At 34.8% G+C, this 72089-nt stretch overlaps 1 protein-coding gene and 1 pseudogene across 1 annotated transcript; both read right to left on the reverse strand.

Annotated features, from left to right (window-relative positions):
• Window positions 1–25319: 25319 nt before the first annotated feature.
• On the reverse strand, window positions 25320–35439 carry LOC139901887 (trigger factor-like protein TIG, Chloroplastic; annotated as a pseudogene).
• A 20560-nt stretch (window positions 35440–55999) lies between these two features.
• On the reverse strand, window positions 56000–56921 carry LOC139901888 (uncharacterized). The gene is made up of 2 exons (XM_071884557.1): window positions 56558–56921; window positions 56000–56388 (listed from the first exon to the last, which is right to left on the reverse strand). The coding sequence occupies exons 1-2, from the start codon at window positions 56919–56921 to the stop codon at window positions 56000–56002; spliced, it is 753 nt and encodes a 250-aa protein (XP_071740658.1).
• Between the last annotated feature and the right edge of the window lie 15168 nt (window positions 56922–72089).

A 72089-nucleotide genomic window follows, 5' to 3' on the forward strand; every position in this document is an offset into this window, starting at 1 on the left:
TTAAATATTAACTAAATAAAAGACTTAATTTAAAGCGTAAAGTAAATAATGATAATGAAATTACGATAAATAAAAGTGCGATAATTAAAAATTGCGGTAATTAAAAAGTACGATAATTAATGACAATAAATAAAAGTGCGATAATTAAAAGTGTAATTAAATATGAAAATAAAGGAATTATGCTTATTTAAACTTCCGTAATCATGATGTTTGACGTGTTGATTTTTAGTTTATTCTCATGGGTTAATTGTTCTTTGTCCTGGATTATTTAATATGTCCGTCTGGTTTTTGTCCATAACAGTCCATCAGTCATAAATATAAAGTGCGAGTATCCTCGTCAAATTATCCTTATATCCGAAGTCAAATATTCCAACTAATTGGGGACTTAAACTGTAACAAGGTCTTAATACTTTGTTTAATAATTACACCAGGATATCGACTGCGTGTAAAACAAGGTTTTAATACTTTGTTATCAATTATGCCAAGTGTCCTTGTACATAATTTCACCCTTGTTTTAATAAGTCTATTAACTATTAATCCATTCCCGTGTCCGGTTAAATGAACGATTATTCGTACATATAAATATCCCGCCCATCGTGTCCGATAGAGTGTATGTGGTTATTTATAGGTACGTCCAATTGTAAATCTTTATATTAAATTAACAAACTATCATTTAGTTAAACAAATATAAAGCCCATTAATAGCCCATAGTCTAATTTCCACAAGTGTCGTTCTTTTGTCCAAACCCCAATTATGGTACAAAATCCAATTACCCAATTTTAATATTTTTAGCCCAACATCATGATTACTCCGTTTTAAATAAGCATAATAATAACTTAGCTACGAGACATTAAATTAAAAAGGTTGAACATAACTTACAATGATTAAAAATAGCGTAGCGTTACACGGACAGAATTTCGACTTACACCCTTACAACATTCGCTAACATACCCTTATTATTAGAAATTAAAATTAAAATTAAAATAAAAATAAATATATATATATATATATATATATATATATATATATATATATATATATATATATATATATATATCTTACGTATGAGAGAAAGAAGAAAAAAGATGTATTTTACTTTGATCAAAATCGCGAATTTTATAGGCAATGTGGGCTGGAAAAGTCAGCCATGCGATCACATGGCTTTTGTGCCTCCAGGCCATGCGATCGCATGGGGGTAGGTAGCAGCTCACATGATTTTTGTTTCTTTGTTTGTCGACGTTTAATATATAATATAATATATATATTAATTTTAAGAATTAATTATATATTATATTATATTATATTCATGTGCATAGTTGACTTGTAATTTTTAGTCCGTTGCGTCGAGCGTTGAGAGTTGACTTTGGTCCCGGTTCCGGTTTTTTGAACGTCCTTGCGTACAATTTAATATCTTGTATTTTGCGTTTCGCGTCTTGTACTCTTGTAATTTTGAGACGTTTCTCATCAATAATTGGAACCTCTTTGATTGTATATTGTACTTTTGAGCTTTTTGGTCGTTTGCGTCTTCAATTCGTCGAATCTGTCTTTTGTCTTCACCTTTTATTATTTAAACGAATATCACTTATAAATAGAACAATTGCAACTAAAAGCTTGTCTTTTTTGAGGGATAATTCTATGAAATATATGTTCATTTTTAGCATTATCAGTCTCCTCAATGTGATATACCCCACCTATCAAAGAAAAGCCTTTTATTGTAGTGACCCGAACTTTTCCATGTTTATATATATATTAAATGAAATTGATATTTATATGATTAAGTGTTTCCAACATGTTAAGCAATCAAACTTGTTAAAACTTGATTAATTGAAATAGGTTTCATATAGACAATTGACCACCCAAGTTGAGCGGTGATTCACGAACGTTAAAACTTATAAAAACTATATGATGACATATATATGGATATATATATAGTTAACATGATATTATGATAAGTAAACATATCATTAAGTATATTAACAATGAACTACATATGTAAAAATAAGACTACTAACTTAATGATTTTGAAACGAGACATATATGTAACGATTATCGTTGTAACGACATTTAATGTATATATATCATATTAAGATATATTAATACATCATGATATCATGATAATGTAATAATTTAACATCTCATTTGATTTAATAAACAATGGGTTAACAACATTTAACAAGATCGTTAACCTAAAGGTTTCAAAACAACACTTACATGTAACGACTAACGATGACTTAACGACTCAGTTAAAATGTATATACATGTAGTGTTCTAATATGTATTCATACACTTTTGAAAGACTTCAAGACACTTATCAAAATAATTCTACTTAACAAAAATGCTTACAATTACATCCTCGTTCAGTTTCATCAACAATTCTACTCGTATGCACCCGTATTCGTACTCGTACAATACACAGCTTTTAGATGTATGTACTATTGGTATATACACTCCAATTATCAGCTCTTAGCAGCCCATGTGAGTCACCTAACACATGTGGGAACCATCATTTGGCAACTAGCATGAAATATCTCATAAAATTACAAAAATATGAGTAATCATTCATTACTTATTTACATGAAAACAAAATTACATATCCTTTATATCTAATCCATACACCAACGACTAAAAACACCTACAAACACTTTCATTCTTCAATTTTATTCATCTAATTGATCTCTCTCAAGTTCTATCTTCAAGTTCTAAGTGTTCTTCATAAATTCTACAAGTTCTAGTTTCATAAAATCAAGAATACTTCCACGTTTGCTAGCTTACTTCCAATCTTGTAAGGTGATCATCCAACCTCAAGAAATCTTTGTTTCTTACAGTAGGTTATCATTCTAATACAAGGTAATAATCATATTCAAACTTTGGTTCAATTTCTATAACTATAACAATCTTATTTCAAGTGATGATCTTACTTGAACTTGTTTTCGTGTCATGATTCTGCTTCAAGAACTTCGAGCCATCCAAGGATCCGTTGAATCTAGATCCATTTTTCTCTTTTCCAGTAGGTTTATCCAAGGAACTTAAGGTAGTAATGATGTTCATAACATCATTCGATTCATACATAAAAAGCTATCATATTCGAAGTGGTAAACTTGTAATCACTAGAACATAGTTTAGTTAATTCTAAACTTGTTCGCAAATAAAGTTAATCCTTCTAACTACAATTTTAAAATCAACTATACACATGATCTATATCTATATGATATGCTAACTTAATGATTTAAAACCCGTAAACACGATAAACACCATAAAACCGGATTTACGCCGTCATAGTTACAACCGGGGGCTGTTTTGGTTTGGATAATTAAAAACTATGAAAAACTTTGATTTAACTTTGATTTAAAAGCTATACTTCTGGGAAAATGATTTTTCTTATGAACATGAAACTATATCCAAAAATCATGGTTAAACTCAAAGTGAAAGTATGTTTTTCAAGACAGTCATCAAGATGTCGTTCTTTCGATGGAAATGACTACCTCTTTCAAAAACGACTTGTAACTTGTATTTCCAACTATAAACCTATACCTTTTCTGTTTAGTTTCATAAAGTCAAGTTCAATACGAAACCGTGGCCACTTAAATCACTCAAAACAGATTAGAAACGAAGAAATGGCGAGCAAAATAAAATTGGTAAAAACTACTCATTTTAGCTACGTGAAAATTGGTAACAAATCTATTCCAACCATAACTTAATCAACTTGTATTGTATATTATGTAATCTTGAGATACCATATACACGTATACAATGTTTCGACCTATCATGTCGACACATCTATATATATTTCGGAACAACCATAGACACTCTATATGTGAATGTTGTAGTTAGCTATACAGGGTTGAGGTTGATTCCAAAATATATATAGTTTGAGTTGTGATCAATACTGAGATATGTATACACTGGTTCGTGGATTGATTCAAGATAATATATATCGATTTCTTTTCTGTACATCTAACTGTGGACAACTAGTTGTAGGTTACTAACGAGGACAGCTGACTTAATAAACTTAAAACATCAAAATGTATTAAAAGTGTTGTAAATATATTTTGAACATACTTTGATATATATGTACATATTTGTTATAGGTTCGTGAATCGACCAGTGGCCAAGTCTTACTTCCTGACGAAGTTAAAAAATCTGTGAAAGTGAGTTATAGTCCCACTTTTAAAATCTAATATTTTTGGGATGAGAATACATGCAGGTTTTATAAATGATTTACAAAATAGACACAAGTACGTGAAACTACATTCTATGGTTGAATTATCGAAATCGAATATGCCCCTTTTTATTAAGTCTGGTAATCTAAGAATTAGGGAACAGACACCCTAATTGACGCGAATCCTAAAGATAGATCTATTGGGCCTAACATATTTGTATTGTAAACCATTATGTAATGGTCGTGTGTAAACAGGATATTTTAGATTATCATTATTTGATAATCTACGTAAAGCTTTTTAAACCTTTATTGATGAAATAAAGGTTATGGTTTGTTTTAAAATGAATGCAGTCGTTGAAAAACGTCTCATATAGAGGTCAAAACCTCGCAACGAAATCAATTAATATGGAACATTTTTAATCAATAAGAACGGGACATTTCAGATGGTATCCGAGCGTTGGTCTTAGAGAACTAGAAAATTTGCATTAGTGTGTCTTATCGAGTTTGTTAGGATGCATTAGTGAGTCTGGACTTCGACCGTGTTTTCTTTAAAAATGATTGCTTAACATTTTTGTTGGAAACTATATATTTTTAACATGTGAATATTATGTGATATATTAATCTCTTAATGTGTTTGATATTATGTGATAGATGTCTACCTCTAGAACAAGTCCCATTGACTCACCTAATAATAATGAAGAGTCAAATGTAAATTGGAATGATTCGTGGACTGATTCACAAGTTCCCGAAGAGGAACCGGAAGAAGAGTCGGAACGAGAAGAAGAATCGGAACCGGAAGAAGAATTGGAACCGGAAGAAGAAATAGAACCAGTGGGGGAAATAATAAAATGGTTAAGTAGAAGAAAATCCTCAACCAACCGACCAAAGTTAATTATGGTCAATGGTGTTTCCGCCAAGTAAGCAAAGTATTGGGAGGATTACCAATTCTCCGATGAATCGGATCCCGACAAGGATTCCGATGATGTTATAGAAATTACCCCAACACAATTTAATAAGGCAAAAGAGAACAATAAGGGAAAGGGCATAAAAATAGAGAAATTTGATTCCAAACCCGATGAACTTTATATGTATCGTCAACACCCGTATTTCTTAAGTTGTGACAATAACCCGGGAACCTCTAAACCACCAGGTTTTTCTAAACCAATGTGGAAAACGACGGCTCGTATTAGGGGAACATCATATATCCCTAGAAACTTGGCAAAACGAACCAAAATCGAAGAAGAAGAAACGAGCGAGTCAGAATAAGATAGTTGTATTCGTGTGGTGTAATATATGTAATATAGTGTGCTTATGCTTTATGATATATGTAAAAATTGCTTGCATTAATAAGTATTTTTTTTTTATGAATCTAACTCTTGTCTATTTTACAGTATAAAAACACAAAATGGATAGACAACCCAATATTTTAAGAGACCTACCCGGAGACATGATTGATGAAATCTTGTCTAGAGTCGGTCAGAATTCCTCGGCACAACTATTTAAGGGGAGATCAGTTTGTAAGACATTCGAAGAACGTTCCAAGAATGCCTTGGTTTATAAAAGGCTTTCGTTCGAAAGATGGGGGATATCACATTGGGAAATCCATAAGTTACGATGTGTTTACTTTGACGCATATATTACGGGGAACCCAAATGCTATTTTACTCAACGGGTTAAGAAATTATTTTGACTCAATATATCCGAATATAGGACTTCGTGATTTAGAAAAAGCGGCTAACATGCAACATAAGGAAGCATGTTATGCTTACGGGTTAGTAATATTCGCTTCTCACCAAAGTGTGAACAAGAACATCGGGCTACAACTATTAAACAAAACGTTCCCACAAGTGACGGAGTCGATAATCGGGGTAAGAAATGAGGTTTTTAGATTGTTACGGGACTGTTGGACATTACGTAACCCTCGTCCCTTTGACGACATTACAACACGCTGTATTATCAACGGCCATAACGGTTATGTTCCACAAGACCAAGGATGGGAAGTAGTCCTAGTAAAACCAGAATGCATGACTTGTTTCTGGACGTATGAATTACGTGTCTTTATTGCCTTTGTTGAACGACTTGTGTACTAGCTAGAATTATCTTCACAACTATCTTGTATCAAATTTATTGTGTGCTATATTTCATGCTATATGTAAAATAAGCGGTATTGTAAGTTTGAAAAATATTGTGTAAAAGTTTGAACGCGAAATATTATTATAATCAGTTTTTCATATAGAATTGTAGTAGTTGAATTGTATATTAGCTATTAAGTATGAACTTAACGGGTAGGTACTACCCGACTTTAAACTTATAAAACGCTAATATGAAGAAAAAACTTTTATAAATGAGTTCATATTATGCTACGAGATACTATTGACTACTCTTAATATTCTATATGATTAACTTGTTTCATTTGACTATTTTGAAGGAAATGGCACCAACTACTCGACACACCTTGAATATGAGCGAAGAGGAATTTTGTGCCTTTCTTGCTTCAAACATAGCCGCAGTACAGGCTGCGCTACATACCAACAATAACCTTGGATCTAGCAGTACAGGAAATCGTGTAGGATGCACCTACAAAGAATTCACTGCCTGCAAACCTTTGGAATTTGATGGAACCGAAGGACCGATCGGATTGAAACGGTGGACCGAGAAGGTCGAATCGGTGTTTGCCATAAGTAAGTGTACTGAAGAGGACAAAGTGAAGTACGCTACGCATACCTTCACAGGTTCTGTGTTAACATGGTGGAATACCTATCTAGAGCAAGTGGGACAAGATGATGCTTACGCATTACCGTGGTCAGCATTCAAGCACTTGATGAACGAGAAGTACCGTCCCAGAACCGAGGTCAATAAGCTCAAGACAGAACTTAGAGGGTTACGAACCCAAGGATTTGATATTACCACGTACGAAAGACGATTCACAGAATTATGCCTATTGTGTCCGGGAGCGTTCGAAGATGAGGAAGAGAAGATCGACGCGTTTGTGAAAGGATTACCGGAAAGAATCCAAGAAGATATAAGTTCACACGAGCCCGCCTCCATACAACAGGCATGTAGAATGGCTCACAAACTAGTGAACCAGATTGAGGAAAGAATTAAAGAAGAGACGGCTGAAGAGACCAATGTGAAGCAAGTCAAAAGAAAGTGGGAGGAAAACGGTGATAAGAATCACCAATACAACAACAACAGCAATTACAACAATAATCGCAACAACTATCCCAACAATCGCAACATCAATCGCAACTACAACAAACGGCCCAACAACAACAACAACAACAACAACAACAACAACAACAACAACAACAACAACAACAACAACAACAACAACAACAACAACAGCAACTACAACAATCATCTCAACAATAATAACAACCGCAACAACAACAACAACAATCAGAAGCCGCTATGCTAAAGGTGTGAAAAGTATCACTCGGGGTTCTGCACCAAATTTTGTAACAAGTGTAAAAGAAATGGTCATAGCGTGGCGAAGTGTGAGGTCTACGGACCAGGGGTTAACAGAACGAAAGGAACAAATGGTGTCGAAACAAGTAATGGCGGAGCAAGTAGTGTCGGAGCAAGTTATGCCAATGTAGTTTGTTATAAATGTGGAAAACCGGGCCACATTATTAGAAATTGCCCGAACCAGGAGAACACGAATGGACAAGGCCACGGAAGAGTTTTCAATATTAATGCGGCAGAGGCACAGGAAGACCCGGAGCTTGTTACGGGTACGTTTCTTATTGACAATAAATCTGCTTACGTTTTATTTGATTCAGGTGCGGATAGAAGCTATATGAGTAGAGATTTTTATGCTAAATTAAGTTGTCCATTGACGCCGTTGGATAGTAAATTTTTACTCGAATTAGCAAATGGTAAATTAATTTCAGCAGATAATATATGTCGGAATCGAGAAATTAAACTGGTTAGCGAAACATTTAAGATTGACTTGATACCAGTAGAGTTAGGGAGTTTTGATGTGATAATCGGTATAGACTGGTTGAAAGAAGTGAAAGCAGAGATCGTTTGTTACAAAAATGCAATTCGCATTATACGAGAAAAAGGAAAACCCTTAATGGTGTACGGAGAAAAGGGCAACACGAAGCTACATCTTATTAGTAATTTGAAGGCACAAAAACTAATATGAAAAGGTTGCTATGCTGTTCTAGCACACGTCGAGAAAGTACAAACTGAAGAAAAGAGCATCAATGATGTTCCCGTCGCAAAAGAATTTCCCGATGTATTTCCGAAAGAATTACCAGGATTACCCCCACATCGATCCGTTGAATTTCAAATAGATCTTGTACCAGGAGCTGCACCAATAGCTCGTGCTCCTTACAGACTCGCACCCAGCGAGATGAAAGAACTGCAAAGCCAATTACAAGAACTTTTAGAGCGTGGTTTCATTCGACCAAGCACATCACCTTGGGGAGCTCCTGTTTTGTTTGTCAAGAAGAAAGATGGTACATTCAGGTTGTGTATCGACTACCGAGAGTTGAACAAACTTACCATCAAGAACCGCTACCCACTACCGAGAATCGATGACTTATTTGATCAACTACAAGGCTCGTCTGTTTATTCAAAGATTGACTTACGTTCCGGGTATCATCAAATACGGGTGAAAGAAGATGATATTCCAAAGACTGCTTTCAGAACACGTTATGGTCATTACGAGTTTATGGTCATGCCGTTTGATTTAACTAATGCACCAGCTGTGTTCATGGACCTTATGAACCGAGTGTGTGGACCATACTTTGACAAGTTTGTCATTATTTTCATTGATGACATACTTATTTACTCAAAGAATGACCAAGAACACGGTGAACATTTGAGAAAGGTGTTAGAAGTATTGAGGAAGGAAGAATTGTACGCTAAGTTTTCAAAGTGTGCATTTTGGTTGGAAGAAGTTCAATTTCTCGGTCACATAGTGAACAAAGAAGGTACAAAGGTGAACAAAGAAGGTATTAAGGTGGATCCGGCAAAGATAGAAACTATTGAAAAGTGAGAAACCCCGAAAACTCCGAAACACATACGCCAGTTTTTAGGACTAGCTGGTTACTACAGAAGGTTCATCCAAGACTTTTCCAGAATAGCAAAACCCTTGACTGCATTAACGCATAAAGGGAAGAAATTTGAATGGAAGGATGAACAAGAGAAGGCGTTTCAGTTATTGAAGAAAAAGCAAACTACGGCACCTATATTGTCATTTCCTGAAAGGAATGATGATTTTGTAATTTATTGTGACGCATCAAAGCAAGGTCTCAGTTGTGTATTAATGCAACGAACGAAGGTGATTGCTTATGCGTCTAGACAATTGAAGATTCACGAGCAAAATTATACGACTCACGATTTGGAATTGGGTGTTGTTGTTTTTGCATTAAAGACTTGGAGGCATTATTTATATGGGGTCAAAAGTATTATATATACCGACCACAAAAGTCTCCAACATATATTTAATCAGAAGCAACTGAATATGAGGCAGCGTAGGTGGATTGAATTGTTGAATGATTACGACTTTGAGATTCGTTACCACCCGGGGAAGGCAAATGTGGTAGCCGACGCCTTGAGCAGGAAGGACAGAGAACCCATTCGAGTAAAATCTATGAATATAATGATTCACAATAACCTTACTACTCAAATAAAGGAGGCGCAACAAGGAGTTTTAAAAGAGGGAAATTTAAAGGAGGAAATACCCAAAGGATCGGAGAAGCATCTTAATATTCGGGAAGACGAAACCCGGTATAGGGCTGAAAGAATTTGGGTACCAAAATGTGGAGATATGAGAGAAATGGTACTTAGAGAAGCTTATAAAACTAGATACTCAATACATCCTGGAACGAGGAAGATGTACAAGGATCTCAAGAAACATTTTTGGTGGCCGGGTATGAAAGCCGATGTTGCTAAATACGTAGGAGAATGTTTGACGTGTTCTAAGGTCAAAGCGGAGCATCAGAAACCATCAGGTCTACTTCAACAACCCGAAATCCAGGAATGGAAATGGGAAAACATTACCATAGATTTCATCACTAAATTGCCAAGGACTGCAAGTGGTTTTGATACTATTTGGGTAATAGTTGATTGTCTCACCAAATCAGCACACTTCCTGCCAATAAGAAAAGATGACAAGATGGAGAAGTTAGTACGGCTGTATTTGAAGGAAGTCATCTCCAGACATGGAATACCAATCTCTATTATCTCTGATAGGGATGGCAGATTTATTTCAAGATTCTAGCAGACATTACAGCAAGCATTAGGAACTCGTCTAGACATGAGTACTGCCTATCATCCACAAAATGATGGGCAGAGCGAAAGGACGATACAAATGCTTGAAGACATGCTACGAGCATGTGTTATTGATTTCGGAAACAGTTGGGATCGACATCTACCGTTAGCAGAATTTTCCTACAACAATAGCTACCATTCCAGCATTGAGATGGCTCCGTTTGAAGCACTTTATGGTAGAAAGTGCAGGTCTCCGATTTGTTGGAGTGAAGTGGGGGATAGACAGATTACGGGTCCGGAGATAATACAAGAAACTACCGAGAAGATCATCCAAATTCAACAACGGTTGAAAATCGCCCAAAGTCGACAAAAGAGCTACGCTGACATTAAAAGAAAAGATATAGAATTTGAAATTGGAGAGATGGTCATGCTTAAAGTTGCACCTTGGAAAGGCGTTGTTCGATTTGGTAAACGAGGGAAATTAAATCCAAGGTATATCGGACCATTCAAGATTATTGATCGTGTCGGACCAGTAGCTTACCGACTTGAGTTACCTCAACAACTCGCGGCTGTACATAACACTTTCCACGTCTCGAATTTGAAGAAATGTTTTGCTAAAGAAGATCTCACTATTCCGTTAGACGAAATCCAAATCAATGAAAAACTTCAATTCATCGAAGAACCCGTCGAAATAATGGATCGTGAGGTTAAAAGACTTAAACAAAACAAGATACCAATTGTTAAGGTTTGATTGAATGCTCGTAGAGGACCCGAGTTCACCTGGGAACGAGAATATTAGATGAAGAAGAAATACCCGCACTTATTTCCAGAAGATACGTCAACACCTCCAACTGCTTAAAATTTCGGGACAAAATTTATTTAACGGGTAGGTACTGTAGTGACCCGAACTTTTCCATGTTTATATATATATTAAATGAAATTGATATTTATATGATTAAGTGTTTCCAACATGTTAAGCAATCAAACTTGTTAAGACTTGATTAATTGAAATAGGTTTCATATAGACAATTGACCACCCAAGTTGACCGGTGATTCACGAACGTTAAAACTTGTAAAAACTATATGATGACATATATATGGATATATATATAGTTAACATGATATTATGATAAGTAAACATATCATTAAGTATATTAACAATGAACTACATATGTAAAAACAAGACTACTAACTTAATGATTTTGAAACGAGACATATATGTAACGATTATCGTTGTAACAACATTTAATGTATATATATCATATTAAGATATATTAATACATCATGATATCATGATAATGTAATAATTTAACATCTCATTTGATTTAATAAACAATGGGTTAACAACATTTAACAAGATCGTTAACCTAAAGGTTTCAAAACAACACTTACATGTAACGACTAACGATGACTTAACGACTCAGTTAAAATGTATATACATGTAGTGTTTTAATATGTATTCATACACTTTTGAAAGACTTCAAGACACTTATCAAAATACTTCTACTTAACAAAAATGCTTACAATTACATCCTCGTTCAGTTTCATCAACAATTCTACTCGTATGCACCAGTATTCGTACTCGTACAATACACAGCTTTCAGATGTATGTACTATTGGTATATACAGTCCAATGATCAGATATTAGCAGCCCATGTGAGTCACCTAACACATGTGGGAACCATCATTTGGCAACTAGCATGAAATATCTCATAAAATTACAAAAATATGAGCAATCATTCATGACTTATTTACATGAAAACAAAATTACATATCCTTTATATCTAATCCATATACCAACGACCAAAAACACCTACAAACACTTTCATTCTTCAATTTTCTTCATCTAATTGATCTCTCTCAAGTTCTATCTTCAAGTTCTAAGTGTTCTTCATAAATTCTACAATTTCTAGTTTCATAAAATCAAGAATACTTCCAAGTTTGCTAGCTTACTTCCAATCTTGTAAGGTGATCATCCAACCTCAAGAAATCTTTGTTTCTTACAGTAGGTTATCATTCTAATACAATTTAATAATCATATTCAAACTTTGGTTTAATTTCTATAACTATAACAATCTTATTTCAAGTGATGATCTTACTTGAACTTGTTTTCGTGTCATGATTCTGCTTCAAGAACTTCGAGCCATCCAAGGATCCGTTGAAGCTAGATCCATTTTTCTTCTTTCTAGTAGGTTTATCCAAGGAACTTAAGGTAGTAATGATGTTCATAACATCATTCGATTCATACATAAAAAGCTATCATATTCGAAGTGGTAAACTTGTAATCACTAGAACATAATTTAGTTAATTCTAAACTTGTTCGCAAATAAAGTAAATCCTTCTAACTACACTTTTAAAATCAACTATACACATGATCTATATCTATATGATATGCTAACTTAATGATTTAAAACTCGGAAACACGATAAACACCATAAAACTGGATTTACGCCGTCATAGTTACAACCACGGGCTGTTTTGGTTTGGATAATTAAAAACTATGAAAAACTTTGATTTAAAAGCTATACTTCTAGGAAAATTATTTTTCTTATGAACATGAAACCATATCCAAAAATCATGGCTAAACTCAAAGTGAAAGTATGTTTTTCAAAACAGTCATCAAGATGTCGTTCTTTCGATGGAAATGACTACCTCTTTCAAAAATGACTTGTAACTTGTATTTCCGACTATAAACCTATACCTTTTCTGTTTAGTTTCATAAATTCAAGTTCAATACGAAATCGTAGCCGCTTAAATCACTCAAAACGGATTAGAAACGAAGAAATGGAGAGCAAAACAAAATTGGTAAAAACTACTCATTTTAGCTACGTGAAAATTGGTAACAAATCTATTCCAACCATAACTTAATCAACTTGTATTGTATATTATGTAATCTTGAGATACCATAGACACGTATACAATGTTTTGACCTATCATGTCGACACATCTATATATATTTCGGAACAACCATAGACACTCTATATGTGAATGTTGGAGTTAGCTATACAGGGTTGAGGTTGATTCCAAAATATATATAGTTTGAGTTGTGATCAATACTGAGATATGTATACACTGGTTCGTGGATTGATTCAAGATAATATATATCGATTTCTTTTCTGTACATCTAACTGTGGACAACTAGTTGTAGGTTACTAGCGAGGACAGCTGACTTAATAAACTTAAAACATCAAAATGTATTAAAAGTGTTGTAAATATATTTTGAACATACTTTGATATATATGTACATATTTGTTATAGGTTCGTGAATCGACCAGTGGCCAAGTCTTACTTCCCGACGAAGTAAAAAAATCTGTGAAAGTGAGTTATAGTCCCACTTTTAAAATCTAATATTTTTGGGATGAGAATACATGCAGGTTTTATAAATGATTTACAAAATAGACAAAAGTACGTGAAACTACATTCTATGGTTGAATTATCAAAATCGAATATGCCCCTTTTTATTAAGTCTGGTAATCTAAGAATTAGGGAACAGACACCCTAATTGACGCGAATCCTAAAGATAGATCTATTGGGCCTAACAAACCCCATCCAAAGTACCGGATGCTTTAGTACTTCGAAATTTATATCATATCCGAAGGGTGTCCCGGAATGATGGGGATATTCTTATATATGCATCTTGTTAATGTCGGTTACCAGGTGTTCACCATATGAATGATTTTTATCTCTATGTATGGGATGTGTATTGAAATATGAAATCTTGTGGTCTATTATTATGATTTGATAATATATAGGTTAAACCTATAACTCACCAACATTTTTGTTGACGTTTTAAGCATGTTTATTCTCAGGTGATTATTAAGAGCTTCCGCTGTCGCATACTTAAATAAGGACGAGATTTGGAGTCCATGCTTGTATGATATTGTGTAAAAACTGCATTCAAGAAACTTATTTCGTTGTAACATATTTGTATTGTAAACCATTATGTAATGGTCATGTGTAAACAGGATATTTTAGATTATCATTATTTGATAATCTACGTAAAGCTTTTTAAACCTTTATTGATGAAATAAAGGTTATGGTTTGTTTTAAAATGAATGCAGTCTTTGAAAAATGTCTCATATAGAGGTCAAAACCTCGCAACAAAATCAACTAATATGGAACGTTTTTAATCAATAAGAGCGGGACATTTCATTTATAAACTAAGGCATTTCTGGAAAGTCTTTCAAATGTTTAACAAGTTAATTTCGCCATAACTAAATGTGCTGATGAATTCTGACTGACTCTAGACAAGATTTCCTCAATCATATCCTCTGGTAGGTCTTCTAAAATATTCGGTTGTCTACCCTTAACGTCCATTTTGTTTTTATACTGTAAAATAGACAAGGATTAGATTCGTAATAACAAACAATACAAGCAATTTTTACATAGAACATAAAAGTACAAGCACACTACAATACATTTATTACACAACATGCTCACACCCCTCTAATCTGAATCACCGGTTTCTTCTTCTTCGGACTTGGTTCTTTTTCCTAATCTTCTAGGGATATATGATGTTCCTCTAATACGATTCGTCGTTTTCCACATTGGTTTAGAAAAACCTGGTGGTTTAGAGGTTCTCGGGTTATTGTCACTATATTGAAAATACGGGTGTTGACAGTACATATAAAGTTCATCGGGGTCAGAATCAGATTTCTCTATTTTGATGCCTTTTCCCTTATTATTTTCTTTTGTCTCATTAAATTGGGTCGGGGTAATTTCTATAACATCATCGGAATCCTCATCAGGATCCGATTCATCGGAAAATTGGTAATTTTCCCAATATTTTGCTTCCTTAGCGGAAACACCATTGACCATTATTAACTTTGGTCCATTGGTTGCGGATTTTCTTTTATTTGACCGGTTTTCTGTGGTTCCTACTATTCCCCCCTCCGGAACCTCTTCTTCTTCCAGTTCCTCTTCTTCCGGTTCCTCTTCTTCCAGTTCCGTTTCCTCTTCTTCCAGTTCTTCGGGAACTTGTGAATCTTGCCAATATATATTCGACTCTTCGTTATTATTAGGTGAGTCAATGGGATTTGTGCTAGAGGTAGACATCTATCACACAATATCAAACATGTTAAGAGATTAATATATCACATAATATTTACATGTTAATAATATATAGTTTCCAACAAAAAAGTTAAGCAATCATTTTTAAAGAAAACACGGTCGAAGTCCAGACTCACTAATGCATCCTAACAAACTCGATAAGACACACTAATGCAAATTTTATGGTTCTCTAAGACCAATGCTCGGATACCAACTGAAATGTCCCGTTCATATTGATTATAAACGTTCCATATTAATTGATTTCGTTGCGAGGTTTTGACCTCTATATGAGATGTTTTTCAAAGACTGCATTCATTTTTAAAACAACCATAACCTTTATTTTAACAATAAAGGTTTTAAAAACATTACGTAGATTATCAAATAATGATAATCTAAAATATACTGTTTACACACGACCATTACATAATGGTTTACAATAGAAACATATTACATCGACATATGTTTCTTGAATGCAGTATTTACACAATATCATACAAACATGGACTCCAAATCTTGTCCTTATTTTAGTATGCAACAGCGGAAGCTCTCAGTATTCACCTGAGAATAAACATGCTTTAAACGTCAACAAAAATGTTGGTGAGTTATAGGTTTAACCTATATATATATATATCAAATCATAACAATAGACCACAAGATTTCATATTTCAATACACATCCCATACATAGAGATAAAAATCATTCATATGGTGAACACCTGGTAACCAACATTAACAAGATGCATATATAAGAATATCCCCATCATTCCGGGACACCCTTCGGATATGATATAAATTTCGAAGTACTAAAGCATCCGGTACTTTGGATGGGGTTTGTTAGGCCCAATAGATCTATCTTTAGGATTCGCGTCAATTAGGGTGTCTGTTCCCTAATTCTTAGATTACCAGACTTAATAAAAAGGGGCATATTCGATTTCGATAATTCAACCATAGAATGTAGTTTCACGTACTTGTGTCTATTTTGTAAATCATTTATAAAACCTGCATGTATTCTCATCCCAAAAATATTAGATTTTAAAAGTGGGACTATAACTCACTTTCACAGATATTTCCTTCCTCGGAAATAAGACTTGGCCACGGATCGATTCACGAACCTATACAAATATGTACATATATATATCAAAGTATGATCAAAATATAATTACAACCATTTTTATTATGTTTTAAAGATTTGAGTGTATTAAGTCAGCTGTCCTCGTTAATAACCTACAACTAGTTGTCCACAGTTAGATGTACAGAAATAAATCAATATATATTATCTTGAATCAATCCACGACCCATTGTATACACGTCTCAGGCTAGATCACAACTCAAAGTATATATAATTTTGGAATCAACCTCAACCCTGTATAGCTAACTCCAACATTACTGCATATAGAGTGTCTATGGTTGTTCCAAATAATATATATACATGGGTCGATATGATATGTCAAAACATTTGCATACGTGTCTATGGTATCCCAAGATTACATAATATATTAGAATACATGTATAATACAATATAAGTTAGCTAGGATAAGATTTGTATAGATTTGTTAAACATTTCCCGTAGCTAAAAAGATCAAAAATATCCAATCTTGTTTTACCCATAACTTCTTCATTTTAAATCCGTTTTGAGTGAATCAAATTGCTATGGTTTCATATTGAACTATATTTTATGAATCTAAACAGAAAAAGTATAGGTTTATAGTCGGAAATATAAGTTACAAGTCATTTTTGTAAAGGTAGTCATTTCAGTCTAGATCACCATTTTAGAAAACATACTTCCACTTTGAGTTTAACCTTGATTTTTGGATATAGTTTCATTTTCATATGAAAAATCATTTTCCCAGAATAACAATGTTTAAATCAAAGTTTATCATAGTTTTTAATTATCCAAACCAAAACAGCCCCCGGTTTCACTACGACGGCGTATATCCGATTTTATGGTGTTCGTCGTGTTTACAGGTTTTAAATCATTAAGTTAGCATATCATATAGATATAGAACATGTGTTTAGTTGATTTTAAAAGTCAAGTTAGAAGGATTAACTTTTGTTTGCGAACAAGTTTAGAATTAACTAAACTATGTTATAGTGATTACAAGTTTAAACCTTCGAATAAGATAGCTTTATATGTATGAATTGAATGATGTTATGAACATCATTATTACCTCAAGTTTTCTGGATAAAACTACTGGAAATGATAAAAATGGATCTAGCTTCAATGGATCCTTAGATGGCTTGAAAGTTCTTGAAGCAGAATCATGACACGAAAACAGTTCAACTAAGATTTTCACTCGAAATAAGATTGTTATAGTTGTAGAAATTGAATCAAAGTTTGAATATGAATATTACCTTGAATTAGAAAGATAACCTACTATAAATAACAAAGGTTCCTTGATCTTAGATGATTACTTGGAATGGATTAGAAAGCTTGGAAGTAGATTTGCAAACTTGGAAGTATTCTTGATTTTTATGAAACTATACTTATGGAATTTATGAAGAACACTTAGAACTTGAAGATAGAACTTGAGAGAGATCACTTAGATGAAGAAAATTGAAGAATGAAAGTGTTTGTAGGTGTTTTTGGTCGTTGGTATATGGATTAGATATAAAGGATATGTAATTTTGTTTTCATGTAAATAAGTCATGAATGATTACTCATATTTTTGTAATTTTATGAGATATTTCATGCTAGTTGCCAAATGATGGTTCCCACATGTGTTAGGTGACTCACATGGGCTGCTAAGAGATGATTATTGGAGTGTATATACCAATAGTACATACATCTAAAAGCTGTGTATTGTACGAGTACGAATACGGGTGCATACGAGTAGAATTGTTGATGAAACTGAACGAGGATGTAATTGTAAGCATTTTTGTTAAGTAGAAGTACTTTGATATGTGTCTTGAAGTCTTTAAAAAGTGTAAGAATACATATCAAAACACAACATGTATATACATTTTAACTGAGTCGTTAAGTCATCGTTAGTCGTTACATGTAAATGTTGTTTTGAAACCTTTAGGTTAACGATCTTGTTAAATGTTGTTAACCCAATGTTTATTATATCTAATGAGATGTTAAATTATTATATTATCATGATATTACGATATATTAATATATCTTAATATGATATATATACATTTAAATGTCGTTACAACGATAATCGTTACATATATGTCTCGTTTCGAAATCCTTAAGTTAGTAGTCTTGTTTTTACATATGTAGTTCATTGTTAATATACATAATGACATGTTTACTTATCATTTATCATGATTAAACATAGTGTAACAATATCTTAATATGATTCATATGTAATTAGTAAGACGTTGTTATAACGATAATCGTTATATATATCGTTTCGAGTTTCTTAATTCAATAAACACAATTTTATGTATATAAATCATTGTTAAAATACCTAATGAGATACTTACTTATCATAATATAATGTTAACTATATATATAATCATATATATGTCATCATATAGTTTTTACAAGTTTTAACGTTCGTGAATCACCGGTCAACTTGGGTGGTCAATTGTCTATATGAAACCTATTTCAATTAATCAAGTCTTAACAAGTTTGATTGCTTAACATGTTGGAAACATTTAGTCATGTAAATATCAATCTCAATTAATATATATAAACATGGAAAAGTTCGGGTCACTACAATATCGTGAGCGCGATCTCGTTCGAACCAAAGTTGCTGTTGTTTTACTTGCATCTCGCGACCGTGAGTCGGCTAGTCGCGAGCGCGAGCTTACATGCTCAGCTTCATCTTCGTTTTTGATCAACTCAAGTTAAATACGGTTAAGGTTTATAAATTAAAGATCAAACTCGTACCTTGGAACTTTACATGACGTCTGAAACAATGCCTTATGATAAACGGAGTGTTACACTGTCAAGTGATGGTATTTATTATGCAAAAATCTTGTCGAGATTAATTGATGATCACGATCTACGCACCAGTAGCAAACTTATCAAGAAACATTGAGAAACAACTTTGTTTCATTAAAAGTGGAGGTGCTCGTGTGGAGGTTAATTAAAAGACGGTTACCGGTTCGGGTTGAGTTGGACAAAAGGGGTATCGATCTCCATTCTGTGCGTTGTCCCCTTTGTGATGACGACTTAGAATCCCTGGACCACACATTTATATTCTGTAACTTTGCTATGGACGTATGGGAAAGGGTCTACAAATGGTGGGGCCTTAGTAGTGTTACAAATTTAAGCATCAACTTAGGCTTGAAAGGAAATAGTGGTTCTCAGTTATGCGGTATTAGTGCTAAATTGTGAGTGGTTGAGTGGACTAGTGCTTATCTTATATGGTGGAATCGCAACCAAAAGGTGTTCGAGAATAAATCATGGGTTGGGGCAAACGCTCTTTTTGAGATTCAACTTAAATTCTTCGAATGGGCTTCCAAGCAGTTCAATAGAAAGAATATTGAATGGCTCGATTGGTTAGCTAATCCTAGGTCATGTGTGTAAATATCCGGAATAGCATTATTCCTAGTCTTCATGTATGCGTGTGTTGGTTTGTAATTGTTTGAGTATGTGGTTATGTTGCTACCTCTACAACATGATCACTTGTATTCGATCGTGTTGTCTGTGATGTTGTAAGTGGGTTTCCCACTGTTTGTTCTCGCGTGTTTCTAATAATATGCTTGCTTTTCGAAGAAGAAAAAAAATTCACAATCAAAACGATTGTGATAAGAATACAAATGTTCACACAGTAGCTAACACTCTCAAACAAGTTCAATGAATTATGAACATGTTTCTCACTCAAGATTACAAAGATTGAACGAATGAAAGAGATGAATACAAACTCTAATCGGGTTGATCAATCTAGGCGTGTCAATGAGTAGGATCGACTTATTGCTATGCTACTTGGTGAGATGGAGCAACTTCAGGTAATTTCATGAATTTATTTAATATAGTTATTCTAATATTTGATATATTTATCTTGTTTTAAGCATAAATACAATGTATCTTTAGGAGGATGATCGTGAGAATCGTGAGGGAGAGGGTTACGCGTCTGACATGTTAGTGGCCATTACCGGTTGTGGGTCAACTCCGTTACCGTTGCTCGTTTTTTGACACCGCACGAGTCGTTCGAACAAACGGAGTATTCATATCAGCTTGTCGTTCGCTAAACCTACCAATATGCACCTAAACGAAAATGGAAATTAGTGCCCAAGTTGCACCCAATCCCAGATAAACTTAATGGAAAGTGGAAACGGCCAAGAGCCCAAGAGTGTCCACAAAACTTTATCATAAAGCACAGTGTACATTTTATATGAACAATGTTCCTCCCCAACAGAACAAAAGAGTCCCTGATTACACATTTTCATAAATTTGGCAAAGTTATAAACTTATTTGGTCCTGTAGCAAGTACACAAACAAATCGAAAATACAAGTCGTTTACAATTTAGCAAGTTACACACTTATTTAACACAGTTGTAACCTTATCAAATCAAATAAAAAATCGAAAATACATTATTAAATGAATACTGACACAACTAATTAGCCATGAGTGACCAACTTGGTTCAATCCACACATGAGTGTTAACATGCTCAAGTCCCATGCCCAAATACTCTCGAATCAACTTGTCTTTGAATGTGTGATACTTGCGCGTTTCAAGCGAGTACAACACTATATCTCCATTCTTCGAATCAAATCGAGGAAAATATATCTTATTCTCCATCTCTGCTGTTTTGGCTTCAATGCATACACACGTGGAACTGCAAATGTAAATCATATACCTTCCTAAACAATCAACTTTCTCCCATTCTTTTCCGTATTTATTCAGCTTGAATACATCCACGGATTCTCCAAACTTATTAGACACAACAACTAGTAAAAGATGTTGATCAGACTTTACTAAATAATGTTGCCCGGAACGACCTCCGGCATCTACAACTTTCTTCCAAGAATAATTATAATCTTGTCCACGGACTATATTTTTTAAAACATAGAGATCTCCTTTGTTAAACAAGGCATAAATATCGCGACCAACAAAAGTTGGAAAACGCATAGAGTGAGGATCAACACCACCAAAATCCAAAGGAAACATTTGCCATTTTCGTTCTCCAGCTACAAGGTGAAGGTAAACACGAGGTTCATGTCCCAATGAAAATCCGACAACGGTACACTTAAGGGAACTAGGTGGCGCTGAGAAACATAAGTTACTTAAATGTGGTAAACTACGTGAATGGTTGTGGATCTGACATGGAAGGTTGTGGATCTCACTTGTGAAAGGGTTAAAAAACACTATAGATAAATTAGCCATCTTATAAACCAACCAACCAAACCTCGAACAGAATATTTTTTCATGAAGGATTGACATGATCTGTGATCTTTTCATAAGGTACTTGTCACCAAGTATCGGATCTGTAAAAGTAACAATTCCTCGATTCATGTCAACCACCATGAGCCAAGGTGAAATAACCGAATACGCTTGCAATCTCCTCATTGCGACTTTGTTGCTCCATTGTATCAAAGGTGCTGTTAAACGAAAATGTTTGCATGTAGCACGAAAGTGCATGTATTCAACACCAACACAATGTTCCGTGATCATCTACAAAATATGAAACGGTAAATAATTCGAACGTGATTCATCCACACCATCTGTAACAGATCTTATCATTATCTTATCGTCCTTGTTAGTTTCTTGTTTGAAATCGCATGGGCACCTGGCTTCTCCGCAATCAACTTCGAAGCTAAAGAAAAAACATGCTGATTTTAAGAAAACAGTTTCCACTATTTTTAAAATGCATCAACTAATTTATACATGATTAAAAAATAATAGTAGTACTAGTACTACTAGTACCCCTCATTCTTGTATTAGTACTAACTAGAAAAACACCCCGCGCGATGCGACTGGGACTTTCGGGTTGCATATTCATATTTAACGTAGCGTTATGCATTTACGGAATTTAAAACTTGTTGCTACGGTATGTTTGGAAGCACGTGGTTAGTACCTGGTATGCCTAATGTACTGCGTGTTTTTTAAGCCAGAAAAATCGTGTAGCAAAGGGAATGGAACCATCGATATAAGGTGGTTAGTTTGGGTTGTTTGTTATACGTGTATGTGTATGTATATGTATAAAAAGTAGCCTGAAATATTTAACGTTTTTAAAAAGTAGGCCGTTTTGCGCATAGCTAGTTGCGTTGTGTTCGTAAAATTATTTCGAGTTGAACGGTGAAGGCGAAAAAATGTAACTCGAAGCGAGTGGAAAGATACGGCCCGTTAAAAACTTGGGGGAAGTTTTTTTTTTTGTTTTTTTTGTTTTTTTAATTATTTTTTGGTTTACATTTTACCCCCTTTTTTGGGGGTTGGAATTGTACAAAGAGGATAAGTTTGGGGAGTGGGTTTGTAATTTGTGTTTGGAATGCCGTTTTGGCATTGAGGGAACGACCAAACTTTTGCCCGCATTTAGTATGTAGGTAAAATACCCCCTTTTTTGGGGGTTGGAATTGTACAAAGAGGATAAGTTTGGGGAGTGGGTTTGTAATTTGTGTTTGGAATGCCGTTTTGGCATTGAGGGAACGACCAAACTTTTGCCCGCATTTAGTATGTAGGTAAAATAAAATAAAATAGTACCAGTAGTAATACTAATAGTACCAGTACTAGTAATAGTATTAGTACCGGTACCAATAGTAATAATATAATAATAATAAGAAAAAAATAATAACAATACAAAATTTGAAAGAATACCTGCAATCCCATAATGTCAAATGACTTGCTTGAAAACTCATATAAGATGGGAAAATGGTTCTATCTTCAACATGGTACGAGTATATCATTTTTCCCGTATCATCACGGATGTGTATATAACCCCCCAACTCGGATGCAATTGCATGTCTATAAGATACAGAATTATCACAAGCAAGATCCACAAAAAATACCGCATCTTTTAGGTCTACCATTTCTTTCCACATAATGCGCTCCATATTACAACTTCCACGATCAATGTCTTTCAACTCTTTACACGCCGTACTAGTCATTACCCACTTAAATAAATACACATCACCGAGTGTTTTCTTTGCGCAATCACTAAAATCTACAAATATATAGAATAACTCTGTACCGGATCCGATTAGTAGAGTATTGGATCCAGGACGACTAAATTTAGGACAAGGGGCTGTCCCAAATAGCAGAAGTTCAATCTCTTCTCCATAAGGCTTAGCCACAATGTCGACCTGGATAATGTACCTATAATTCCCAGTGTTCAAAGCATATACTTTACCGTTGAAAACAGTCGGGCAGTGTAATAAACTGTCAGAAACGGTGATTTTTTGAAGTTTTTTACCATATGACATTTCTATCCATCTCAACTTGTTACCGTATGACACGTCTAGTCGGCAAAAAACAAAAGTAGGTTTTGTTGTTCTCGTTAATATAAGAATTGAACCACGATCATCAGGAGGAGATGACAGACAACATTGTCCGATAGATGCATTATCTCCATCTCTTAAAATCAATGGGGGAAGATGAATGATCTTACAAGTTACCGGGTTCCAAAGAGACCATGCGACATTGTTGGACAGAATCACCCATCCATAGAAATGCCCTCGTATACGCCTCCCAAGCAACTCAGGTACTTGACACCGATAATGAATCTGATCATCAATGGTGTAGAAAATTTGATCTTCGGTACCATCTTCAACCTCTAGGTTCTGAGCCACTAACCAAGTATACTTTGCAGATAAGGGAGGCAAATGATCATATAGCTCCATTGATCTAAACTAATAATGATTTGAAACTAATTAGTAAAACATACATACTGTCGTATATCTAAGTATCAACTAGTGAACTGTAGAGCTAAAAAATAGACTACACAAACTGAACTTGTATCAATTTATCATACTTAGAGAATGATTTTCAAAATTATATGCACTAACTTGAAATAATCAATTAAGGGTGCCCTTGGTTAAAGTAGGGGAATGATAATAGGAATGGTAATAGGAATATAATAGGAATGTAATGAGTATTCCCATTGCATTGTTTGTGATTGATTCGTCCCATCTCATTGATAATTAATATAAGAGATAAATTTATCACTACATAACTTAAATTAACCAAATAATTCAAAATTATAACGATTGGCCAACAGAACACACTCAGTTTCAAAGCACATATTCAAATATTTCATTTGTGATAATTTTAATTTGTCCATGCTAAATTACTCTTAAACATCAGAGTATATTTAATAAGAAGATTCAGTTTAAATGATGAATTTACATCTCTCTAAATTTTGCTTCTACAAGTGGCCATTAAGGAATTAATTACCAGTTACACTAAATGGGTATAACTTATTAAGAACTACTATATATATTAGCAAAAAAAAAAAAAGATGCTCCGTATAATTTTATACATTCAATAAGTTTGACTTCAATATTTATTTGTAATTAAGATGTAGGATAGAGATAGAGAAAAATATTGGAGAAGGATTTAATTCCTTGATAAAGTTGCACAGAAAAAATGATAAAAAGGAATAGAAAAAAAAAAGAAATGGCTAAAAAGTAGGGAAAATGGGAGAGGTGATAAGAAAAAGGAGAAATACGTGGGTAGAAAGTTGAGGAGGAATGCATTCCCCTACTTTTAGTGGGTAATGGTTGATTATAGATTTTTAGGTAACAAGGATTCCTATTACTTACATCCAAGCAACTTCAATTATAATGATACCCATTCCTTAGGGTCCATTACCCCCAACCAAGCATACCCTAAGTATGTATAAAATAAGCAATCAAATAATGATAATACTATTATGCCACACAATATGCGGATAGAAGTCAAATACAATAACACAAACCCTAAAAGTAAAATATCTAAGTCTAAAGTCAATCAGAACAGATAATTTCTATACAAATTAAAAGTTTATGAGGTGCATTAGGGCTTGTACTCGTGATGAACAGGAGAGCTGACAGTTATAGCAGCTGCATTGCTAAACATATGAAGTGTAAATAAACAGAAACATTCAACCATTCCAACTGTTACCAAGATATTAATTGATAAAATTGAAACAATCAATCGCACGGCAAAAGAATCAATCGCATTATTCTAATCTAATTATAATTATAAATTAAACAATAAACAAATTATAATAATAACTTGGCAAACGCCACAGCAGCTGAAGCTGAGAGAGGGTCAGTGTGAGGTAATAATCGACGATGTAAAAAGGGCAAAAAATAAATAAATAAATAAATAAATAAATAAAACTTTAGCGTACGTTCCCGAATAGGAAGAAAACTAGATTTATGAGCCCGTGCGTTGCACGGGGACTCATCCGCAAACATTATTGGTTTTTAAACTTATATATGAAATAACGATATTATAGGAAAGATGTCAAAAGTACTTTTGTGGTTGAATTAGTATAATATGTATTTGCAAACAACACACATTAGTATCAAACAAACTTGAAACTTACAATGGTATATCAATTAACGAAATGATAAAGACAGTATCACAAGTATTATGTTAGGTGAATTGTAGACATCAGACTCACGGCCAGGTCTGTTCCCTCTCCAAATCCATCCTTAAGTTGCCATTCACACATTAGTTAAAAGTCATAAGCAATAACAAAAGAATGCGAATACGATAATAACAGAACGTAGATAATTCATAGTAATAAAGTATCACTATATATGTCCATATTTTTGACAAAAAGTCTTCTTGAATGACTAATTTTCATTAATTGCATACTTGCATAAAGTGGATTGATAATACTTCAACTAAAACTAAGAGATTATTTAGGTGTTTAATTGTTACCCATCATATGCCACTTCAAGAATTACATACATCCTTTAGGTTCATACGTCACAAGAGAGTTATAATCCAATATACAAAGCAAATGGTGTCAAAATGTGCGAAGTTCATGTATAATGTATAACCTGCTCAGTAGTGGTGCATCCTCCGAGTAGCTTATCAGCAATGTTATCATAGTGGTGCATCCACCGAGTAGCTTATCAGCAATGTTATCATTCATTTCTAGTAATTTTGTATAGAATAGTTCTTTACGGTCAACCTAACAATAATTCACAAAGAAAATAAGTTTTCCATTACATCTTAAATCCAATTAAAAAAAAAAAAAAAAAAAAACTTATAGTAAACTGACAAGGAAGACCACGGAGATCTTCTTGCTTCCAAGTATTTGGAAATACAAGTGGAAAAGATTTTGTTTCACCTCCTTTCTTTCCGATTATTGCCTCGAGAAAACCGGGAATAACTCTATCTCCTGTCATCTGTATCAAAATGGAAATCTGCTAATCCAAAAACACAGACTTTCTTTTAAGAAAATGGTCGAAGAAATGAAGGTTGACTTAGGTTGGTAGAAAAATACCTTAACTCTCAGCAGCCGGAACATTTTTTTGATTTTGATCCGTCTTGTTCCACTGTTGTTGCTGATATATCCAGGACGGCAACATCACCAATCTATGGAATTTGTCTTCAGCTCAATTTATATTTGAAAATTAAAAATATATATTGTGTGCAGAGATGGCAAAGTGAGTGGATAGTGTGATGGGTCAACACTCTAAATTTGTGGGGTGACATAGATCAGGACCCGAAACACCAAAAAAGTTACAATAAATTTATTTAGTGTGCCAATATGTCAATCTTACGATGATGGAGATCTTATACATTCAAAAATACACTCGGGACAACTTTTAACCCACACATGATTTTGAAGCTTATTTTTACTATACCCATTACTCCATTAGAGATTAATGACCTAAATGACTCCTTTGCATGTAAGTGTCTTACAATTGCCATCTATAAATTTGAGGATTCTACTCTTAGGATTTTACAAGAAGATATATTAGTTGAAAAACAGTTTGAGGGGGCTTCTAAAACATTAAGTACCGGTAGTCCTCTATTTGTGACAATTCACATCGTACTTAAAGACTTATAACGACGTGTAAATTCTCGATCAGCCACTGTTTTAGCATCTATTTCACTGTCAAGCTTAATGTTTTATCTTCAAATTCTTGTAACTGTAACATCCCGCGTTTTTCCGTTAAATTTAATTTTAACACCGTCTTTTTTTTAAAAACATAATCTTTCGTATTTAAATTAATAGTTTCCGTGAGTAACGTTCATTATATTCCCGCTATTTAATTTTGACATCACCCGTTTACTCGAGCGTTTTAAAAATATTCGTTTGGTTAATTCCCGCACCCGCTTTGAAACTTGAGGGACTAATATTGACACGGGGCAAACTAGTTGACTAGGTCAACTAGTCCACCCCAATCACCACCATTCAACCATCTCCCTCTCTCTCTCTTTCTCTCTAGCAAGAACACACACACAAACCCCAACTTCATAGAATCATCATCTAAATTCGGGATTGGAAGCAAACTTCAAAACAAATTACATATTTGGAATCCTCTCTTCATCCTCTACAATTTGATACCAACTTCATCTCGTTTGGGTAACATTTCTAAAACTCTAGATTTCCCTAAATTCGTGTTTTTGATTTGAAATGGTGTTAGTTAGTGTCTATGGCTCGTGTCTAGCATGAATATATGATTTACTTGCTCGATTTGTTGTTTTGAGTAACTAGTTTGAACATTTGAAATGGGTTTGCTTAATCCTTGATTTTGGATGAGTTAATGTTGTTAGATTGTTAAAGTGCATGTTTTAATTGTGTTACTAGTATCATTAGCCACATTTTGATGTGTAGGTTGATTAAGAAAACTTCAAAAACCCGATTAATGATTTTGTGATGTTTGACTAGGGTTTGATAGTTCTTGACATGAACTTTTGATGCTTGAATGCCATGGAATGTTAATTGTTAGTGATTAGTTGTAATGTATGCTTAATTACCTTCGAAACGGCATATCGTATGTGTAAATTGGATTCCCGAATCATAAAATACGTTTTACGAACTTGAAACTTTGAAAATAAACCTTTCTTGATCAATTGACGAGTTTTCGGTTATTGTAAATGATGTTTTTGATTGATGATATGTGGTTAGTTGTATTCCTCGTCAAAATACCTTTCCAACGATGTATGATAGGCGTTATAAGTGTTTGCGGGTCAAGTGTTGTGTTAGAAAAGGTTTTGGTTCGTGCACACTTGGAAAAACTGACCAGAATTCTCTGCCCAGATGGTGGCGCGGCGCGCCCCATCCCCGCGCGGCGCGCGGATTGGCCTGGCCAGATTCTGCTTTGTTTGGCGCTTTTCACGCGAAATGTTTGACTAGCTACCGACCTCCGATTCACATGAAACTTGTTTTAATATACTTGTATATGAATATTTAGCATAGAAAAATAGTTCGGGACCCGACCCGAACGCGTTGACTTTTCGTTGACTTTGACCGAGTTTGACTTTTAGTCAAACTTAACCAAACTTTTATGCAAACGTTCTAACATGCTTTTATACGTGATTCTTGCATGAAACTTGACAACGTGATTCACATGCTATACTATTCGAGTCGTAACGAGCCATAGGACTAATTGAACACATTTCACCCGACCTTGTGTCGTAACCGGTTAATTGATACAACTTACTTGTTTAGGTCAAGGCTAAGCAACTTTCATGCATACGTTACTTTGTGAAGTACTTTTATACTCGTGCACTCGAGGTGAGATCATAGTCCCACCTTTTCAACAACTTTTTATACTTTTAAATTGTGGGCTGAGAAACATATACTTTGTTACATTTTGTACTACTTACTTTTATACTTTGAACACAAGTACAAGGAAAACAAACATTCCACAGCGAGTTAGAACAAAAATCCTCAATTCGATTATCATTAGTTACACTTGCAGGGTGTAAGCGAGAACTTATATTGTGTGGCCATACGGGTTTGACAAACCCTCATTTCGGACGGTTCGCTACCGTCTACGGATGAAATATATTTTCGAGAAACAGTGTATGTTCTAACACTATTGTGATGGGGTTCTATGGAAGGAAACGTTAAGTCTTGATAATTGGGTGCTCGCGAACAATACTTTTGGAATGCAAACGATTATGATAATCAACTATGGGAATACTAAATCTTGTGGTTCAAAAACAACGTTTACAAATACATCTATGATTTCACCAACGTTTTTCGTTGACAGTTTTCTATATGTTTCTCAGGGTCATACTCGGCTACTTGATACATGCTTCTGCACACTTTGATTTCTTGCTTGAGGTCAAGCATACATGCATACGCTAGTGATAGCACTTTTGGATTAAACCTTAAAGCATACATACTTACGCTATTTATAGCAACTGTGATTTTCAACTTATATTATGTCGCAAGTTATTTCATTTATACTTTACAATTTTTGTAATCTTAAACTTGTTGTCGATCCGTTTGTTAAACTAAACTTTGTACCTTTCAAATGAACGCGACATAATTTTGGTCAAACGAGTCTCATATAGGGACTACGACCACGCAACGGGACCTAAGTTAACGACGCCGTCAATAACGGTTTTGGTCGGGTCGTTACAAGTGGTATCAGAGCGTTGGTTGTAGGGAACTAGGACGTGCATTAGTGTGTCTAACAGAGTCGTTAGGACGCATTAGTGAGTCTAGACTACAACCGGATAGTTAGCCATTGCATTCTGACATACATTTGCTATAGATAGCACTTACTTGACTACTTGTGCATTATACTTGAATCATTCTTAGGCAAACTTTTTAATGGTACCCAACCTTCATCATACGAACTCGTATTCCGCCACTTTTTGGTAACACACGTAAATTCCTGATTCATACACGTATGGATGACGACGACTTCATTAGTCACACTTGTTCGGGAACTCTGTCTCCCGGATTGTTATTTGCCACCGTTTCAACTTACTATCGGTTTCCCACTGGTGTTTCTTACTATCTACTTTTTGGTGTTACTACCATCACTACTCTAGGTGAGTATCGTCATCAACATTTATCACTACGGTTGCGTGCTACTCGTTATCATGACTCGTTACTCTTTTCATACCTGAATACCTTATTGTCTGACTCGAACCACATTGACGTGAACAATCATTTATACACTTCCCTCGGGGAACGCTTCTTTATAGTTGCACTAATTCTTTCGATTCAATGCGAGTCACGTTAGAGACGTCGTTACACTTTGTTTATTTTAAACTTCACGATTACACGAACTTGAATCTATAGAGTGATGTGGGAATGGAGGTATGAGTTAGCGTAATATAACGACACTCGATCAACGTGGTTATATTACGGTAAGACATACCAAAGTTCTAGTGACGCGTGATGGTGGTTAGACTCGATCAACCTAAACACCACCATGTGCCATGTACATGACTTCATCTTTTCATGTTTGGACATCCGAAAACTCCGAGAATATTGATAACAACCATACCGGGGACACCCCTTCGACTATTGTCGAACTATACTTATGCTTCCGAATGAATTACCGATTCCTCTCGACTTCAACCGTATGTTACACGTGTATACTATCTCGTCCTCGCACAGTCTTATTGACTAATTACGATTTACTCGTTATGCTCGCACCGAGGCGGAAACTTCTCTCTCATCACACTCGTACTTCCGGTTCAGGAAATCTTTACTCTAAACTCTCAATGGGGGGAGAGACTCTCCACGTTATACTAGTATTCACCTCGAGGGTGAATAGTTCCGACGAACGTTTTTGGAAACTGATAAATCTTTCGCGACGCGAATTTTCTTGAGAAACTTGTCCTAACAAACTTGTCCAAATATACCTTACGGAATGTACTCCGTTTCGGACCGAGATCCTCGTTTCACTTCTAGATTTTGGAGTACCTTACAAAAAAAAAAAACCTCGGGACCGCGTTTAGACATGAGTACCGCGTACCATCCACAACCCGACGGACCGAACAAACATGCGATTTAAACCTTGGAAACCATAATACAAGTTTGTATTACCAACTTCAAATTTACTTGAGAAAAGTATTTTCCTTTAACCGAATCCTCGTACTACAATGATTTTCATTCGAGTTTTAACGTCACTCCTTTTGAAACCACATGTGACCGGAAACGTCATTCTCCTTTGTCGAACCAAGTAAACGATGATCAATTCACCGGGGCCGAGGTTATTCATGAGCAACCGAGAAAATTTATTCATATTCAGGTAAAACCCTACGCGACTCGTAATCACCAAGAGCTACGCCGATGTTAGACGTAAACATTTCAAATTCCACGTGGGAAACCGCGTCACGTTAAGAGTCGCACCTTGGAAAGGTGCAATCCGTTTCGGGAAACGTAGGAAGCTAAATCCGCTATATTTCGATCCTTTAAATTCTTGGGGCGTTTTGGACCCGTCGCTAGCCGTTTAGACTTTTCCGACTCATTTTGGGTCTCCGTTTATCCTACATTCGATGTATCAACTCAAAGACGTGTTTTGCGAAACGAGAACTTGTTATCTCCTTTGATGAACTCACTATCGACGATAACCCTCACTTCCTAGGAGGACCGGTTGAAACCATAAATCGTGAAGCCAAACCCTAAAACAACATATGATCCCGACCGTCAAAATTCGTTGAAATACCCTAGGACGTACTTCTCCCTCACTCGTAGAATTGGCAATGCAAGATCTCGAGGAAGATTCAACAACTACTACTTCCAACTAAATTTCGGGACGAAATTTCTTTTGAGGTGTGGATAATGTAACATCCCGCGTTTTTCCGTTAAATTTAATTTTAACACCGTCTTTTTTTTAAAAACATAATCTTTCGTATTTAAATTAATAGTTTCCGTGAGTAACGTTCATTATATTCCCGCTATTTAATTTTGACATCACCCGTTTACTCGAGCGTTTTAAAAATATTCGTTTGGTTAATTCCCGCACCCGCTTTGAAACTTGAGGGACTAATATTGACACGGGGCAAACTAGTTGACTAGGTCAACTAGTCCACCCCAATCACCACCATTCAACCATCTCCCTCTCTCTCTCTTTCTCTCTAGCAAGAACACACACACAAACCCCAACTTCATAGAATCATCATCTAAATTCGGGATTGGAAGCAAACTTCAAAACAAATTACATATTTGGAATCCTCTCTTCATCCTCTACAATTTGATACCAACTTCATCTCGTTTGGGTAACATTTCTAAAACTCTAGATTTCCCTAAATTCGTGTTTTTGATTTGAAATGGTGTTAGTTAGTGTCTATGGCTCGTGTCTAGCATGAATATATGATTTACTTGCTCGATTTGTTGTTTTGAGTAACTAGTTTGAACATTTGAAATGGGTTTGCTTAATCCTTGATTTTGGATGAGTTAATGTTGTTAGATTGTTAAAGTGCATGTTTTAATTGTGTTACTAGTATCATTAGCCACATTTTGATGTGTAGGTTGATTAAGAAAACTTCAAAAACCCGATTAATGATTTTGTGATGTTTGACTAGGGTTTGATAGTTCTTGACATGAACTTTTGATGCTTGAATGCCATGGAATGTTAATTGTTAGTGATTAGTTGTAATGTATGCTTAATTACCTTCGAAACGGCATATCGTATGTGTAAATTGGATTCCCGAATCATAAAATACGTTTTACGAACTTGAAACTTTGAAAATAAACCTTTCTTGATCAATTGACGAGTTTTCGGTTATTGTAAATGATGTTTTTGATTGATGATATGTGGTTAGTTGTATTCCTCGTCAAAATACCTTTCCAACGATGTATGATAGGCGTTATAAGTGTTTGCGGGTCAAGTGTTGTGTTAGAAAAGGTTTTGGTTCGTGCACACTTGGAAAAACTGACCAGAATTCTCTGCCCAGATGGTGGCGCGGCGCGCCCCATCCCCGCGCGGCGCGCGGATTGGCCTGGCCAGATTCTGCTTTGTTTGGCGCTTTTCACGCGAAATGTTTGACTAGCTACCGACCTCCGATTCACATGAAACTTGTTTTAATATACTTGTATATGAATATTTAGCATAGAAAAATAGTTCGGGACCCGACCCGAACGCGTTGACTTTTCGTTGACTTTGACCGAGTTTGACTTTTAGTCAAACTTAACCAAACTTTTATGCAAACGTTCTAACATGCTTTTATACGTGATTCTTGCATGAAACTTGACAACGTGATTCACATGCTATACTATTCGAGTCGTAACGAGCCATAGGACTAATTGAATACATTTCACCCGACCTTGTGTCGTAACCGGTTAATTGATACAACTTACTTGTTTAGGTCAAGGCTAAGCAACTTTCATGCATACGTTACTTTGTGAAGTACTTTTATACTCGTGCACTCGAGGTGAGATCATAGTCCCACCTTTTCAACAACTTTTTATACTTTTAAATTGTGGGCTGAGAAACATATACTTTGTTACATTTTGTACTACTTACTTTTATACTTTGAACACAAGTACAAGGAAAACAAACATTCCACAGCGAGTTAGAACAAAAATCCTCAATTCGATTATCATTAGTTACACTTGCAGGGTGTAAGCGAGAACTTATATTGTGTGGCCATACGGGTTTGACAAACCCTCATTTCGGACGGTTCGCTACCGTCTACGGATGAAATATATTTTCGAGAAACAGTGTATGTTCTAACACTATTGTGATGGGGTTCTATGGAAGGAAACGTTAAGTCTTGATAATTGGGTGCTCGCGAACAATACTTTTGGAATGCAAACGATTATGATAATCAACTATGGGAATACTAAATCTTGTGGTTCAAAAACAACGTTTACAAATACATCTATGATTTCACCAACGTTTTTCGTTGACAGTTTTCTATATGTTTCTCAGGTTCATACTCGGCTACTTGATACATGCTTCCGCACACTTTGATTTCTTGCTTGAGGTCAAGCATACATGCATACGCTAGTGATAGCACTTTTGGATTAAACCTTAAAGCATACATACTTACGCTATTTATAGCAACTGTGATTTTCAACTTATATTATGTCGCAAGTTATTTCATTTATACTTTACAATTTTTGTAATCTTAAACTTGTTGTCGATCCGTTTGTTAAACTAAACTTTGTACCTTTCAAATGAACGCGACATAATTTTGGTCAAACGAGTCTCATATAGGGACTACGACCACGCAACGGGACCTAAGTTAACGACGCCGTCAATAACGGTTTTGGTCGGGTCGTTACAGTAACCGTCATCTGGGACCCATTTCACTTCCAGTTCTACATCCACAATAATATCATATCTATCCCACAAGACAAGTTGAGTTAATATCAAAATTAACAAAACGCCTGTAATTATCCAATTGAAAAGATAAAACATTTGACATACTTTAGGATGTTCAAAGAAGAGTAAGTTGCTTCCATGTCAGGAAATTTTGTTGCAATGCGGATTGAGTCATATAGAGCTCGTCCATCTACCTGTAAATTTGATCACTTTTTTATTATTTCGGATTTTAATAAGTTAAGATTAAAAAAAACAAAACAATGCATACAAATGACATGGCGTGCGGAAGAGTTCTTTTTAGAATGGATTCAACAACTGATTTTCTGAAACAACTGATTTTCTGAAACCATCATTCCCTATATAACTTATTAAAATACTTTCTGGAACTTTCTTCCCATTACGAAATCCAGGAACCTGAAGAAACATTGTGTATTCCACCATTAGTATTTCACTGATGCAAAACTTAACAAAAGAACACAAACGTAAAGTCTACAAAATAAAATTAAGAAGCAGATGATGGGATCTAAGTGTACCTCTGCCTTCTTCATAAACTGATTAATGACCCTCTTGTAACTATCATCACATACTATAGACGGAACTTTTATGCTCAGCCGAATCTGCAGACTTCAAATATAAACTTGCAGAAATGTTGAATATTGATTCGAAAGACAAAATTTTGTTTCTTTAACATATATAGAAGAATCACAGGTAAGAACGGTCCTTCCACCACTTCAGATGGCCATAAAAGCTTGCAACATTCACTAAAAAAAAATCACATACAGTTGTATAATTATATGCAGTTTTTTTTAATTCTAAATATCTAAGCATGACTCAAAAAACATGTAGTGTTATATCACAAACCTAAACTCAAGCGTTGACATGAGAGGCAGAGGTGGAAGTACTTGAGTTCTGAAGTACATAGGTGAATGCCATCAGTTTGTAGTCTTCTCAATCCAAACACTCATCTTTCTTCTTGTTGCTCCTTATTCGTTGATGTTCTACCTATAATAACCACAAAATTACATTATTATATTGTATATGTGAACAAACAAAATTATATGACTTACTTTAGGTAGTGAACTGACTAAATTAAGGCTATAAAATTGACACAAAATTTTTAAGGTTTAATTAGAACATGAAGAAGGAATACCAAACACATCACACATCGTGTTCAAACCCTTTCTTCGTTCAGTTTAAAATAAAAAACAAATCTAAAACCTAAAATTAGTCAGGGACTGGTAAACCCCAAAATATCGTAGTTGTAAAAAGGGTTAACTGCTTCAAAGCTTATTTAATCGATTGAACCCCGAATTTGCTTACAAAACTTCAGTCGATTTAAACGAATCTATCATAAACCCTAATTTTGAACCCAAATCTTAAGTCGATCGCCTAAAATTGAAGAAAACAAACCTTAATGATGAAGATGAATCAATGATTATGATCATGCAGATGAACGATGATGATGGTTGAAAGCAAACCTAAATTTTGGGCCAGTTGATTGATTGAAAGAATGGATGAACTGATGAAAGAATCAATTGCATAAAAGTGAAGATAATAAAACCGATTCAAATATTGGATTTATTAAAGATGAAATAAGATGAATGTTGATGAATTTGATTGTGCACATTTGTCACTAACATTCACACTGTGAGGTCTAGAATTGGTAGGGATGTCAACCATTAATAGATCTCGTAGTAGCAGCAAAACATGCTTTATAGTAGCGACCCATGTTACAAACTATAATACAGGCCAAAATCAAATTGGGAATAAGGTTTAGACTTGTTTAGTTTTAAATTGAAATATGTGCAAGACGACAACAACTCTTATCTACAAAATATAGTCTTGCCACAAATGAAAAGACCATTCAACACTTGACATCAAGTTAGTACTAATGAAAAGAACAATACCGGTCATCAAATACTAAAGAGCAGCATAGCCATTTGTACCTGTCACTCGCGTAGAAGCATGCTCTAACGATACAGTGTTGGCAAAACCTTTGTATAACCCCTTTCCCAATGACTTCAGATCAATATTTCATCCTAGCAAAATTTCAGAAGCATCGAGTTCAAGACCTGTAAAAATACAACCTAAAGAGTACATTTATCAAAAAACATGAATCAAAACTATATTAATTGAAAATTATTAAATACCCATTTAAGATTGGGCAAGACTCTAAAAAAGTTGATAGTACTGAGTATTTGTTTCATTCCAACAGTCATGAACTAATTTGTTAATTCCTAACTATTTTAACAACAAAGTCAGTACATCATAAATACATCTATTATTTATTATTTATTAAACTAATGATATAAAATTACATGAAAGTAATATCAAAGTAATCAAACACACCAAATCTGAAACTGATTTATAACAACCCTATGTTGAAGCTCAACCTATAGCATAAAAAAATCCAGTTATGTAGAATTCTAAATTTAATAAAAAAATTTAGAAAATACTTCAAATCTCATTTATCTGGAAATGTGATATACCTAATCAGAGTAGCCATATACGTACATACTTCTATAATGATCATAAAGATCTTCAATATACTCAACCACAGTAAACTTCTTTCCGTCATCATTAGCATCAATATCAATTATTGATTTCTCGAAAATATCCTCCATCTCAACCTCCTCCTATCAATATTTCAAAATAAGTAAACAAATGATCTCAAATAATTCTCAATCAAAAACATTAATAGAAAATCAAAAACAGTTACCATTTGCATCACTTGGATACAACATTGCTACTGATGCTTCCAAAAACATTGGCATAACTTCATCATGATATTTCCATACTCCAAAATCCTCATACGATTGTGACATCTCAATCTCTTTAACAATCATTGAGTGTACAACAAACGTATTAAGTATATTCAACAAATCAGGTATTCCTTAATATGAATTGAAATGCCAAATTTGTAAAACACTGATTAAAATTGAAAAAGAGGAAATTCAGTACCAACCTTGCAATCAAATGAAGATTTACTTCCAGATTCAATGAAAATTGATCTCGGTCACAAATGACAAAGCATTTGAGAATTAGGTTGTAATATTTAAGCTTATAAGCACTCAAGTATATGTACGAATGCCATCTTCATTTAGTGAACTGTAGGTACCTGATGCAGTAACAGGTTCGTTATAATAACATAATAACAATATAATGGAGCAAAACATTGAAACTTGAACGAAACTCAATAAAGTAGGGATAAAGACCTTGACAAAACGTGCCTCTGTTGTTAATTTTCATTTCGGTTAATGGAACTAAACACCTGCAATCAAACACTTCTTAGACCAAAGTGCAGTTTTTAAAGTGTTATCAGTCTAACTAATACATAATTTACTGGATGACATCTTACTGAATTAACAGTCTGAATAGCAGAAAAGGCCAAATGAACCAAACCTCTTTCAATTGTTCAGGAGAAAAAATCACAGGAGTATAGTTTTTAACATTAGTCGGTACCCTGTAAAAAAGAATCATCATGTCACATACAAATTGTAGTGACCCGAACTTTTCCATGTTTATATATATTAATTGAGATTGATATTTACATGATTAAATGTTTCCAACATGTCAAGCAATCAAACTTGTTAAGACTTGATTAATTGAAATATGTTTCATATAGACAATTGACCACCCAAGTTGACCGGCGATTCACGAACGTTAAAACTTGTAAAAACGACATGACGATATATATATGGATATACATATGGTTAACATGAGATTATGATAAGTAAGTATCTCCATAAGTATATTAACAATGAGTTATATACATATAAACAAGACTACTAACTTAAGGATTTCGAAACGAGACATATATGTAACGATTATCGTTGTAACGACATTTAAATGTATATATATCATATTAAGATATATTAATATATCATAATATCATGATAATATAATAATTTAACATCTCATTAGATATAATAAACAATGGGTTAACAACATTAATTGAGATCGTTAACTTAAAGGTTTCAAAACAACACTTACATATAACGACTAACGATGACTTAACGACTCAGTTAAAATGTATATACATGTAGTGTATTTAGATGTATTAAAATACTTTTGGAAGACTTCAAGACATATATTAAAACACTCATACTTAACGAAAATGGTTACAGTTACTTTTCCATTCTTTTCTTTCATCAAGAATTCTAGTCGTATTCTTACCCGTATTATACACAGCTTCAAAACGTACTTACTATAAGTATATACCAATAGGAACTAGCATGGGATTCCACTCTTGATTATTTCATATATGACTAATCAATTTTAACTTCTACCATGAGCTAGTCAACTAACTAGAACTCCTTTTAACCCCACTCACCACTCACCAATTACCACTCATCATTCACTCCATTTCACTTCCAATTCTCTTTCTAATTCTCTCTCAACACACACACACTATTATGAACGTATTTTTCCAGTAGTTAATCATCATCTTAATCAAAAATCACTTCAAGAATCAAGCTATAATCATCATAGGAAGAACACTTCAAGAACACTTCAAAAATCCCTTCAAGTTTACTAATTTACTTCCAAGCTTTCTAATCCATTCCAAGTAATCATCTAAGATCAAGAAACCTTTGTTATATACAGTAGGTTATCTTTCTTATTCAAGGTAATATTCATATTCAAACTTTGATTCAATTTCTATAACTATAAACTATCTTAATTCGAGTAAAAATCTTACTTGAACTTGTTTTTGTGTCATGATCCTACTTCAAGAACTTTCAAGCCATCCAAGATCCTTTGAAGCTAGATCATTTCTTGTCACTTCTAGTAGGTTTACCTACTAAACTTGAGGTAGTAATTATGTTCATAACATCATTCGATTCATATATATAAAACTATCTTATTCGAAGGTTTAAACTCGTAATCACTAGAACATAGTTTAGTTAATTCTAAACTTGTTCACAAACAAAAGTTAATCCTTCTAACTTGACTTTTAAAATTAACTACACACATCTTCTATATCTATATGATATGCTAACTTAATGATTTAAAACCTGGAAACACGAAAAACACAGTAAAACCGGATTTACGCCGTCGTAGTAACACCGCGGGCTGTTTTGGGTTAGTTAATTAAAAACTATGATAAACTTTGATTTAAAAGTTGTTATTCTGAGAAAATGATTTTTATTATGAACATGAAACTATATCCAAAAATTATGGTTAAACTCAAAGTGGAAGTATGTTTTCTAAAATGGTCATCTAGACGTCGTTCTTTCGACTGAAATGACTACCTTTACAAAAACGACTTGTAACTTATTTTTCCGACTATAAACCTATACTTTTCTGTTTAGATTCATAAAATAGAGTTCAATATGAAACCATAGCAATTTGATTCACTCAAAACGGATTTAAAATGAAGAAGTTATGGGTAAAACAAGATTGGATAATTTTTCTCATTTTAGCTACGTGAAAATTGGTAACAAATCTATTCCAGCCATAACTTAATCAACTTGTATTGTATATTATGTAATCTTGAGATACCATAGACACGTATACAATGTTTCTACCTATCATGTCGACACATCTATATATATTTCGGAACAACCATAGACACTCTATATGTGAATGTTGGAGTTAGCTATACAGGGTTGAGGTTGATTCCAAAATATATATAGTTTGAGTTATGATCAATACTGAGATACGTATACATTGGGTCGTGGATTGATTCAAGATAATATTTATCGATTTATTTCTGTACATCTAACTGTGGACAACTAGTTGTAGGTTACTAACGAGGACAGCTGACTTAATAAACTTAAAACATCAAAATATATTAAAAGTGTTGTAAATATATTTTAAACATACTTTGATATATATGTATATATTGTTATAGGTTCGTGAATCAACCAGTGGCCAAGTCTTACTTCCCGACGAAGTAAAAATCTGTGAAAGTGAGTTATAGTCCCACTTTTAAAATCTAATATTTTTGGGATGAGAATACATGCAGGTTTTATAAATGATTTACAAAATAGACACAAGTACGTGAAACTACATTCTATGGTTGAATTGTCGAAATCGAATATGCCCCTTTTTATTAAGTCTGGTAATCTAAGAATTAGGGAACAGACACCCTAATGGACGCGAATCCTAAAGATAGATCTATTGGGCCTAACAAACCCCATCCAAAGTACCGGATGCTTTAGTACTTCGAAATTTATATCATATCCGAAGGGTGTCCCGGAATGATGGTGATATTCTTATATATATGCATCTTGTTAATGTCGGTTACCAGGTGTTCACCATATGAATGATTGTTATCTCTATGTATGGGATGTGTATTGAAATATGAAATCTTGTGGTCTATTGTTACGATTTGATATATATAGGTTAAACCTATAACTCACCAACATTTTTGTTGACGTTTAAAGCATGTTTATTCTCAGGTGAATACTAAGAGCTTCCGCTGTTGCATACTAAAATAAGGACAAGATTTGGAGTCCATGTTTGTATGATATTGTGTAAAAACTGCATTCAAGAAACTGATTTCGATGTAACATATTTGTATTGTAAACCATTATGTAATGGTCGTGTGTAAACAGGATATTTTAGATTATCATTATTTGATAATCTACGTAAAGCTTTTTAAACCTTTATTTATGAAATAAAGGTTATGGTTTGTTTTAAAAATGAATGCAGTCTTTGAAAAACGTCTCATATAGAGGTCAAAACCTCGCAACGAAATCAATTAATATGGAACGTTTTTAATCAATAAGAACGGGACATTTCAGTTGGTATCAGAGCGTTGGTCTTAGAGAACCAGAAAATTTGCATTAGTGTGTCTTATCGAGTTTGTTAGGATGCATTAATGAGTCTGGACTTCGACCGTGTTTTCTTTAAAAATGATTGCTTAACATTTTTGTTGGAAACTATATATTTTTAACATATGAATATTATGTGATATATTAATCTCTTAACGTGTTTGATATTATGTGATAGATGTCTACCTCTAGAACAAGTCCCATTGACTCACCTAATAATAATGAAGAGTCAAATGTAAATTGGAATGATTCGTGGACTGATTCACAAGTTCCCGAAGAGGAACCGGAAGAAGAGTCGGAACCGGAAGAAGAATCGGAACCGGAAGAAGAATCGGAACCGGAAGAAGAAATAGAACCGGTGGGGGAAATAATAAAATGGTTAGGTAAAAGAGAATCCTCAACCAACCGACCAAGGTTAATTATGGTCAATGGTGTTTCCGCCAAGGAAGCAAAATATTGGGAGGATTACTAATTCTCCGATGAATCGGATTCCGACGAGAATTCCGATGATGTTATAGAAATTACCCCAACTGAATTTAAAAAGGCAACAGAAAATAATAAGGGAAAGGGCATAAAAATAGAGAAATCTAATTCCAACCCCGATGAACTTTATATGTATCGTCAACCCCCGAAGTCCTTAAGTTGTAACAATGACCCGGGAACCTCTAAACCACCAGGTTTTTCTAAACCAATATGGACAACGACGGCTCGTATTAGGGGAATATCATATATCCCTAGAAACTTGGCAAAACGAACCAAAACTGAACAAGAAGAAACGAGCGATTCGGAATAAGATAGTTGTGTTCGTGTGGTGTAATATATGTAATATAGTGTGCTTATGCTTTATGATATATGTAAAAATTACTTGTATTAATAAGTATTTTTTTTATGAATCTAACTCTTGTCTATTTTACAGTATAAAAACATAAAATAGATAGACAACCCAATATTTTAAGAGACCTACCCGGAGACATGATTGATGAAATCTTGTCTAGAGTCGGTCAGAATTCCTCGGCATAACTATTTAAGGCGAGATCAGTTTGTAAGACATTCGAAGAACGTTCCAAGAATGCCTTGGTTTATAAAAGGCTTTCGTTCGAAAGATGGGGGATATCACATTGGGAAATCCATAAGTTACGACGTGTTTACTTTGACGCATATATTACGGGGAACCCAAATGCTATTTTACGCAACGGGTTAAGAAATTATTTTGACTCAGTATATCCGAATATAGGACTTCGTGATTTAGAAAAAGCGGCTAACATGCAACATAAAGAAGCATGTTATGCTTACGGGTTAGTAATGTTCGCTTCTCACCAAAGTGAGAACAAGAACATCGGGCTACAACTATTAAACAAAACGTTTCCACAAGTGACGGAGTCGGTAATTGGGGTAAGAAATGAGGTTTTTAGGTTATTATGAGACTGTTGATCATTACGTAACCCTCGTCCCTTTGATGACGTTACAACACGCTGTCTTATCAACGGCCATAACGGTTATGTTCCACAAGACCAAGGATGGGAAGTAGTCCTAGTAAAACCAGAGTGCATGACTTGTTTCTGGACGTATGAATTACGTGTCTTTATTGCCTTTGCTGAACGACTTGTGTACTAGCTAGAATTATCTTCACAACTATCTTGTATCAAAGTTATTGTGTGCTATATTTCATGCTTTATGTAAAATAAGCGGTATTGTAAGTTTGTAAAATATTGTATAAAAGTTTGAATGCGAAATATTATTACAATCAGTTTTTCATATAGAATTGTAGTAGTTGAATTGTATATTAGCTACTAAGTATGAACTTAACGGGTAGGTACTACCCGAATTTAAACTTATAAAACGCTAATATGAAGAAAAAGCTTTTATAAATGAGTTCATATTATGCTACGAAATACTATTAACTACTCTTAATATTCTGTATGATTAACTTGTTCCATTTGACTATTTTGAAGGAAATGGCACCGACCACTCGACACACCGTGAATATGAATGAAGAGGAATTCCGTACTTTTCTAGCTTCAAACATAGCCACAGTACAGGCTGCGCTACATACCAACAATAACCTTGGATCTGGCAGTACAGGAAATCATGTAGGATGCACCTACAAAGAATTCACTGCCTGCAAACCTTTGGAATTTGATGGAACCGAAGGACCGATCGGATTGAAACGGTGGACCGAGAAGGTCGAATCGGTGTTTGCCATAAGTAAGTGTACTGAAGAGGACAAAGTGAAGTACGCTACGCATACCTTCACAGGTTCTGCGTTAACATGGTGGAATACCTATCTAGAGCAAGTGGGACAAGATGATGCGTACGCACTACCGTGGTCAGCATTCAAGCACTTGATGAACAAGAAGTACCGTCCCAGAACCGAGGTCAATAAGCTCAAGACAGAACTTAGAGGGTTACGAACCCAAGGATTTGATATTACCACGTACGAAAGACGATTCACAGAATTGTGCCTATTGTGTCCGGGAGCATTCGAAGATGAGGAAGAGAAGATCGACGCGTTTGTGAAAGGATTACCGGAAAGAATCCAAGAAGATATAAGTTCACACGAGCCCGCCTCCATACAACAGGCATGTAGAATGGCTCACAAACTAGTGAACCAGATTGAAGAAAGAATTAAAGAACAGACTGCTGAAGAGGCCAATGTGAAGCAAGTCAAAAGAAAGTGGGAGGAAAACGGTGATAAGAATCACCAATACAACAACAACAGCAATTACAACAATAATCGCAACAATTATCCCAACAATCGCAACATCAATCGCAACTACAACAAACGGCCCAACAACAACAACAACAACAACAACAACAACAACAGCAACTACAACAATCATCCCAACAACAATAATAACCGCAACAACAACAACAATCAGAAGCAGCTATGCCAAAGGTGTGAAAAGTATCACTCGGGGTTCTGCACCAAATTTTGCAACAAGTGTAAAAGAAATGGTCATAGCGCGGTGAAGTGTGAGGTCTACGGACCAGGTGTTAATAGAACGAAAGGAACAAATGGTGTCGGAACGAGTAATGGCGGAGCAAGTAGTGTCGGAGCAAGTTATGCCAATGTAGTTTGTTATAAATGTGGAAAACCGGGCCACATTATTAGAAATTGCCCGAACCAGGAGAACACGAATGGACAAGGCCGCGGAAGAGTTTTCAATATTAATGCGGCAGAGGCACAGGAAGACCCGGAGCTTGTTACGGGTACGTTTCTTATTGACAATAAATCTGCTTACGTTTTATTTGATTCGGGTGCGGATAGAAGCTATATGAGTAGAGATTTTTGTGCTAAATTAAGTTGTCCATTGACGCCTTTGGATAGTAAATTTTTACTCGAATTAGAAAACGGTAAATTAATTCCAGCAGATAATATATGTCGGAATCGAGAAATTAAACTGGTTAGCGAAACATTTAAGATTGATTTGATACCAGTAGAGTTAGGGAGTTTTGATGTGATAATCGGTATGGACTGGTTGAAAGAAGTGAAAGCAGAGATCGTTTGTTACAAAAATGCAATTCGCATTATACGAGAAAAAGGAAAACCCTTAATGGTGTACGGAGAAAAGGGCAACACGAAGCTACATATTATTAGTAATTTGAAGGCACAAAAACTAATAAGAAAAAGTTGCTATGCTGTTCTAGCACACGTCGAGAAAGTACAAACTGAAGAAAAGAGCATCAATGATGTTCCCATTGCAAAAGAATTTCCCGATGTATTTCCGAAAGAATTACCGGGATTACCCCCACAGCGATCCGTTGAATTTCAAATAGATCTTGTACCAGGAGCTGCACCAATAGCTCGTGCTCCTTACAGACTCGCACCCAGCGAGATGAAAGAACTGCAAAGCCAATTACAAGAACTTTTAGAGCGTGGTTTCATTCGACCAAGCACATCACCGTGGGGAGCTCCTGTTTTGTTTGTCAAGAAGAAAGATGGTACATTCAGGTTGTGTATCAACTACCGAGAGTTGAACAAACTTACCATCAAGAACCGCTACCCACTACCGAGAATCGACGACTTATTTGATCAGCTACAAGGCTCGTCTGTTTATTCAAAGATTGACTTACGTTCCGGGTATCATCAAATGCGGGTGAAAGAAGATGATATTCCAAAGACTGCTTTCAGAACACGTTACGGTCATTACGAGTTTATGGTCATGCCGTTTGGTTTAACTAATGCACCAGCTGTGTTCATGTACCTTATGAACCGAGTGTGTGGACCATACCTTGACAAGTTTGTCATTGTTTTCATTGATGACATACTTATTTACTCAAAGAATGACCAAGAACACGGTGAACATTTGAGAAAGGTGTTAGAAGTATTGAGGAAGGAAGAATTGTACGCTAAGTTTTCAAAGTGTGCATTTTGGTTGGAAGAAGTTCAATTCCTCGGTCACATAGTGAACAAAGAAGGTATTAAGGTGGATCCGGCAAAGATAGAAACTGTTGAAAATTGGGAAACCCCGAAAACTCCGAAACACATACGCCAGTTTTTAGGACTAGCTGGTTACTACAGAAGGTTCATCCAAGACTTTTCCAGAATAGCAAAACCCTTGACTGCATTAACGCATAAAGGGAAGAAATTTGAATGGAATGATGAACAAGAGAAAGCGTTTCAGTTATTGAAGAAAAAGCTAACTACGGCACCTATATTGTCATTGCCTGAAGGGAATGATGATTTTGTGATTTATTGTGATGCATCAAAGCAAGGTCTCGGTTGTGTATTAATGCAACGAACGAAGGTGATTGCTTATGCGTCTAGACAATTGAAGATTCACGAACAAAATTATACGACGCATGATTTGGAATTAGGCGCGGTTGTTTTTGCATTAAAGACTTGGAGGCACTACTTATATGGGGTCAAAAGTATTATATATACCGACCACAAAAGTCTTCAACACATATTTAATCAGAAATAACTGAATATGAGGCAGCGTAGGTGGATTGAATTATTGAATGATTACGACTTTGAGATTCGTTACCACCCGGGGAAGGCAAATGTGGTAGCCGATGCCTTGAGCAGGAAGGACAGAGAACCCATTCGAGTAAAATCTATGAATATAATGATTCATAATAACCTTACTACTCAAATAAAGGAGGCGCAACAAGGAGTTTTAAAAGAGGGAAATTTAAAGGATGAAATACCCAAAGGATCAGAGAAACATCTTAATATTCGGGAAGACGGAACCCGGTATAGGGCTGAAAGGATTTGGGTACCAAAATTTGGAGATATGAGAGAAATGGTACTTAGAGAAGCTCATAAAACCAGATACTCAATACATCCTGGAACGGGAAAGATGTACAAGGATCTCAGGAAATATTTTTGGTGGCCGGGTATGAAAGCCAATGTTGCTAAATACGTAGGAGAATGTTTGACGTGTTCTAAGGTCAAAGCTGAGCATCAGAAACCATCAGGTCTACTTCAACAACCCGAAATCCCGGAATGGAAATGGGAAAACATTACCATGGATTTCATCACTAAATTGCCAAGGACTGCAAGTAGTTTTGATACTATTTGGGTAATAGTTGATCGTCTCACCAAATCAGTACATTTCCTGCCAATAAGAGAAGATGACAAGATGGAGAAGTTAGCACGACTGTATTTGAAGGAAGTCGTCTCCAGACATGGAATACCAATCTCTATTATCTCTGATAGGGATGGCCGATTTATTTCAAGATTCTGGCAGACATTACAGCAAGCATTATGAACTCGTCTAGACATGAGTACTGCCTATCATCCACAAACTAATGGGCAGAGCGAAAGGACGATACAAACGCTTGAAGACATGCTACGAGCATGTGTTATTGATTTCGGAAAACAGTTGGGATCGACATCTACCATTAGCAGAATTTTCCTACAACAACAGCTACCATTCAAGCATTGAGATGGCGCCGTTTTAAGCACTTTATGGTAGAAAGTGCAGGTCTCCGATTTGTTGGAGTGAAGTGGGGGATAGAAAGATTACGGGTCTGGAGATTATACAAGAAACTACCGAGAAGATCATCCAAATTCAACAACGGTTGAAAACCGCCCAAAGTCGACAAAAGAGCTACGCTGACATTAAAAGAAAAGATATAGAATTTGAAATTGGAGAGATGGTCATGCTTAAAGTTGCACCTTGGAAAGGCGTTGTTCGATTTGGTAAACGAGGGAAATTAAATCTAAGGTATATTGGACCATTCAAGATTATTGATCGTGTCGGACCAGTAGCTTACCGACTTGAGTTACCTCAACAACTCGCGGCTGTACATAACACTTTCCACGTCTCGAATTTGAAGAAATGTTTTGCTAAAGAAGATCTCACTATTCCGTTAGATGAAATCCAAATCAACGAAAAACTCCAATTCATCGAAGAACCCGTCGAAATAATGGATCGTGAGGTTAAAAGACTTAAGCAAAACAAGATACCAATTGTTAAGGTTCGATGGAATGCTCGTAGAGGACCCGAGTTCACCTGGGAGTGTGAAGATCAGATGAAGAAAAAATACCCGCATCTATTTCCAGAAGATTCGTCAACACCTTCAACAGCTTAAAATTTCGGGACGAAATTTATTTAACGGGTAGGTACTGTAGTGACCCGAACTTTTCCATGTTTATATATATTAATTGAGATTGATATTTACATGATTAAATGTTTCCAACATGTTAAGCAATCAAACTTGTTAAGACTTGATTAATTGAAATATGTTTCATATAGACAATTGACCACCCAAGTTGACCGGCGATTCACGAACGTTAAAACTTGTAAAAACGACATGACGATATATATATGGATATACATATGGTTAAAATGAGATTATGATAAGTAAGTATCTCCATAAGTATATTAACAATGAGTTATATACATATAAACAAGACTACTAACTTAAGGATTTCGAAACGAGACATATATGTAACGATTATCGTTGTAACGACATTTAAATGTATATATATCATATTAAGATATATTAATATATCATAATATCATGATAATATAATAATTTAACATCTCATTAGATATAATAAACAATGGGTTAACAACATTAATTGAGATCGTTAACTTAAAGGTTTCAAAACAACACTTACATGTAACGACTAACGATGACTTAACGACTCAGTTAAAATGTATATACATGTAGTGTATTTAGATGTATTAAAATACTTTTGGAAGACTTCAAGACATATATAAAAACACTCATACTTAACGAAAATGGTTACAGTTACTTTTCCATTCTTTTCTTTCATCAAGAATTCTAGTCGTATTCTTACCCGTATTATACACAGCTTCAAAACGTACTTACTATGAGTATATACCAATAGGAACTAGCATGAGATTCCACTCTTGATTATGTCATGTATGACTAATCAATTTTAACTTCTACCATGAGCTAGTCAACTAACTAGAACTCCTTTTAACCCCACTCACCACTCACCAATTACCACTCATCATTCACTCCATTTCACTTCCAATTCTCTTTCTAATTCTCTCTCAACACACACACACACTCTATTATGAACGTATTTTTCCAGTAGTTAATCATCATCTTCATCAAAAATCACTTCAAGAATCAAGCTATAATCATCATAGGAAGAACACTTCAAGAACACTTCAAAAATCCCTTCAAGTTTACTAATTTACTTCCAAGCTTTCTAATCCATTCCAAGTAATCATCTAAGATCAAGAAACCTTTGTTATATACAGTAGGTTATCTTTCTTATTCAAGGTAATATTTATATTCAAACTTTGATTCAATTTCTATAACTATAAACTATCTTTATTCGAGTAAAAATCTTACTTGAACTTATTTTTGTGTCATGATCCTACTTCAAGAACTTTCAAGCCATCCAAGATCCTTTGAAGCTAGAACATTTCTTGTCACTTCCAGTAGGTTTACCTACTAAACTTGAGGTAGTAATGATGTTCATAACATCATTCGATTCATATATATAAAACTATCTTATTCGAAGGTTTAAACTCGTAATCACTAGAACATAGTTTAGTTAATTCTAAACTTGTTCGCAAACAAAAGTTAATCCTTCTAACTTGACTTTTAAAATTAACTACACACATGTTCTATATCTATATGATATGCTAACTTAATGATTTAAAACCTGGAAACACGAAAAACACAGTAAAACCGGATTTACGCCGTCGTAGTAACACCGCGGGCTATTTTGGGTTAGTTAATTAAAAACTATGATAAACTTTGATTTAAAAGTTGTTATTCTGAGAAAATTATTTTTATTATGAACATGAAACTATATCCAAAAAATATGGTTAAACTCAAAGTGGAAGTATGTTTTCTAAAATGGTCATCTAGACGTCGTTCTTTCGACTGAAATGACTACCTTTACAAAAACGACTTGTAACTTATTTTTCCGACTATAAACCTAAAATTTTCCGTTTAGATTCATAAAATAGAGTTCAATATTAAACCATAGCAATTTGATTCACTCAAAACGGATTTAAAATGAAGAAGTTATGGGTAAAACAAGATTGGATAATTTTTCTCATTTTAGCTACGTGAAAATTGGTAACAAATCTATTCCAACCATAACTTAATCAACTTGTATTGTATATTATGTAATCTTGAGATACCATAGACACGTATACAATGTTTCGACCTATCATGTCGACACATCTATATATATTTCGGAACAACCATATACACTCTATATGTGAATGTTGGAGTTAGCTATACAGGGTTGAGGTTGATTCCAAAATATATATAGTTTGAGTTGTGATCAATACTAAGATACGTATACACTGGGTCGTGGATTGATTCAAGATAATATTTATCGATTTATTTCTGTACATCTAATTGTGGACAACTAGTTGTAGGTTACTAACGAGGACAGCTGACTTAATAAACTTAAAACATCAAAATATATTAAAAGTGTTGTAAATATATTTTAAACATACTTTGATATATATGTATATATTGTTATAGGTTCGTGAATCAACCAGTGGCCAAGTCTTACTTCCCGAAGAAGTAAAAATCTGTGAAAGTGAGTTATAGTCCCACTTTTAAAATCTAATATTTTTGGGATGAGAATACATGCTGGTTTTATAAATGATTTACAAAATAGACACAAGTACGTGAAACTACATTCTATGGTTGAATTGTCGAAATCGAATATGCCCCTTTTTATTAAGTTTGGTAATCTAAGAATTAGGGAACAGACACCCTAATTGACACGAATCCTAAAGATAGATCTATTGGGCCTAACAAACCCCATCCAAAGTACCGGATGCTTTAGTACTTCAAAATTTATATCATATCCGAAGGGTGTCCCGGAATGATGGGGATATTCTTATATATATGCATCTTGTTAATGTCGGTTACCAGGTGTTCACCATATGAATGATTTTTATCTCTATGTATGGGATGTGTATTGAAATATGAAATCTTGTGGTCTATTGTTACGATTTGATATATATAGGTTAAACCTATAACTCACCAACATTTTTGTTGACGTTTAAAGCATGTTTATTCTCAGGTGAATACTAAGAGCTTCCGCTGTTGCATACTAAAATAAGGACAAGATTTGGAGTCCATGTTTGTATGATAGTGTGTAAAAACTGCATTCAAGAAACTGATTTCGATGTAACATATTTGTATTGTAAACCATTATGTAATGGTCGTGTGTAAACAGGATATTTTAGATTATCATTACTTGATAATCTACGTAAAGCTTTTTAAACCTTTATTTATGAAATAAAGGTTATGGTTTGTTTTAAAAATGAATGCAGTCTTTGAAAAACGTCTCATATAGAGGTCAAAACCTCGCAACGAAATCAATTAATATGGAACGTTTTTAATCAATTAGAACGGGACATTTCACAAATAATGGGGCAAAACATTGAAACTTGAATGAAACTCAATAAAGTAGGGATAAAGACCTTGACAAAACGTGCCTCCGTTGTTTCTTTTGATTCCGATTCATGGAACTAAACACCTGCAATCAAACACTTCTTAGACCAAATTGCAGTTTTTAAAGGGTTATCAGTCTAACAAATACATAAATTACTGAATGTCATCTTACTGAATTAACAGTCTGTATAGCAGAAAAGGCCAAATGAACCAAATCATATTTACTATCAAGTACACTTGCTGTTATCTTGCTATTCCTCCAGAAAAACACACCAGCAGCTGCATAATTTTTAACTTTCTTAAAGCGTTAATAATTCATTTTATGGAAGTTACTCATGGCTTCATTCAGCTCACCCACAACACACCCGGTACTCCCAGCTTCTTTGTCACTAAAATGTACCCTGCATACATTTATAGTCCAATAAGTTAGAGAGATATTTTTTTTACTTATATTTGTATCACTAAAATAACTTGGTACTTATTCACGAATTACTTGAAATATGACCATAGCAAAGACTTAGTAAAACAGGTGCAACTTCTTATAAAAATTCAACATAGTAACCGATGTATCAATCTAACCTACAAAAGACTCATAATTCCCGGTAATATATAGTTAAGTTCCATAAAGGAAACATAAAAGAGCACATACAATATGAAAAATATCTTGCATCTGTGAGCCACATACAAAATTCACACATATACATAAACCAAACACAAATAACCAAATTTCATTGTCCATTCTCCTAATTTTCACCAATCAGAATAAAATCTAACATAAGAATGTTACCCACTTTGCGTAGTACAAATCCTAATCTTCAAACTTTTAGTTAAATCGATCAAAAACATGAAGTCAATTTCAAATGGACATCTAGACAATTAAAAGAAAAAGTAATCGAGTGACTGTCATGAGCCTACCTGGATGACATACGAAGCCAGATAATTGCAGTTATTTTAAATCGCATATAAATCGCCTTGGACATATATAGTGAGGGTCTCTTCATCTCGAAACCATTCATCAGAAGCTAATACACCTCAATTTTTCCTGTAAGATAAAAACTATACACTTCTTGTGAACAAAATGGCATGCAGTGATATCAAAAAAATGTCGAATTCAACGCATAAAGAATAGATAATACCTTGTATGTCGAAGTCACCACCTACATATAAAGTATAAGTTAACGAATATTTACAAAGTATCAAACTTAACACAGTTATTAACAAAGAACACATATAACTAACAATTCAAAGTTATATTATATCAAAATCAAAACAGATAATATAACACAACTATTATAAAGCAAATCAAAATTACTATAAAAACACATCTCATAGATGATATTATAAATGTTATTAAAACAGAAAATAAGATCATCACAGACTTACAGTAAGCGAACTCTTATGTAAATAACACTTTTCAATACCAATTTTTATTAAAAAAAAATCAGAGATCAAAATACTCAATCGACAGTTTAATTATATTGTTACTAACAAAAATAAGATTTTTGAAAATTACATAACTAAATCGATTTGAATGAATAATCTGAATTGATTGCTGAATTGGGATGAAACCGAATCGGAACCCTAATTGACGAAGTGTGCGTCGATTAGGTTGATCGGTGAATGCAAGGATTGGTGAATGACGAATTATTGATCGGTGTTTGATTCATTGATTTTTTTCATCTGCCTTAATGAAACGATGGTATTATGTGTTAATTGTAATTAGGTTGGGATTGGGTAGTGGACACGTGGTGGTATTTGATAATTAGTGCTAATAATTCAGGATTAATGAGAAAAAAGATAAATGTGAGGATGAATGTGTGCTTGACACGTAGGATTTATCATACCGGATTAGTAATATAGAGGATAGAAAAAAGACGATGACGGCGATGTACAATTTATTACTCCTTATTATTTTTATTTATTATTAGAGCATTCCCATTCATTCATGATACTCTTCTTCATATTAACACACTGCCACATCAGTGCCATATTAACGTTTCTTTCTCATATTTTTCTTATCACCAGTTCATCACATATCACTTCTAACCATCACACCCTTCCTCAACCACTAAAAATTAATTAATTAAATTATAGTACAAATCTAAAATCAAATTGTACAAGTGTTTACAACAATTTCATATGTGATTCAAAATGCTTGAGATTCACTAAATGGAAGACATAAATGGATTTGCAATGGATCGGCTAAGCATTCCTAATGGTGCCAATGGATTGGCAATGGATTAACAATGAATTGACATTGAATTAACTAACCATTGGGAATGCTCTTATCAAATATTTTTTGACCGGTTGTAACATTTTTTTTGTTGTTTTTTTTACGGCGAAAAAGTTGAATTGTATTAATTGGAAGATCTTCATCAAAATAATGAAGATGCAAATACAAATTACAACGACGGAGACAAGCTCGGTCTAAAAAGAAATTACATATTGAAAGGAAACAAAGCTAAAAACACAAGAGATAAGGATTGTGTTCCCATACATAAGAATGAAAACTATTGCAAAGATTGAGATTTGTAGCCCATAAGAAGGTTTTTAACTTGATATTGCGGACCAACACCGAGTGACATGTGAATTTACCATTGAAAAGGAAGTCGTTTCGTGCCAACCAATTGCCCAAATGGTAGCAGGTCCGATCAATTTCCAAAACTTAGAAGCTTTAATGCCCATGCCATAAAACCAATCGAACGAAAATGCTTCTGTCGAACCCAGAAGAACCGAAAGTAAATTCCACCATCTAAAAAGATCCGCCCAAAATTTGAAGGACCATTTACAATGTAACAAAAGATGATTGACGGTCTTGATTTCATCCAAACACCAAACACATAAATTCAATTGAGTCGATGGAAATATGTGCCTTTTAGAAAGAACGTCTTTAACGGGAATGCAATTGCGAATTGCAAGCCAATGGAATAACATAACTTTAGACGGGACGTTATTACCCCAAATTACTTTTGGCCACGTTGGGGATGTGACGAAATAAGATTGAACCAAGATACGTACCGCGTCGAACACCGAAAAAAATCCCATCATTTGAAACAGACCAACTGACTTGGTCATCAATCAATACATTGAAGGAAACATTATTCAACAAAAGCAAGATTTCCTTTAATTTAGTGGTATTGAAAAATGAAAGAGGGTTGGATAAATGCAAATTCCACATACTGATGTGATGAGTTTGATCATAAGAGTGAAATGTATTAACAGTAGCTAGAAGTAAGAATCATAAAGAGTAGGAAAAGTATCTTTTAAGGGACAATCATTTATCCACAAATCATGCCAAAATAAAATTTTCGCTCCGTTACCTAATTTCCATTTCCAAATGTTTGAACCGATAATACCATGAAGGTGGTTATCGTGTTGCAAGTTTATCAAATCTCTCCAAATAGGTGAAATTTGTGAAGAGTGTAAAGAAGAAACATTATTCATTAATTTACCTCGAAAGGAAGGACCAAAGGAGGAAGCGACAATGGACTTCCATAAAGACGACTTGTTAGAGTTGAATCTAGCCCACCATTTACTTAACATTGCTAAATTTTTAATACAGAGAGGTGTAACACCTAAACCACCCATATCTTTTGGTAAACAAACCGTGTCCCATTTAACTAGACACGTTTTATTCTTTAGACAATCGCCTCCCCAAAGAAAGTTTCTTCGATATCTCTCTAATTGTTTGATAATTGTAACCGGAGCTTTGTAAATTGCCTTGTAATGGAGAGGTAAGCAAGATAAGACCGCGTTGACCATAACCAATCGACCACCAAAAGAGAGACATCTACCTTTCCATCTGGCTAATTTCTTTTTGAACTTTTTAACGATCGGATCCCACATTGAAATTCTAGTGGAGTTAAAACCTATCGGGATACCTAAGTATTCCATAGGAAAAAACCCCACTTTACAATAAAAAATTGCCGAAAAAGAAAGAATATCATCCTTTGAAACATGAATACCATATAAAATAGTTTTGGTAGCATTCATTTGAAGTCCGGACAATTGAAAGAACATACCCATTATGTATTTGATACGATTAAGTTCTCGGGTATTCGGTTGTGCGAAAATAATTGTGTCTTCCGCAAATTGAGAGTAATTGATGATTAAATTGTTGCCAAAATTGCACCCTTCCAGAAAACCATTGTCTAAGTCTCTCAAGAGTAGTTTACTCAAAATTTCGGCTATAATAATAAACAAAAACGAGGATAGCGGATCGCCTTGATGTAACCTCCGTGGCATTACCCCTTCTCTTGAAGGTGAACCATTTAAAAGAGCCAAGAAGTGAATATTCGAAATACAAGTGGCAACCCATGAGATGAACTTAGACCCGAATCCCATTTTGTATAACACCGCAAGCAAAAAATCATGAGAAACACAATCGTAGGCTTTTGAAAAGTCACTTTTAATTAAGATGAGAGGTTTCTTTTTTAATTTTGCCATGTTAACAACTTCATTGACAACCATAACCCCCATCTAATAATAGCCTTGATGGTACGAAGCCGTTTTGGTGTTCGCTAATTATGGACCGGATTACAAGTTTTAGGCAATTAGTAATGGTTTTGGCTAAAATTTTGTAAGGGGCATTTATCAAACTAATCGGACGCATTTGATTGATAGTTCTAGCACAATTATTTTTGGGGATCAAAATTATAAAAGAAGAGTTGAAACGTTTTGGGAAGGAGGGACGCTCATGGAATTGATTGAAGAAATCCATAATATTATCTTCTAGAAAATGCCATTCTTTCTTGAAAAATTGTAACGATAATCCATTCGGGCTGGGAGTTTTGTTTCCATTAAAGCTTTCTATAACATTTAAGACTTCACTGACAGAAAATTAATTTTCAATGATACTGGATAAACACACTGGAACTCGGGCTAACTTTAACGTGGCCCAATTGATATCCATATGAACTGCTATGGACGGGGGAGCAGTAAATAACTTTTCAAAATAGTCGATAGCATGCTCTTTTACAAAATCAGGAACATCAACCCAATTGTTATCAATTAGCAAACCTGCAACATATGATGAATTGATGATTGCTGACGGAATACGAGAAACAATGTGGAAGAAACGAGAATTTTTATCCCCCACTTTTAACCAATGAAACTTAGAAAGCAGCCTTCTTTTAGATTCAATTCTAACAGAAATTTGTTTTTTGCACCCTTTGAGGTTCGACAACAGAGTGATTTCAAGAGCAGAAAGATCACGAGTTTGTAATGATTCTTTAACATTTTAATCTCTTCATCAATCAATCTTAGGTTATGCTCGTCAGTGTCATGGTGTGAAGAACTCCAAATCTTTAGGTCTGCTTTTAGGAGTCTCAATTTTTTGGCAACCTTGAAGGCAGCCCATCCGTTTACATCATATTCCTTCCACAGATTCTCACAAAACTGCATAAAACCTTTCTTTTGAAGCGAAACGGTCTTGGACCCCAATTTGCTAACTTTTTAGCCCATATTAACGGTTTGTGATCGGACGGGCCCGAGTGATCGGTTTGGAGAATTGCTTCGGGCCACAAAAGAGCCCACTTACTATTAATAAAAACTCTATCGATACGTGAGAATTTGCCCGAAGGCCCTTCCCTTGTGAACTCATCATTAGATAAACATTGATCAATAAGATTAGCTTGGATAGTAAAAGTATTAAACGAGTCAATACTATTTTTATCTATATTTTCACGTAATCTTTCATCCGGTGAGCGAACCGAATTGAAATCCCCCAAAAAACACAAAGGACCCGGCCATTTATTCGTCATACTAGTAAGTTGAGACCAAACTATTTTTTTTCTTATTTTCAAGGTGGGGTGCGTAAACGTTAATGATCGATTCATAATTAATGAGTTACTTAATTAAGGATTGAGTGCAAGGAGATTAAGATGGAAGATGGGATGTTTGATGATTATTTTGGGCCCTGATGATCGTCTTTCACTTTAACAGTCAAGTGATCAACCACCCCGACCCGGTCTTGATTGTTAATTAGCATGATTCACCTTGACACGATGTAAAAGTTCCTTAGGAAAAATCACAAGAGAAAATTACAAAGATCCGGACAAATGACAGATAATCAACAACCTATAAATGAGAGGCCGAGCTCCCTATTTATAGTATTCGAAATATTCGCGGTTTACGGATTGTTTAGCTATCCGCGAAAACTTAGCGAAGTGACCCGCAGTCTTTTATTAGCGTGGAAACTGATCCGCTATCTTTATTTTCAGCTAATATTCCAAGCGTTTTGATTATAGTTCGCGTAACTTATTTTTTTAGCCTTTAGCAAATAAAATATACATATACAATGCTATGTATATGATCAAGTCCCCCAGTTTATTATGATACATCTTGCGGAGTAAATGTGTCATGATAAACTCTAAAAATTTAAAGTTATCTTGACCATTATTCACATTAAAACTTTTTCGCCTTGCCTTTGTTACCGTTACAGCAAATAAAGTTACCGTTTGGCGAAAATATTACCGTTTAAATTATCACAACGGATACTTAACACAATTGATTAGCACCTTTATTTCCCCTATATATATATATATATATATATATATATATATATATATATATATATATATATATATATATATATATATATATATCAGCGTCCATAACCACTAATTTCCACTCGTTACTTTGAAATACCTCGCAATTTAATCAAATATTCATTCCACCTTTGCAACTTCTTTCTTTCTCGTAATTCCCTTTCATTCTACAATGAAGATTGACGAGGTTGACAGCAAAGTTAACCCGAAGACACTAATTATGAAGCTATTAACTAGCCCGGAGTCCAAAGCAACGACATCTTCTGGTAAAGAAAAGCAATCAATTCCAGTCGTCGATTTAACTTCCAAATCTACTATCGCCAAACTGAGCTCCACCAAACGACCACACCAGACGCTGCCACCATCGCAGAGTAAAAAGCCAAAGCAACATGACACCACCCTTTACGATAATCCGATTATATCAGATTATGAAGGGGATCAGCAAGCGGGTACATCGCGAGCATTATCTCACGTATATAAAATTCGCTATGTTTATATTTCTCCAACTGATTAATTGCTTTATTTTGCAGGCGATTCAACTTTTGACCCAGTTTATCCCAGCCCAAACACTGTTGATCAAATTACTGAGTTATTCCACACTCCACCCGACTCTTATGGGGTGAGAGTTGACAGTTTATCGGGATACACTTATGCTTCTTCTTCTGCGGCACTAGATCAACGCCAACAGATGAAGATGGCGATCCAAAACGAGCTTCGCCGTGAATTCTCGAAGCTTTATGCGCTTGATGCACATAACAGTTTTGTGCAGAATTTCTACATGTGCTTCAATTCTGCCTATGATATGATCTGCCGCCAAGAACAGTTCTTCAATGTTCTTGAGGCTGAAAAAACGAAGTATCACACCAAGAAGGCCAAAGCTGCAAACAGCGAAAAGCGCTGTATGACCTTTCTTACGAACTCGCAGCAGCAAAAACCGCCGTTGACGATTTGAAACAACAGGTTTCTACTTCGGCGGAAAAGGAAAACAGCCTTCAAGCCACTATTAATTCATTAACAGAGGAGGTTACGAAGCTAACTGCAGAGCGAGACAATGCTCTAGCTGCTACAGCTTCTGCGAAGCTTGAGTTTACAAAACTTCACCAACATTTACCAGAGTTGGCGAGAAAAATTCTCAATTCGCAACCTGTTTCCACTCAATTTTCCACTTATGCAGCTGCGCTACAACTGCGCGAAAGAGTGGAATTCATGGATCAAATCGCTGCCCATTGCTCCCTACCAGAGCCACTACCATCTGCAACAGACGACCGCTTATGTTCTTTAGCAGATGCTCGAGATGCATTTGCTACTGCAAAAGAGAACATAGCGGATATTCCAATTCCAAAAGTTACGGCGATAAGCGAGCAGGATGATGCTACTGCAGATGACATCATCGCGCTTGATTTCTCTAAGTAATAATTGTAATGTAAAAATTAGCACGCAGCTATCTCTGCGTTGTTATTAATAAAGTTTTTGCATTTTCGCATATATTTGCAAGTACTTTTATTTATATAGTGCTTTCATTAGTAATATTCGTAACACGGACTTGTCTTTTGCAATTTTCAACTTTTATTATCGTGCACATAATAAGTATGTACTTTTACGAAACAATCTGTATGCGTGTATATTTGTACGTTACAAATCTTCTAAGTCCACCAAAGCGATCCTTAGGCAATCAATTAGCATCGCGAAACATCTAAGTATGGCAAAATCAAATACTTAGGTTTTTAAGTTCCTTTTGCAATAATTATTTTCTATGTAAGTGGGCAATTTCATCACTTCACCACTTTATCTTCACGAAACATACCAGCAATATGAAACAAAAAATTATAGAATATTTCATAAACGTTGAGTATTTCGCAAACAAACTTTTCGCATATTCTTACAAGTGTTTCTTTTTATACTCTTTGCAAAAATTAAAAATGAAAACACATAGAAAAAATATCAAGTGTATGCCTTGCATTTCACTTTGCTCGTTGAATACATATGCATATTGATCAACTCATTGTTTTCGCAAAGCTATGCATAATATCGCTTTAATAAAGCAGCATGCCACACATTAGGGAGAGTTCGCCCCTCTACATCTGCGAGCTTATATGACCCTGCTGCATTAATTGCCACAACTTGATAAGGACCCTCCCAATTAGGTCCTAACTTACCAAGTTTTTCTGCTCTACTTGCATCATTGTTCTGCAGTACCCATTCACCTACATCAAAAGACAAAGCACGTACTCTTTTGTTGTAATACTTGGCAATTTGTTGTTTATTATTTGTCTCTCTAATAGCAGCCATTAACCTTCGCTCTTCTATGAAATTCAAATTTTCACCCAATGCATCATCGTTTGCTTCTTCATTAAAGTTAGCGACTCTATGCGTTGGCACAAGAATTTTGGCGGGTATTACTGCCTCAGAGCCATATACTAAACTAAAGGGTGTTTCCCCGGTGCTTTTCTTGGAAGTAGTGCGATGTGCCCACAACACATTGGGCAATTCATCCCCCCAACCATTTCTCTTTTCGCATAACCTCTTTTTAATACCGCTTATGATGTCGCGGTTGGTTACTTCACACAAGCCATTAGCCTGTAGATGTGCCACTGATGTAAAGTTTTGGACTATATTTAAAACAGTGCACCATGTTTTAAAAGGATGTTTCGCTATTTGTGTAGTGACCCGAACTTTTCCATGTTTATATATACTAATTGAGGTTGATATTTACATGATTAAATGTTTCCAACATGTTAAGCAATCAAACTTGTTAAGACTTAATTAATTGAAATATGTTTCATATAGACAATTGACCACCCAAGTTGACCGGTGATTCACGAACGTTAAAACTTGTAAAAACTATACAATGACATATATATGGTTATATATATAGTTAACATGTTTTTATTATAAGTATGTATCTCATTAGGTATTTTAACAATGAGTTATATACATAAAAATGAGACTATTAATTTAAGAAACTCGAAAACGATATATATAACGATTATCGTTATAACAACATCTTACTAGGTACATATGAATCATATTAAGATATTGATACACTTGGTTAATTATGTTAAATGATAAGTAAATATATTATTAAGTGTATTAACAATGAAATACATATGTAAAAATAAGACTACTAACTTAATGATTTCGAAACGAGACATATATGTAACGATTATCGTTGTAACGACATTTAACTGTATATACATCATACTAAGATATATTATATATCATAATATCATGATAATATAATAATTTAACATCTAATTTGTTATAATAAACAATGGGTTAACAACATTCAACAAGATCGTTAACCTAAAGGTTTCAAAATAACACTTACATGTAACGACTAACGATGACTTAACGACTCAGTTAAAATGTATATACATGTAGTGTTTTAATATGTATTCATACACTTTTGAAAGACTTCAAGACACTTATCAAAATACTTCTACTTAACAAAAATGCTTACAATTACATCCTCGTTCAGTTTCATCAACAATTCTACTCGTATGCACCTGTATTCATACTCGTACAATACACAGCTTTTAGATGTATGTACTATTGGTATATACACTCCAATGATCAGCTCTTAGCAGCCCATGTGAGTCACCTAACACATGTGGGAACCATCATTTGGCAACTAGCATGAAATATCTCATAAAATTACAAAAATATGAGTAATCATTCATGACTTATTTACATGAAAACAAAATTACATATCCTTTATATCTAATCCATACACCAACGACCAAAAACACCTACAAACACTTTCATTCTTCAATTTTCTTCATCTAATTAATCTCTCTCAAGTTCTATCTTCAAGTTCTAAGTGTTCTTCATATATTTTACAAGTTCTAGTTACATAAAATCAAGAATACTTTCAAGTTTGCTAGCTCACTTCCAATCTTGTAAGGTGATCATCCAACCTCAAGAAATCTTTGTTTCTTACAGTAGGTTATCATTCTAATACAAGGTAATAATCATATTCAAACTTTGGTTCAATTTCTATAACTATCACAATCTTATTTCAAGTGATGATCTTACTTGAACTTGTTTTCGTGTCATGATTCTGCTTCAAGAACTTCGAGCCATCCAAGGATCCGTTGAAGCTAGATCCATTTTTCTCTTTTCCAGTAGGTTGATCCAAGGAACTTAAGGTAGTAATGATGTTCATAACATCATTCGATTCATACATATAAAACTATCTTATTCGAAGGTTTAAACTTGTAATCACTAGAACATAGTTTAGTTAATTCTAAACTTGTTCGCAAACAAAAGTTAATCCTTCTAACTTGACTTTTAAAATCAACTAAACACATGTTCTATATCTATATGATATTCTAACTTAATGATTTAAAACCTGGAAACACGAAAAACACCGTAAAACCGGATTTACGCCGTCGTAGTAACACCGCGGGCTGTTTTGGGTTAGTTAATTAAAAACTATGATAAACTTTGATTTAAAAGTTGTTATTATAAGAAGATGATTTTTATTATGAACATGAAACTATATTCAAAAATTATGGTTAAACTCAAAGTGGAAGTATGTTTTCTAAAATGGTCATCTAGACGTCGTTCTTTCGACTGAAATGACTACCTTTACAAAAATGACTTGTAACTTATTTTGCCGACTATAAACCTATACTTTTTCTGTTTAGATTCATAAAATAGAGTTCAATATGAAACCATAGCAATTTGATTCACTCAAAACGGATTTAAAATGAAGAAGTTATGGGTAAAACAAGATTGGATAATTTTTCTCATTTTAGCTACGTGAAAATTGGTAACAAATCTATTTCAACCATAACTTAATCAACTTGTATTGTATATTATGTAATCTTGAGATACCATAGACACGTATACAATGTTTCGACCTATCATGTCGACACATCTATATATATTTCGGAACAACCATAGACACTCTATATGTGAATGTTGGAGTTAGCTATACAGGGTTGAGGTTGATTCCAAAATATATATAGTTTGAGTTGTGATCAATACTGAGATACGTATACACTGGGTCGTGGATTGATTCAAGATAATATTTATCGATTTATTTCTGTACATCTAATTGTGGACAACTAGTTGTAGGTTACTAACGAGGACATCTGACTTAATAAACTTAAAACATCAAAATATATTAAAAGTGTTGTAAATATATTTTGAACATACTTTGATATATATGTATATATTGTTATAGGTTCGTGAATCAACCAGTGGCCAAGTCTTACTTCCCGACGAAGTAAAAATCTGTGAAAGTGAGTTATAGTCCCACTTTTAAAATCTAATATTTTTGGGATGAGAATACATGCAGGTTTTATAAATAATTTACAAAATAGACACAAGTACGTGAAACTACATTCTATGGTTGAATTATCGAAATCGAATATGCCCCTTTTTATTAAGTCTGGTAATCTAAGAATTAGGGAACAGACACCCTAATTGACGCGAATCCTAAAGATAGATCTATTGGGCTTAACAAACCCCATCCAAAGTACCGGATGCTTTAGTACTTCGAAATTTATATCATATCAGAAGGGTGTCCCGGAATGATGGGGATATTCTTATATATGCATCTTGTTAATGTCGGTTACCAGGTGTTCACCATATGAATGATTTTTATCTCTATGTATGGGATGTGTATTGAAATATGAAATCTTGTGGTCTATTATTATGATTTGATATATATAGGTTAAACCTATAACTCACCAACATTTTTTGTTGACGTTTTAAGCATGTTTATTCTCAGGTGATTATTAAGAGCTTCCGCTGTCACATACTTAAATAAGGACGAGATTTGGAGTCCATGCTTGTATGATATTGTGTAAAAACTGCATTCAAGAAACTTATTTTGTTGTAAAATATTTGTATTGTAAACTATTATGTAATGGTCGTGTGTAAACATGATATTTTAGATTATCATTATTTGATAATCTACGTAAAGCTTTTTAAAACCTTTATCTATGAAATAAAGGTTATGATTTGTTTTAAAAATGAATGCAGTGTTTGAAAAACGTCTCATATAGAGGTCAAAACCTCGCAACGAAATCAATTAATATGGAACGTTTTTAATCAATAAGAACGGGACATTTCAGTTGGTATCAGAGCCAGGTTCTTAGAGAACCAGAATATTTGCATTAGTGTGTCTTATCGAGTTTGTTAGGATGCATTAGTGAGTCTGGACTTCGACCTTGTTTTTTTAAAAATGATTGCTTAACATTTTTGTTGGAAACTATATATTTTTAACATATGAATATTATGTGATATATTAATCTCTTAACGTATTTGACATTATGTGATAGATGTCTACCTCTAGAACAAGTCCCATTGACTCACCTAATAATAATGAAGAGTCAAATGTAAATTGGAATGATTCGTGGACTGATTCACAAGTTCCCGAAGAGGAACCGGAAGAAGAGTCGGAACCGGAAGAAGAATCGGAACCGGAAGAAGAATCAGAACCGGATGAAGAAATAGAACCGGTGGGGGAAATAATAAAACGGTTAAGTAAAAGAAAATCCTCAACCAACCGACCAAGGTTAATTATGGTCAATGGTGTTTCCGCCAAGGAAGCAAAATATTGGGAGGATTACCAATTCTCCGATGAATCGGATTCCGACGAGAATTCCGATGATGTTATAGAAATTACCCCAACTGAATTTAAAAAGGCAAAAGAAAATAATAAGGGAAAGGGCATAAAAATAGAGAAATCTAATTCCAACCCCGATGAACTTTATATGTATCGTCAACCCCCGAAGTCCTTAAGTTGTAACAATGACCCGGGAACCTCTAAACCACCAGGTTTTTCTAAACCAATGTGGATAACGACGGCTCGTATTAGGGGAACATCATATATCCCTAGAAACTTGGCAAAACGAACCAAAACTGAAGAAGAAGAAACAAGCGAGTCGGAATAAGATAGTTGTATTCGTGTGGTGTAATATATGTAATATAGTGTGCTTATGCTTTATGATATATGTAAAAATTGCTTGTATTAATAAGTATTTTTTTATGAATCTAACTCTTGTCTATTTTACAGTTTAAAAACACAAAATGGATAGACAACCCAATATTTTAAGAGACCTACCCGGAGACATGATTGATGAAATCTTTTCTAGAGTCGGTCAGAATTCCTCGGCACAACTATTTAAGGCGAGATCAGTTTGTAAGACATTCGAAGAACGTTCCAAGAATGCCTTGGTTTATAAAAGGCTTTCGTTCGAAAGATGGGGGATATCACATTGGGAAATCCATAAGTTACGATGTGTTTACTTTGACGCATATATTGCGGAGAACCCAAATGCTATTTTACGCAATGGGTTAAGAAATTATTTTGACTCAATATATCCGAATATTGGACTTCGTGATTTAGAAAAAGCGGCTAACATGCAACATAAAGAAGCATGTTATGCTTACGGATTAGTAATGTTCGCTTCTCACCAAAGTGAGAACAAGAACATCGGGCTACAACTATTAAACAAAACGTTCCCACAAGTGACGGAGTCAGTAATTGGGGTAAGAAATGAGGTTTTTAGATTATTACGGGACTGTTGGACATTACGTAACCCTCGTCCCTTTGACGACATTACAACACGCTGTCTTATCAACGACCATAACGGTTATGTTCCACAAGACCAAGGATGGGAAGTAGTCCTAGTAAAACCAGAATGCATGACTTGTTTCTGGACGTATGAATTACGTGTCTTTATTGCCTTTGCTGAACGACTTGTGTACTAGCTAGAATTATCTTCACAACTATCTTGTATCAAAGTTATTGTGTGCTATATTTCATGCTTTATGTAAAATAAGCGGTATTGTAAGTTTGTAAAATATTGTATAAAAGTTTGAACGCGAAATATTATTATAATCAGTTTTTCATATAGAATTGTAGTAGTTGAATTGTATATTAGCTACTAAGTATGAACTTAACGGGTAGGTACTACCCGAATTTAAACTTATAAAACGCTAATATGAAGAAAAAGCTTTTATAAATGAGTTCATATTATGCTACGAAATACTATTAACTACTCTTAATATTCTGTATGATTAACTTGTTCCATTTGACTATTTTGAAGGAAATGGCACCGACTACTCGACACACCGTGAATATGAATGAAGAGGAATTCCGTACTTTTCTAGCTTCAAACATAGCCGCAGTACAGGCTGCGCTACATACCAACAATAACCTTGGATCTAGCAGTACAGGAAATCGTGTAGGATGCACCTACAAAGAATTCACTGCTTGCAAACCTTTGGAATTTGATGGAACCGAAGGACCGATCGGATTGAAACGGTGGACCGAGAAGGTCGAATCGGTGTTTGCCATAAGTAAGTGTACTGAAGAGGACAAAGTGAAGTACGCTACGCATACCTTCACAGGTTCTGCGTTAACATGGTGGAATACCTATCTAGAGCAAGTGGGACAAGACGATGCGTACGCACTACCGTGGTCAGCATTCAAGCACTTGATGAACGAAAAGTACCGTCCCAGAACCGAGGTCAATAAGCTCAAGACAGAACTTAGAGGGTTACGAACCCAAGGATTTGATATTACCACGTACGAAAGACGATTCACAGAATTGTGCCTATTGTGTCCGGGAGCATTCGAAGATGAGGAAGAGAAGATCGACGCGTTTGTGAAAGGATTACCGGAAAGAATCCAAGAAGATATAAGTTCACACGAGCCCGCCTCCATACAACAGGCATGTAGAATGGCTTACAAACTAGTGAACCAGATTGAAGAAAGAATTAAAGAACAGACTGCTAAAGAGGCCAATGTGAAGCAAGTCAAAAGAAAGTGGGAGGAAAACGGTGATAAGAATCACAAATACAACAACAACAGCAATTACAACAACAATCGCAACAATTATCCCAACAATCGCAACATCAATCGCAACTACAACAAACGGCCCAACAACAACAACAACAATAACAACAACAACAACAACAACAACAACAGCAACTACAACAATCATCCCAACAACAATAATAACCGCAATAACAACAACAATCAGAAGCAGCTATGCCAAAGGTGTGAAAAGTATCACTCGGGGTTCTGCACCAAATTTTGCAACAAGTGTAAAAGAAATGGTCATACCGCGGTGAAGTGTGAGGTCTACGGACCAGGGGTTAATAGAACGAAAGGAACAAATGGTGTCGGAACGAGTAATGGCGGAGCAAGTAGTGTCGGAGCAAGTTATGCCAATGTAGTTTGTTATAAATGTGGAAAACCGGGCCACATTATTAGAAATTTCCCGAACCAGGAGAACACGAATGGACAAGGCCGCGGAAGAGTTTTCAATATTAATGCGGCAGAGGCACAAGAAGACCCGGAGCTTGTTACGGGTACATTTCTTATTGACAATAAATCTGCTTACGTTTTATTTGATTCGGGTGCGGATAGAAGCTATATGAGTAGAGATTTTTGTGCTAAATTAAGTTGTCCATTGACGCCTTTGGATAGTAAATTTTTACTCGAATTAGCAAATGGTAAATTAATTTCAGCAGATAATATATGTCGGAATCGAGAAATTAAACTGGTTAGCGAAACATTTAAGATTGATTTGATACCAGTAGAGTTAGGGAGTTTTGATGTGATAATCGGGATGGACTGGTTGAAAGAAGTGAAAGCAGAGATCGTTTGTTACAAAAATGCAATTCGCATTATACGAGAAAAAGGAAAACCCTTAATGGTGTACGGAGAAAAGGGCAACACGAAGCTACATCTTATTAGTAATTTGAAGGCACAAAAACTAATAAGAAAAGGTTGCTATGCTGTTCTAGCACACGTCGAGAAAGTACAAACTGAAGAAAAGAGCATCAATGATGTTCCCATTGCAAAAGAATTTCCCGATGTATTTCCGAAAGAATTACCGGGATTACCCCCACATCGATCTGTTGAATTTTAAATAGATCTTGTACCAGGAGCTGCACCAATAGCTCGTGCTCCTTACAGACTCGCACCCAGTGAGATGAAAGAACTGCAAAGCCAATTACAAGAACTTTTAGAGCGTGGTTTCATTCGACCAAGCACATCACCGTGGGGAGCTCCTGTTTTGTTTGTCAAGAAGAAAGATGGTACATTCAGGTTGTGTATCGACTACCGAGAGTTGAACAAACTTACCATCAAGAACCGCTACCCACTACCGAGAATCGACGACTTATTTGATCAACTACAAGGCTCGTCTGTTTATTCAAAGATTGACTTACGTTCCGGGTATCATCAAATGCGGGTGAAAGAAGATGATATTCCAAAGACTGCTTTCAGAACACGTTACGGTCATTACGAGTTTATGGTCATGCCGTTTGGTTTAACTAATGCACCAGCTGTGTTCATGGACCTTATGAACCGAGTGTGTGGACCATACCTTGACATGTTTGTCATTGTTTTCATTGATGACATACTTATTTACTCAAAGAATGACCAAGAACACGGTGAACATTTGAGAAAGGTGTTAGAAGTATTGAGGAAGGAAGAATTGTACGCTAAGTTTTCAAAGTGTGCATTTTGGTTGGAAGAAGTTCAATTCCTCGGTCACATAGTGAACAAAGAAGGTATTAAGGTGGATCCGGCAAAGATAGAAACTGTTGAAAAGTGGGAAACCCCGAAAACTCCGAAACACATACGCCAGTTTTTAGGACTAGCTGGTTACTACAGAAGGTTCATCCAAGATTTTTCCAGAATAGCAAAACCCTTGACTGCATTAACGCATAAAGGGAAGAAATTTGAATGGAATGATGAACAAGAGAAAGCGTTTCAGTTATTGAAGAAAAAGCTAACTACGGCACCTATATTGTCATTGCCTGAAGGGAATGATGATTTTGTGATTTATCGTGACGCATCAAAGCAAGGTCTCGGTTGTGTATTAATGCAACGAATGAAGGTGATTGCTTATGCGTCTAGACAATTGAAGATTCACGAACAAAATTATACGACGCATGATTTGGAATTAGGAGCGGTTGTTTTTGCATTAAAGACTTGGAGGCACTACTTATATGGGGTCAAAAGTATTATATATACCGACCACAAAAGTCTTCAACACATATTTAATCAGAAACAACTGAATATGAGGCAGCGTAGGTGGATTGAATTGTTGAATGATTACGACTTTGAGATTCGTTACCACCCGGGAAAGGCAAATGTGGTAGCCAATGCCTTGAGCAGGAAGGACAGAGAACCCATTCGAGTAAAATCTATGAATATAATGATTCATAATAACCTTACTACTCAAATAAAGGAGGCGCAACAAGGAGTTTTAAAAGAGGGAAATTTAAAGGATGAAATACCCAAAGGATCGGAGAAGCATCTTAATATTCGGGAAGACGAAACCCGGTATAGGGCTGAAAGGATTTGGGTACCAAAATTTGGAGATATGAGAGAAATGGTACTTAGAGAAGCTCATAAAACCAGATACTCAATACATCCTGGAACGGGGAAGATGTACAAGGATCTCAAGAAACATTTTTGGTGGCCGGGTATGAAAGCCGATGTTGCTAAATACGTAGGAGAATGTTTGACGTGTTCTAAGGTCAAAGCTGAGCATCAGAAACCATCAGGTCTACTTCAACAACCCGAAATCCCGGAATGGAAATGGGAAAACATTACCATGGATTTCATCACTAAATTGCCAAGGACTGCAAGTGGTTTTGATACTATTTGGGTAATAGTTGATCGTCTCACAAAATCAGCACACTTCCTGCCAATAAGAGAAGATGACAAGATGGAGAAGTTAGCACGACTGTATTTGAAGGAAGTCGTCTCCAGACATGGAATACCAATCTCTATTATCTCTGATAGGGATGGCCGATTTATTTCAAGATTCTGGCAGACATTACAGCAAGCATTAGGAACTCGTCTAGACATGAGTACTGCCTATCATCCATAAACTGATGGGCAGAGCGAAAGGACGATACAAACGCTTGAAGACATGCTACGAGCATGTGTTATTGATTTCGGAAACAGTTGGGATCGACATCTACCATTAGCAGAATTTTCCTACAACAACAGCTACCATTCAAGCATTGAGATGGCGCCGTTTGAAGCACTTTATGGTAGAAAGTGCAGGTCTCCGATTTGTTGGAGTGAAGTGGGGGATAGACAGATTACGGGTGCGGAGATTATACAAGAAACTACCGAGAAGATCATCCAAATTCAACAACGGTTGAAAACCGCCCAAAGTCGACAAAAGAGCTACGCTGACATTAAAAGAAAAGATATAGAATTTGAAATTGGAGAGATGGTCATGCTTAGAGTTGCACCTTGGAAAGGCGTTGTTCGATTTGGTAAACGAGGGAAATTAAATCCAAGGTATATTGGACCATTCAAGATTATTGATTGTGTCGGACCAGTAGCTTACCGACTTGAGTTACCTCAACAACTCGCGGCTGTACATAACACTTTCCACGTCTCGAATTTGAAGAAATGTTTTGCTAAAGAAGATCTCACTATTCCGTTAGATGAAATCCAAATCAACGAAAAACTTCAATTCATCGAAGAACCCGTCGAAATAATGGATCGTGAGGTTAAAAGACTTAAGCAAAATAAGATACCAATTGTTAAGGTTCGATGGAATGCTCGTAGAGGACCTGAGTTCACCTGGGAGCGTGAAGATCAGATGAAGAAGAAATACCCGCATCTATATCCAGAAGATTCGTCAACACCTTCAACAGCTTAAAATTTCGGGACGAAATTTATTTAACGGGTAGGTACTGTAGTGACCCGAACTTTTCCATGTTTATATATATTAATTGAGGTTGATATTTAAATGATTAAATGTTTCCAACATGTTAAGCAATCAAACTTGTTAAGACTTAATTAATTGAAATATGTTTCATATAGACAATTGACCACCCAAGTTGACCGGTGATTCACGAACGTTAAAACTTGTAAAAACTATACAATGACATATATATGGTTATATATATAGTTAACATGTTTTTATTATAAGTATGTATCTCATTAGGTATTTTAACAATGAGTTATATACATAAAAATGAGACTATTAATTTAAGAAACTCGAAAACGATATATATAACGATTATCGTTATAACAACATCTTACTAGGTACATATGAATCATATTAAGATATTGATACACTTGGTTAATTATGTTAAATGATAAGTAAATATATTATTAAGTGTATTAACAATGAAATACATATGTAAAAATAAGACTACTAACTTAATGATTTCGAAACGAGACATATATGTAACGATTATCGTTGTAACGACATTTAACTGTATATACATCATACTAAGATATATTATATATCATAATATCATGATAATATAATAATTTAACATCTCATTTGTTATAATAAACAATGGGTTAACAACATTCAACAAGATCGTTAACCTAAAGGTTTCAAAACAACACTTACATGTAACGACTAACGATGACTTAACGACTCAGTTAAAATGTATATACATGTAGTGTTTTAATATGTATTCATACACTTTTGAAAGACTTCAAGACACTTATCAAAATACTTCTACTTAACAAAAATGCTTACAATTACATCCTCGTTCAGTTTCATCAACAATTCTACTCGTATGCACCCGTATTCATACTCGTACAATACACAGCTTTTAGATGTATGTACTATTGGTATATACACTCCAATGATCAGCTCTTAGCAGCCCATGTGAGTCACCTAACACATGTGGGAACCATCATTTGGCAACTAGCATGAAATATCTCATAAAATTACAAAAATATGAGTAATCATTCATGACTTATTTACATGAAAACAAAATTACATATCCTTTATATCTAATCCATACACCAACGACCAAAAACACCTACAAACACTTTCATTCTTCAATTTTATTCATCTAATTAATCTCTCTCAAGTTCTATCTTCAAGTTCTAAGTGTTCTTCATATATTTTACAAGTTCTAGTTACATAAAATCAAGAATACTTTCAAGTTTGCTAGCTCACTTCCAATCTTGTAAGGTGATCATCCAACCTCAAGAAATCTTTGTTTCTTACAGTAGGTTATCATTCTAATACAAGGTAATAATCATATTCAAACTTTGGTTCAATTTCTATAACTATCACAATCTTATTTCAAGTGATGATCTTACTTGAACTTGTTTTCGTGTCATGATTCTGCTTCAAGAACTTCGAGCCATCCAAGGATCCGTTGAAGCTAGATCCATTTTTCTCTTTTCCAGTAGGTTGATCCAAGGAACTTAAGGTAGTAATGATGTTCATACCATCATTCGATTCATACATATAAAGCTATCTTATTCGAAGGTTTAAACTTGTAATCACTAGAACATAGTTTAGTTAATTCTAAACTTGTTCGCAAACAAAAGTTAATCCTTCTAACTTGACTTTTAAAATCAACTAAACACATGTTCTATATCTATATGATATTCTAACTTAA

The sequence above is a fragment of the Rutidosis leptorrhynchoides genome, chromosome 3, assembly GCF_046630445.1.
Source record: "Rutidosis leptorrhynchoides isolate AG116_Rl617_1_P2 chromosome 3, CSIRO_AGI_Rlap_v1, whole genome shotgun sequence".
Lineage (NCBI taxonomy): Eukaryota > Viridiplantae > Streptophyta > Magnoliopsida > Asterales > Asteraceae > Rutidosis > Rutidosis leptorrhynchoides.

Excerpts from the sequence above, each read along its gene's own strand:
- LOC139901888 (XM_071884557.1), bottom strand. The coding sequence starts at position 56,921 with ATGACGAATAAATGGCCGGGTCCTTTGTGTTTTTTGGGGGATTTCAAT. Across the intron at positions 56,389-56,557 it reads CAAAAGAAAGGTTTTATGCA|AATCATTACAAACTCGTGAT; the intron begins GTTTTGTGAGAA and ends AAAATGTTAAAG.